This window comes from Alternaria metachromatica (genome assembly GCF_023757995.1).
Source record: "Alternaria metachromatica strain BMP 0045 chromosome Unknown scaffold_5, whole genome shotgun sequence".
In the NCBI taxonomy this organism is placed as follows: Eukaryota; Fungi; Ascomycota; class Dothideomycetes; order Pleosporales; family Pleosporaceae; genus Alternaria; species Alternaria metachromatica.
The window spans coordinates 9,036-72,179 of NW_026055496.1; the positions used below are offsets into that span (position 1 = coordinate 9,036).

At 44.5% G+C, this 63,144-nt stretch overlaps 14 protein-coding genes across 14 annotated transcripts; 10 read left to right on the plus strand and 4 right to left on the minus strand.

Annotated features, from left to right (window-relative positions):
- Nucleotides 1-18,471: 18,471 nt before the first annotated feature.
- On the plus strand, nucleotides 18,472-19,510 carry J4E83_002946 (uncharacterized protein; the record flags this gene model as incomplete). Its single annotated transcript, XM_049329886.1, has 2 exons — nucleotides 18,472-18,477; nucleotides 18,584-19,510. The coding sequence occupies 2 exons, from the start codon at nucleotides 18,472-18,474 to the stop codon at nucleotides 19,508-19,510; spliced, it is 933 nt and encodes a 310-aa protein (XP_049190382.1).
- A 1,090-nt stretch (nucleotides 19,511-20,600) lies between these two features.
- On the plus strand, nucleotides 20,601-22,590 carry J4E83_002947 (uncharacterized protein; the record flags this gene model as incomplete). Its single annotated transcript, XM_049329887.1, has 2 exons — nucleotides 20,601-21,257; nucleotides 21,322-22,590. 2 exons carry the CDS (start codon nucleotides 20,601-20,603, stop codon nucleotides 22,588-22,590), a joined length of 1,926 nt encoding a protein of 641 aa, XP_049190383.1.
- Nucleotides 22,591-23,359: 769 nt separating this feature from the next.
- Nucleotides 23,360-24,202, plus strand: J4E83_002948 (uncharacterized protein; the record flags this gene model as incomplete). The annotated part of the gene is made up of 1 exon (XM_049329888.1): nucleotides 23,360-24,202. The coding sequence occupies one exon, from the start codon at nucleotides 23,360-23,362 to the stop codon at nucleotides 24,200-24,202; it is 843 nt and encodes a 280-aa protein (XP_049190384.1).
- A 3,278-nt stretch (nucleotides 24,203-27,480) lies between these two features.
- J4E83_002949 (uncharacterized protein) lies at nucleotides 27,481-30,125 on the minus strand (the record flags this gene model as incomplete). Its single annotated transcript, XM_049329889.1, has 7 exons — nucleotides 27,481-28,263; nucleotides 28,311-28,452; nucleotides 28,500-28,939; nucleotides 29,450-29,651; nucleotides 29,696-29,850; nucleotides 29,894-30,070; nucleotides 30,117-30,125. The coding sequence occupies 7 exons, from the start codon at nucleotides 30,123-30,125 to the stop codon at nucleotides 27,481-27,483; spliced, it is 1,908 nt and encodes a 635-aa protein (XP_049190385.1).
- Nucleotides 30,126-31,247: 1,122 nt separating this feature from the next.
- On the minus strand, nucleotides 31,248-32,744 carry J4E83_002950 (uncharacterized protein; the record flags this gene model as incomplete). The annotated part of the gene is made up of 1 exon (XM_049329890.1): nucleotides 31,248-32,744. The coding sequence occupies one exon, from the start codon at nucleotides 32,742-32,744 to the stop codon at nucleotides 31,248-31,250; it is 1,497 nt and encodes a 498-aa protein (XP_049190386.1).
- Nucleotides 32,745-33,197: 453 nt separating this feature from the next.
- On the plus strand, nucleotides 33,198-33,821 carry J4E83_002951 (uncharacterized protein; the record flags this gene model as incomplete). Its single annotated transcript, XM_049329891.1, has 1 exon — nucleotides 33,198-33,821. One exon carries the CDS (start codon nucleotides 33,198-33,200, stop codon nucleotides 33,819-33,821), a length of 624 nt encoding a protein of 207 aa, XP_049190387.1.
- Nucleotides 33,822-36,268: 2,447 nt separating this feature from the next.
- On the plus strand, nucleotides 36,269-37,856 carry SEC61 (translocon subunit; the record flags this gene model as incomplete). The annotated part of the gene is made up of 3 exons (XM_049329892.1): nucleotides 36,269-36,278; nucleotides 36,385-37,408; nucleotides 37,460-37,856. 3 exons carry the CDS (start codon nucleotides 36,269-36,271, stop codon nucleotides 37,854-37,856), a joined length of 1,431 nt encoding a protein of 476 aa, XP_049190388.1.
- A 768-nt stretch (nucleotides 37,857-38,624) lies between these two features.
- On the plus strand, nucleotides 38,625-39,654 carry J4E83_002953 (uncharacterized protein; the record flags this gene model as incomplete). The annotated part of the gene is made up of 3 exons (XM_049329893.1): nucleotides 38,625-38,844; nucleotides 38,931-39,173; nucleotides 39,230-39,654. The coding sequence occupies 3 exons, from the start codon at nucleotides 38,625-38,627 to the stop codon at nucleotides 39,652-39,654; spliced, it is 888 nt and encodes a 295-aa protein (XP_049190389.1).
- Nucleotides 39,655-40,223: 569 nt separating this feature from the next.
- On the plus strand, nucleotides 40,224-41,666 carry J4E83_002954 (uncharacterized protein; the record flags this gene model as incomplete). The annotated part of the gene is made up of 1 exon (XM_049329894.1): nucleotides 40,224-41,666. One exon carries the CDS (start codon nucleotides 40,224-40,226, stop codon nucleotides 41,664-41,666), a length of 1,443 nt encoding a protein of 480 aa, XP_049190390.1.
- A 46-nt stretch (nucleotides 41,667-41,712) lies between these two features.
- J4E83_002955 (uncharacterized protein) lies at nucleotides 41,713-42,523 on the minus strand (the record flags this gene model as incomplete). The annotated part of the gene is made up of 2 exons (XM_049329895.1): nucleotides 41,713-42,360; nucleotides 42,407-42,523. 2 exons carry the CDS (start codon nucleotides 42,521-42,523, stop codon nucleotides 41,713-41,715), a joined length of 765 nt encoding a protein of 254 aa, XP_049190391.1.
- An 11,115-nt stretch (nucleotides 42,524-53,638) lies between these two features.
- On the plus strand, nucleotides 53,639-54,523 carry J4E83_002956 (uncharacterized protein; the record flags this gene model as incomplete). Its single annotated transcript, XM_049329896.1, has 1 exon — nucleotides 53,639-54,523. The coding sequence occupies one exon, from the start codon at nucleotides 53,639-53,641 to the stop codon at nucleotides 54,521-54,523; it is 885 nt and encodes a 294-aa protein (XP_049190392.1).
- A 1,563-nt stretch (nucleotides 54,524-56,086) lies between these two features.
- Nucleotides 56,087-57,579, plus strand: J4E83_002957 (uncharacterized protein; the record flags this gene model as incomplete). The annotated part of the gene is made up of 2 exons (XM_049329897.1): nucleotides 56,087-56,093; nucleotides 56,498-57,579. The coding sequence occupies 2 exons, from the start codon at nucleotides 56,087-56,089 to the stop codon at nucleotides 57,577-57,579; spliced, it is 1,089 nt and encodes a 362-aa protein (XP_049190393.1).
- Nucleotides 57,580-57,911: 332 nt separating this feature from the next.
- Nucleotides 57,912-59,067, minus strand: J4E83_002958 (uncharacterized protein; the record flags this gene model as incomplete). Its single annotated transcript, XM_049329898.1, has 5 exons — nucleotides 57,912-58,004; nucleotides 58,056-58,673; nucleotides 58,731-58,860; nucleotides 58,915-58,989; nucleotides 59,051-59,067. 5 exons carry the CDS (start codon nucleotides 59,065-59,067, stop codon nucleotides 57,912-57,914), a joined length of 933 nt encoding a protein of 310 aa, XP_049190394.1.
- A 426-nt stretch (nucleotides 59,068-59,493) lies between these two features.
- J4E83_002959 (uncharacterized protein) lies at nucleotides 59,494-60,664 on the plus strand (the record flags this gene model as incomplete). The annotated part of the gene is made up of 2 exons (XM_049329899.1): nucleotides 59,494-59,595; nucleotides 59,648-60,664. The coding sequence occupies 2 exons, from the start codon at nucleotides 59,494-59,496 to the stop codon at nucleotides 60,662-60,664; spliced, it is 1,119 nt and encodes a 372-aa protein (XP_049190395.1).
- Between the last annotated feature and the right edge of the window lie 2,480 nt (nucleotides 60,665-63,144).

The window sequence follows — 63,144 nt, forward strand, 5'->3', positions numbered from 1 at the left end:
TAAATAAGGCTACTATTTTTTCTAAGTTTAATATTATTTACACTTTTTATTATATTTAGATAAAACCTAGTTCTAAGTAGCTTATAGCTTTTACTACTTAAATAGGCACCTATAAGTATAAGGTTATACCTTTTAGCTTTTATAACGCTTTTATAATCTTTTAATAAGCTATTAATAGCGCACTCTTTAAATACTTAGATTAGTTCTACACTACTTACCTAGATAATATTCTTATCTATTTAGAAACTATTAAAAAGTACGTTACCTACGTTAAGAAAGTTTTAGCCTATCTAAAAGAATAAAGCTTTTATATTAACTCTAAGAAATCTAAGTTTTATATAAATAGAGTTAAATTCTTAGAAATAATTATTACTAATAAGAGCGTAGAGATAGATCTATCTAAAGTAAAGACTATTTATAACTAAAAGTAGCTATAGAGTGTAAAAGAATTACTAGCTTTTCTTAGCTATATAGGCTTCTACTAGTAGTTTATTAAGCGCTACTTCTTTATTACTCTTCTACTTACTAAGTTAATTAAAGCTAAAGTTATACTAAATATTAAGAATTCTAGTAGTAAAGTATATACTATTTATAACCTACTAGTATAGACCTTTAAGTATTAGAAAGCTTTTAATATACTAAAAGCTGCCTTCTATAAGAGTCTAGTGCTTTAATATTTTAACCTCTCTAAGTCTATCTATATTACTACTAATACATCTATATAAGCTACTAGTAGAGTTATAAAGTAACTTAATAGTTAGAGTATTCTATAACTTATTACTTTTTTCTCTAAGAAATACTTATCTATAGAATATAACTATAATATCTATAATCTTAAGCTTATAGAAATTATCTAGGTATTTAAGAAATAGAAGCCTAAACTTATAGATTCTAGCTACTCTATTATAGTAGTAACTAACTATAAAAACCTAGAAATATTTATAACTACTAAGACGCTTACCTAATATTAGGTCTACTAGTTCTTGTTTTTATTCTAGTTTAACTTTAAGATAACCTACGCACTTAGTATTAAAAATATTAAAGCTAATATACTTAGTTACTAACTCTAAGACGTTCTCTTAGACTCTAAAGATCTACGTTATACTATTACTTTAATTATTCTAGAGCTAAAGACACTTTTACTAGATATATAGCTAGTAATTACTACTACTCTTTATACGCTAGCTTCTACTATATAATCTAATTTCTTTTTAAATCTAGAATAGTAGTATATTCTTTATATAGTTTTTACTAATAAGAACACTATTTTTAATAACTTAGATACTCTACTATCTAAAGGTATTTATAATTCTAATCTTTCTACTTATAAAGATAACCTCTACTTTACTAAAGACTTTTTAGATACTACTTATAAAAATAACTTTATAGCTTAGTAAGCTTTTACTACTATTAATAGTTATAATACTAAACTTTCTAAATAGTTCTATAAAAATAGCTACTATTTTAGTGTAGCTAATCTTATCTCTATTAGTACTAGACGTAGCTATTAAATTTTTATTAATTAAACTAGGCTTTATATCTCTAGAAACGCTAGACTTTAGAAGTAGATTTTTAATCTATACTATAATTATAAGATTACTAGTTATAAGAGTTTCTAGTCTACGCTTTATTTAATATATAATTACTACTACTAGCCTAAAATAAGCTAGTCTATTACATAGTATTATAACGCTTATACTACTTATAAACGTATAAAGAGCCTATAGAATAGAAAGTATAGCTATCTATAGCTACTTTCTATTCTCTATACCTAATAGTTAGACCTAACTATTAATTTTATTTAAGACCTACCTTTATTCTATCTTAATAGTAAAGAGTATTAAAATATTTTAGTTATTGTTAATTACTTAACTAAACAAAAGCTCTTCTACTCTACTTATAGATAGACTACTTATAAGGCCTTACGCTACTTTATAGATATATTTAAAAATTATAAGCTACTTCTTACTATTATATCTAATTATAGTACTAACTTTATAGCCTTATTTTAGAGGTATATCTACTAAAGATTAAGAATTAAACGCGTTCTATCTACTACTTACTACTCTAAGATAGATAGATAAACTAAGCGCGCTAATTAGTCTCTTAAGACTTACTTATAGTAATATATTAACTATATATAAGATAACTAGACTACCTAGCTTTATATTACTAAGTTCTAGGTAAATAATATAGTTAATTTAAGTATTAGTATAACTTTATTTTTTATAGACTTAGGCTACTACCTCTATAGTAGCGTCTATCTAGTTAAAGATATTAAAGCTAATCTCTCTCTACCTACCTAAGACTAATAATTATAGACTAAGAAAATAATAAACTACTATAGTAACTTAGTAGCCTATTTAAAGAAATAACTTCTATAGTTATAGTAAGAACAAAGTACTTAAGCTAATTCTACTTACTATATAGTTTTACTATACTCTATTAGTAATAAAGTTTATATAAGTATAACTAACTAGTAAACTAAGTAGTGTTTTAAGAAACTTATATATTAATAAGCTAGCCTTTACATAGTTATTTATATTATCTATAAAGAGCGTATATATAAATTAAAGCTTTCTAATAAGATACTTTAAAATAGTATATTTCTAGTCTTCTACCTCTAACTACTACGCCTATTAGCTACTAAGACTCTTTCTAATTAAGCTTATACTTAACTAGTTAGTATAAAAGTAGTAGATAGCACTAGTAAGTATTATAAAGAGTAGCTTATAGATTTATTTAAGAATGTAGCTCTACTAGAAGTAAATAAGATCTAAGAAGAGTAGGCTTACCTTATTAAGTAGACTAATTTCTCTAAAGCCTTTTAGTACGTAGCTAGTAACTATTTTAGTTACTATAATACTAAACTTTTCTACTAGAAATTCTCTAATAAGCCTAAACCTTCTAGCCTTAATATACCTCTAGACTAGACTTCTTTACTTAAAGATATTAGTAATTAGAAGCCTAATTATACTAGTAGTAATAAGATTTTAGTATAAAAGTCTCTAAAGAGGCCTACGTATATAAAAGACAGAGGCTGCTTTTACGCTTACTATCTAAACTCTATACTATTAATATATACTATACCTAATTATTAAATAGCGCTATAGTTAACTATTAATTACTTAGTATCTCTACTCTACTATTTTAAGTCTTCTAGAATATAGCTTTAATTAAGACACTATTTCTTATAGAGTATAGAAACGTTATTTAGCTTAAATTTTACGTTCTAGAGTTAGAGTAGTAGAAAATACTTTAGAGGTGCGCTTTTTTATATAAGAAACTATATAGATATATATACACTTATATAAACTATAAGCTATATTTAAGAATTTTTAATATAGTTAAAATTTTAACTTTTTTCTTTATTTTTTCTTTTCTTTTCTTTTACTATTAGTAGATCTAGCTAGAGAACTAGCTATAGCCTTTTTAAAAAGAGAAGTATATATAAGAATATAGCCTCTATAAACCTTATAAGTTTACTTAGAGCTATCTTCTTACTTTAACTTTAAATATCTCTATCTCTAAAGCTACTAGACTTTACTAAAGCTACTAGACTCTACTAAAGCTACTAGACTCTACTAAAGCTACTAGACTCTTTAAAAGAGATATTTACTACTATAAGCTAGTACTATTTAGTACTAGCTTCTACTAGCTTTCTCTCTCTCTTTCTATATAGATCTAGCTAGACTCTTTCTCTTTTAGATTCTATATCTACTATTCTTAACTCTAAATATAAGCTATCTTCTAACTAGCTTACTTTTCTACGCGTAAAGTCTACCTTATAAGAAGCTACTACTAGAGCTTAAGGTAAACGCTACTCTAAGTACTCTCTACTATCTCTAACTTCTCTACTATAATATTAATACTAGATAATATAAATAAAGAGTTTACTATATATATTAATACCTCTTCTTATAAGTACTAGATAGTATACATTTAAATACTTTTAGTAAAGTATAAGTACTATAAACCTTAAGATAAAGTAAAGAAAATAGCTACTACTATTCTTACTACTTTACTATATTCTATTTTATATTAGATTTTCTACTACTAGTTAACTAGACTATAGAGTTATATAACTACTAAGGCGTTGCCTCTACCTAGTAATAACTACTTAGACTTAGTTAATTTACTATTCTAAGCTTCTTAAGCTACTTAAATTAGAGCTTAGAATAGTAATTTCTAGTTATATTAGCCTACCTATAGTTAGGTCTCTAGAAAGTAACTACTACTAGATAAATAAAAAAGTATCTATTCTACTACTATCTTAATATACTTAGAACGTCTAGAGAATATAGTAGCTATAATTCTACGTATAATAACTAGCTATAACTCTATATATAACTACTTAGAAACTACTATAATAACTATAACTACTTTATCTTTAGTAACTAATTCTTTATTACTTTTATACACTTTTAGAGGTAATAAGAAAGAAAGCTATAAGTATTATAGCTCTCTTATAACTTTAATATTAGAAATACTAGTACTAATTATAATAAGTATTACTCTTTTAACTATTCTATCTAGTATTAAACTCTCTTTAAACTATATTAGTATAGCTATTATAGTTCTTTAGCTATAATTATTAGGCTCTAGCTTGTAAGAGCCTAGACTAACTTAGCTATAGGTATAAATACTTTAGAATTACTATTATAGCTTAGTAGCGATTTGTCTCTAGTCTTTTTAGAATAATACACCTAATTATAGTCTAATATTATATATCTAGTATTTAACTAACTCTATTATTTAATATTTAAATTATTTTATTCTATAATACTCTTATATACGCTATTTAGATATAATAAGCTCTAAAGTAGATTTCTCTAGCGTAATATAACGTAGTAGTAAGTAAGCTACACTATTCTTACGCGTAATAAATAATAACTAGAAGAAATTAGCTTCTATATCTCTAGAGGTAGTAATACTACTTACTAAGAAACTTATAAACCTATTAGAAGCCTTATTAGGCGTTACTAACTTAGCCTTAATTATTAGAGATAGTAACGCGCTATTAGAGCCTATTTTAAGGCTAACTAAGCTCTTATAAGCTACTACTACTAAAAGTAAAGATAAATAGACTACTTTAATCTATAAACTTAAAAAGTTACGTAAGTAGAAATAATTAGAGCGCACTTATTAAGATATAGCTTATCTTAGAAAATTAAAGTATAAAGTACTTATAAGTAACTACTTAGCTCTTAAAAAGAATATTACTTACTATATCTTAGCTCTAAGAGGCAAGCTTTAGTTAAACTTAGAAGCTCTACGCTCTAAAAACCTAGAGATGTTTACTACGCGTAACTACTTATAGTATAACTACTAGATATATAATTATAAAGCTATTTTTAGAAAAGTACTCTCTACCTTCTTTATAAGTACCTAGAAAGTAGACTTTACTATAAGATTTCTAGATAAAACTACTTACTCTACTTAGAATATCTACTTCTAGAACTATATAAGACTTAAGGCGTTTTAAACGCCTACTTAGAAGAAACTTAAGATAGTTATACTTAATACGCTTAGTTCTAAGTTATTATAACACTTTATAGCTTATAATAGGCTTAAATAGACTAAATAAAAGCTAGATTAAAATTCTAACTCTCTTTTAGTCTATCTTAATACGCTTTAGAGTAAACTAGGTAACTATACTAAAGAGTAGCGCTATATAGACTTTATAAGCGCTTTTCTTTCTAATATTTAGAAAGAACTTTTACTTTAAGATCTAGAAGACTATAATATAGTCTTTAAGCTTAATATCTTAGCTTACTACTATTAAAGTAAGATAAAGTATACTACTATACTTTCTAAGTATTTAGCTTATAAGAATAGATTTTATAGCTATTAGGCCTAGAACTCTTTTTTAGAGCCTTCTTAGACCTAGAAAAAAGCTAAGAAGGCTAGTTTAGTAAAATCTAACTTATAACTAGCTAAATTAAACTAAAATAGTCTAAAAGACTTTAATATAACTTATTAGAGGTATAATAAAACTAGATACTTCTAAAAAGACTATTTAAAGTCTAAGAGAGACTCTAAGAGCTTATCTAGTTAGAGATTAAGAAAAGGTAGTAGATAGAAAAGCTAGAGTTCTTCTTAGCTACCTATATTACTCTAGACCTAGTATTCTAGAACTTAGAACTTCTTTATAATACACTTTACTTTAAGCTAGTAAAGCTACTAATAGTAAAAGTATTACTTAGCTAATTAGAGTCTATTAAGACTCTAGTAGATAGAGGTTTCTAGTTAAACCTTATTTTAGCGTTACTTACTACAAAGTAAGGCTTACTAGTTTACTCTCTATCTAAGCTATTAGTAGATAAAGTAAATAGTAAAGAATTAAAAATTTATAGTACTACTATAGTAACTATAAAGGTAGTAGATTCTTACAGAAAATAAAAAATCTAGAATATTCTATATATTATTATAGAAGTCTATAAGTATTAGATATACTTAGATCTATCTTAGATAGACGCGTATTACCTAAAGATTAGCTACTTTATATAGAAGCTACTCTTTTAGAGTACTAAGTCTAAGAATAAAACTATCTATAGAAAAATTATACTAGAAAAAGCTAAAAAGTTTAAAAAGACTATACGTAATTCTATAGTAGATATATATAGCTATCTTATTATCTTAACGCTTTAGTCTAGCTTAGAAGAGGCTAAAGAGAGTAGTTTACCTCTATAATATACTAAGTTTATGTACCTTAGGTTAGAAGATAACTTAAGAGTTCTTACTAACTATAGTCTATAAGACTTAGCTATTAACCTACTATCTAGAACTATAGCGCTTTATTAGCTATTATATAACTTTTCTAAGATAGAGTTAGAGCTTTTACATAAGTATTTAGATAAGTACTTAGTGTAAGAGTAGATTAGGTATAGTAAGTCTTTAGTAGAGGCGCTTATACTTTTTACTAAGAAGAAAGATAGTAGTATACGCTTATATATTAACTATAAGAGCCTTAATAAAGTTACTATTAAAAATTAGTACTTCTTACTACTTATTATAAAGTCTCTAGAAAGATTAGCTAGCGCTAAATTCTATACTAAACTTAATATAAAAGAGGCTTACTATAGAGTATATATTAAAAAGAGTAATAAGTAGAAAACTACCTTTTATATAAGATATAGTAGTTTTAAGTATACTATAATATCTTTTAGCCTTATAAACGCTTTTATATAGTTCTAGGTCTATATCTATTAAGTTCTTATAGAATTAATTAATATAACTTATATTATATACTTAGATAATATTCTTATCTTCTCTAATACTAAAGAGAAGTATAAAAGCTATATTAAGAAAGTTTTACGTAGATTACGTAATATAAAGCTATTTTTAAAGCTTCTAAAGTATAAGTAGTATACTTAGCGCACTAAGTACCTTAGGTATATAGTTTTCTCTAAGAGAATATAAATTAATAAGAATAGAATTAAGATAATCTAGAAATAGCCTAAACTACGTATAGTGCGTAAGATTTAGGTATTTATTAGCTTTATAAACTACTATAAGTAGTTTATTACTAGATTTTTCTAACTTACTTTACTATTAACTAAACTAATTTAGAAGAAGCTAAAAGTAGCTAAGAGTAGCTACGCCTAGTAAAGAGAGAAGAGTTAGGCTCTTAACTTTAATAAGAAAGCTAAAGAAACTTTTTAAAAGCTAAAAGACTCTTTTCTAAGTATTTCTATCTTAACTTACTTTAAGTAAGATAGAAAGACTAAGACTAAGATAAACGCCTTAGATAGTGTAATTATAGGTATATTAAGCTAATATATACTAAATAGAGCTAGAGAGTACTAATAGTATCTAGTTAACTTCTTTTTACGTAAGCTTATTATAGTAGAGTATAATTATAATATATATAACTAGAAGCTACTTATAATAGTTAAGAGTCTAGAGTATTAGCGCTAATACCTAGAAAGTATACACTTTAACCTCTAGACTAACTATTAGAACTTAAAATAGTTTATAGAGACTAAGACTCTTAACTATTAATAGATTAAATCTTATATTATACTATCTAGGTTTAATTTTAATATCTACTATAAGGTAAAGTCTACTAACTTTGTAGATAGGCTTTCTTACTACTTTAACTATATAGTAGAAGTCTAGAAATCTATCTAGAAGTATAATAAAGCTTTTGTCTAGCCTATAAGAGATTTTATAACTAATAGTAATAGAACTTTTCTTTTAGTAGCTATAGTATAGACTTACTCTACTAAGCGTACTAAGAAATAATAAGACCTTACTAAGAGTCTAGAAAGCTTTAATTAGGCTAGTAGATATACTATACTAGAGCTCTAGACTCTAGAGAAGTATAATAAGATAGATTATACCTTTTTAGGTACTTTAGATAAGTCTAAGTCTAAAGTTAACTAGTCTAGCCTAGATAGAGCTAAAACGCGCTATTATATAGTAAGAATACTAGTAACTACTAATAAGAAGTTATAAGCTCTCTAAGAATATTATAATAACTCTTTAGTAAACTACTTTAGAGTAAAACGTACTTTAGAAAAGCTATAGAGGTACTACTTTTAGAAGAGTATATATAAAGATATAGAGTAATACTATAAAAATTACTTTATATATAGAAAGTCTACTTCTATAAGATATAGGCTTTATAGTCTACTATAGCTTTTTCTAATACCTAACTACTCTTAGAAGAAGGTAATAATAGACTTTATTATAGAACTACTACCTAGTATAGTTTCTAGTATAAAGTATAACGCTATACTAGTTATTATAGATAGATTAACTAAAATAGCTTATTACGTACTAGTATAAGCTAATTAGAATAGTACTAACTTAGTATAAGTCTAAATACGTAAAGTTATCTAACTTTATAGCGTACTAAAGCGTATTATCTTAGATTAAAGCTCTTTAATAAACTCTAAGTATTAAAATTCTTTTCTTTACTATCTTAATACTAGAAGAGTTCTTACTTCTACTTTCTATTCTTAGACTAATAGCTAGACTAAAAAGCAAAACTAGACCTTAAAGTAGTACTTTTACTACTATTACTCTTTAGAATAGAATAATTAAGCGCGCTAGATATTTATTAGAGAGTTTACGTATAATAATAGTATCTACTCTACTACTAGAGTTACTTTCTTCTAGGCTTACTATAGAAAATACTCTTATAAAGTAAATTAGTCTAATTTAGCTCTTAGTAAGAGAGAAAGCTCTATAGAGGCTAGCCTTACTAAATAAGTAATTAAACTATAGTAAAAGTGCTATAGAAAGATTAAAGTAGTAAATACTTACTAGAAAAAGTACACTAATAAGTACTATATACTAATACTTTTTAAGGTAGAAGACTAAGTTCTAGTCTCTAACTAATATATTAGAAGTACTTACTTAAAGAAAAAGCTAAATTAGAAGTTTCTTAGACTTAGAAAGATTATAGACTAGATTAGCTTCTTAGCCTTCTAGATTAATTTTCTAAGACTTAATAGTGTCTATCTAGTATTTTATATATTACTTTTAGAGCTTTTTAACTTAAAAGGCACTATTCTATACTCTAAAGCGCCTAAGTAGAATACTTTAAGAAAGTTTAGTAATAATATATATAAAGTAGAATGTATTATTAAAAGATAGTATAATAAGAATAACTAATAGAAGTACCTAATTAAATAGGTTAAGTACCTAGAGAAAGAAAACTTATAGAAACTAAGTTTAAATATCTTAGCTAATACGCTATAGAAGTTCTAGAATAAGAAGAGAATATAATAGTGTAGAAAATCTTTAAAGGTCTAGCCTAAAAAGTAATACTATAGATAGTTTTATAAAGAGAGAGAATAAGTTAAGTTAAGCTATAATAAGCTATTCTAGTATAAACTAAAGTATACTTTTACTTTTTTTCTCTATATAGAGTTTTTTAGAGTATTTAATAGTATCTTAGGCTAAAATAGCCTCTAATAGTCTAAAAGAGTCTAGCATAGACTATTTTACTCTAACTCTTTCTAGCGTAGAGTTATTAGTTCTTTAAGCCTTATAATTAGTTTTAAAGAATAAGATATTATACTTTAGATAAATTTATATAGATAAATAACTTTAACTACTATAAAAAACTTTTATATTTATAGAGAAATTCTAACCTAGGTATTACTTAAGAGCTTCTAACTATACTATAATAGCCTATAATAGCCTAAAGTAGGCTAGTACTACTTAGTCTAAACTAATTCTACGTAAACTTTATTAAACTCTATCTAAATATACTAAAAGAGCTTATATTACTTTAGAATAGGCTAAAATAGGCTATAAAGAACTATTAAAAGTTATCTAAGAGTAACTTAGAGAACACTAGCTCTAAAGTACTTAATCTTATCTTTTTTACTCTTAATCTACTTCTTAAGCTAGCTTTTCTTAGTAGTAGTTTTATTACTTTTTAGCTAGAAAGTAAGCTCTATTTAAAGTTCTTAAATAGTATTCTATAAATCTTTAACTATAGAAATAATAGCCTACTTAGTAGGCTTTAAAGTAGAATACTATAAAAAAAGTTAGTATAGGCTAAAATAGGCTATAAAAGGCTAAAAGAGAGTAAATAGAGGTAAAGTAGCTACTAGTAACTTATAAAAAGCTAATTAGAGCTATAAGAGCTTAGAAGAGAGTATTTTAGAACTTACTAATTACTTAAATAGTAATCTAGCGTTAAGCGCACTAGTAATCTTATTAGCTCTCTTCTTAAATGCGTAGAGAGTACTATTAGTAAAGCTAGTAACTATAGCTTTAGTTTTAGTCTTATTATTAGAGCGCGCGCTAGACTTAGTAGTAGTATAGCTATAGAGTACGCTAGAATAAAATTATAAGTACTTCTAATTAGAGAAGTAGTTACTACTAAAGTTAGTTAAAATAGTCTAGAATAGACTATTATAAGCTAATCTAGCTCTTTTAGACTCTATAAAAGCTTTACTAACTTTAGAAAAGATAAAAAAGCTTATAAAACGCTAGATTAAGCTAAAATAGACTAAAATAGGTTAAAACTTACTTAATAATATTATTATAGACACTCTTATACTCTTCTACTAAGTTTATCTTTAGATAGCGTAAGTTACTACGCTTAAAGTCTTCTATAGCTAGTAGAGTAGGCGTTAAAGTATTATTAGAGGCTTAAAAACGTAAAATAATAGGCCTCTTACTAATAAGCTTCTAGTTAACTAATAATTAGTAAATAATCTTATATATAGTTTCTAAGTTAATAAGATTCTCTAGAGGCTATATTAGTTAGTATTAGCGTAAAAAAGCCTAAAATAGACTAAAATAGACTAAAACTATCTATTCTAGAGCTATTTACTATATATTAGCCTTATAGAAGCTAATAGAGGGTAATAGTAGCTAGAAGAGAGTAAAATAGGTACTTATAGCAAAGCACTACTTATTTATAGCCTAACACTAGCTATATAAAATAGTTTAGGTAATAGTATCTCTAGATAGTGCGCTAGTAACCTTTCTAATTATACTAGCAAAGATAGCACGCTCTTTCTTAGTCTTAAGAACTAGAAAAGTATAGCTATAGTAGTTAAATATATAAAACTTATTAAGCTTTTATAACTATAGATAACTAGTATATAGCGCGTAACTAATCTTAAAAAGCCTAAGTATATAGAAGTAGCTTATAGCAATCTAATTATTACTAACTATAGTTAAGTTAAGATAAAAAAAGCTATTAAGGCTTAAAATAAAGTAATGTAGAGTATAAAAAGTAGATATAGGTAAAAAGAAAGTAAATTAGTATAAAGTGCGCGTTAATAGTCTTAGTTAGAGTACTAGAGACTAGTTAGTAGTAATTTAGTATAATTTATACTAGAAACTTTTAATTTAGGCTAAACTACTCTATTATACTCTAAAATAGGCTATAATAGATTGCTTTAGATCTTCTTAGAATTCTAGAAATAATAAGTAAAAAAGGCTAATACTTACTATTATAGAGTAATTAGAAAGTAGAAAATAAAAAAGAGAAATCTAACTAGCTAGAAATACTTAGAGCGTATAGGCCTACGCTAGCGCTACTAGCGTAGAAAAACACGTCTATACGTAATTTTATAATCTTCTAAATTACTAGATTTTTCTACTAAGATTTCTACTTTCTATAGGCGTATTATACCTATAAACGCTTAGTATAGACTATTATAGACTATAATAGTCTATTCTAGGCTTTACTTACTCTTTTCTACTTATTACGTATACTTAGAGTTAGATTAAAAGTAATCTACTTTAAGAGAGAGAATAATATTAGACTCTAGCCTATAAGAGCCTAGGCTAACTTAGCTATAGATATAAATACCTTAGAATTACTATTATAGCTTAGTAGCGATTTGTCTCTAGTCTTTTTAGAATAATATACCTAATTATAGTCTAATATTATATATCTAGTATTTAACTAACTCTATTATTTAATAATAATTCTAATAATTATAGGCTATAATAGTTCTAATATATAGATTTTAGGTAGATTAGAATTTTACCTAAAATCTAGTTATTACTACTATAATAATATAACGCTATTTATTTACTAATACTATTATACGCGTAAGAATACTACTAAGTATAATAGCTAATTACGTAATTAATTACTTTACCTTTACTATAATTTTACCTTCTAACTTTACCTATTAATATTATAATATTATAATACTATAATAAATAAAAGTCTTTTAATTATATATATATATATACCTCTTCTTAGCTATTACTTCTTTCTTCTCTCTCTAACTTTCTTAATCTTTTCTTCTTACCTTTATATACTATAGTTATCTTTTAGAAGTAGGCTATATCTTTTTTCTCTTTTTATTAACTTAACCTTTTTTATTTTCTACTTTAATAACTATAACTATAACTATAACTACTATATCTAGTGTAAAGAAGTATAATAAGTCTATAGGCTATCTAAACCTTCTTTATAACTTCTAGTTACTATTAACTCTATATATAAGAGTACGCACTTAGCCTACTATACTTATAACTAATTCTATAAATAAGTATATAAGCGTAACTATATATATATATATATATAAGCTTAGTACTATTAGTTCTATACTATAAGCTAGTCTAGTAAGAGTTTCTTTATAAGAGCTAGTTTTAGATTACTAAAGAAAGATACCTACACTACTAGAGGCTTAGTAGAAGATAGCTAGTAATAAAAATAAGAGTAAAAGTAAAGCTATAGATACTAGAAAGTTAACTTTTTCTTATAGCTAAAGCTTTTCTTTATAAGAAACTTTTTCTTAGAAAGATCTACTTTTTAAGCTCTATATATCTAGTTTTACTAAGAATTTTACTACTTTAGGTATTTATAGTTAAGCCTTTAGAAGTAATACTAGCTTTTTCTCTACTACTTCTTCTAGTTTATAACTAAAGAAAGACACTTTTATAATTATTTAGGCTCTATATACTAAAGCTAAGACCTAAGTTCTTACTTTAGCCTAGAACTAGAATCTCTAGAATTTAAATATTAATAGTAAGGTAATAGAGTTTATTACTAGTCTTAAATAGTAGTCTTCTAAGTAATAGAAGATTATTCTTAATACGTTTATAACTAACGTAACCTTTCTATTTAACTAGATTACTAACTTTATTTTTAAAGTATTTAATATAGTTAAGACGCTACTAGAGCTTATAAATAAGTATAGTAGTATTAAAGTATTTAATAGCTAGTATTAAGTCTTAAGCTAAGCTAAAAATACTAAAAATAAGTATATTATAGAGCTAACTACTACTACTAAGAGTGTTAATATATTAGAGCCTAGTTTTATAAGCTACGTCTCTTACTTTTTAAGTAAGATTTTATATAACTACTAGGCTATATCTAATATATAGTTCTATTTTAGGCGTTTAGATATTAGTAACGTAGCTTTTTTCTTAGTCTAAGTAGTAGCTATTTATATCTACACTCTCTATAAAAGTACTAAGACTAATATTATTATATAAGACTAGGCTACTTTAAAAGATTCTATTAAGGTAACTATTTAGTTTACTAAGAAGAACTTACTTTCTAAGATACTATTTTTTTTAAAGTATTTTGTTAAAGTATTAAAAAAGAACTATAAGAAGTATAGTATAACGCTAGGTATACTTAGCCTTACTACTAAAAATATTATAGTTTCTTTTACTTATAAGTATAAGAAAGATAGTACTTATAATAGTTAATATAAGTTTTAGTAATATATCTTTTTATATATAGCTAATAAGTATTCTAATAAGAACTACTAGATTATATATACTCTTTATAGTAGTAATAATATAATAATTACTAATACTATAGCTAGATACTAGATAAAGCTTTACTTTACTTATTAATTAGCTATCTCTATTATAATAGAACTTAGATTATCTCTATATAAGTTAAGAGTAATTAATAAAAGTAGTAATTATATTAAAGTAAAGCTAAAGAAGATTAGAGTAAGGTAACTAGGTAGAGCTAGATTAGTTACTTCTTTAGTAAATCTAAAAAAGTAGGTACACTAAGAGCGCTAGGCTAGTCTTAAAGTAGTTAAGAAGAAAGTAGTAGTAGCTAAGTTATAGAAGTTAAGGCTTTATAGTATATAAACTAGTTTTTTTCTACTACTACTACTACTTAGCGCTAGCGCTCTAAAATCTACTCTAGCTTACTAATCTTTATCTAAGAAGATAGATACTACGCTTAATAAAAATAATTTAGAAGATAAAGACTAGAATTTTAATAAGCTTAAGGCTTTAACTATAGCTAAGAACTATAAATATCTAGATAGAACTTCTAATTTTCTTTAACTAATTCTTAATAGCTACTCTAAGTATACTAAACTTAATAATTATAAATATATTAAAGTTATCTAAGCGTAGTATTAAGAAGTCTATATTAGTTACTACTCTAATAGCTTATTAATTAATAGTACTTATATCTATTAGACTTATATATAAGTAATAGCTACTTATATAGATCTCTTTAAGTAAGCTATAAATATAAAAGCTATATATAATATTTTTTTTTTTTTATATCTTTTCTAAGATAAGTAGTATAAACTCTAAACCTACCTAGTTATATCTATTCTCTTTATTAAGTAACATAAGCTTAGTAAATAAGACTCTAACCTTCTTAGCTATTACTTTTATTTTTAGATAGCTTATAATCTATACTTAATTTCTTTCTAGAAAGTAGTTAGTAAAAAGATAGGTTAGAGTAAGCTAGTAGAAGACTTTAAGTAGAAGAGTAATATTACTATAAAGAACTTTAAGTAGCTATTCTTTAATAATAAAAAACTTAAGAAGATTATTAAAGAATTTTTTAAGATATATTATTACTACCTCTAATATATTAATAGTAATAAGAACCTTAGCTAGCTTTATATTATATACTATTCTCTTATTTAATAAGCTATCTATACTAATCTTTATTACTAGATACTCTACTTAGTACTTTATAAAGAATATACTATAGTTTTTTACTTTTACTATACTAAGTATACTATACTAGGTAATAAAACGTTCTTTTACTATATTAATCTTAATCTATTATTTATCTATACTTAAGATTAAGGTATAGATATAATCTAAGAATTAGTCTTAATTAATAATAAGAACTCTTAGAACTATATAGAGGTCTTAGAGAGCTTCTACTAATATATAGAGCTATACTTATAATAGTGTAAGACTACTAAGAAGAATTCTACTAGCTTTATTAAAGAATAGTATAATAATATTAATTAAATATAAAAAGTATAAGTAATAGCACTAGGTATAAAGTAGAAGAAGTCTATTTATAGAAAAAAAGATATTTATATTACTTACTCTATAACGCTCTATAGCTCTATAGAACTAGTAACTAAGATTTATTAAATAATTCTTTTATAGTATATTATAGTACGCTAGAGTATTATAGAGGTTCTAGTTATAAGAATATATAATAAGATCTTAAAAGCTTATTATAATTTTATAGCTTCTTTTATAATACTATCTAAATATTATAATAAGTATAGTAGTATTAAGTAAGTATTCTTAGTAGATATATATATTAACTTCTTCTTCTAGATCTAGAAGGCTATTCTTACGTAAGTTTTCTAGAACAACTCTCTTATATATAAGAAGATCTATAACTTTTTTAGTAAGAATAAAAATAGTATTCTAAAGTATATCTAGAAAGAGTATAAGTATATTATTAGAGAGATTAAGATACTATAACTAGTAGTTAAAAAGTTTAAAAAGGCTGTCTTTACTAAGAGCGCTAATAGTAAATATCTAAATATTTTCTTTTTTACTAATAAGAGTACACCTCTTCTTTATAAAAGATAGTAGTATATTTAGAATTATAACTATAGTATAGAAGATACTATTAAATATTTTATTAATAAAATTAATATAAAACTAGATATTTATTACTACTTCTATAATACTACTAACTTTAATACTATATCTACTTCTTTCTCTTTATTTAAGACTCTATAAGCTTACACTAGTAGTCTAGTATCTAGTTTATTATTACTTTTTAGCTTCTTACGCTCTCTAATAATATTACTACTACTAGTTTTACTACTTTCTTCTTAGTTTAAGATACTAACACTAGCTTTATTAGCTTCTTTTACTAGCTTATCTAAGCTATATTATAGTAGACAAAATATAAAGTAGACTAGATATACTAGTAATATTACTAGTACTTAGATTTTAAGTAAGCTTCTTATTTTACTTAAAATCTAACTACTACTTATACTATAGTAGAGTATTACTAATATCTCTACTTAATTATTTATTTTACTTTTTACTTTCTTTTTTATATTTTTTTTTTATCTTTTCTTTATACTATAAGTAAGTAATATATTTTAAATAGTATAATAGAACTATACTACTAAAAAGAGAAAATTTATACTAGTGTATAAGGTATTCTTATATAAATTAGATCTTTAATAACCTAAGAATTACTTAAAAAGAGAACGTCTTTTAATAAAAGCTTTTTAAAATTATTTTATTATCTACTATCTTATTTTTTACTTATACTTTTTAGTATTAGACTTTTATATAATACTTTAGATAATAGAATCTTTCTATAATAGAACTCTTTTTTACTAAACTAATATTTATATACTTTCTTACCTATACTAACTACTTTATATTTTTATAGTAATATATCTTTATACTTTCTAATACCTATATATTAGTAGTAAAGTTAATAAAAGTAAGTCTTAACGTAGAATATAATAGTAGTAGCTCTAATAATCTAGAGTATAAGTCTTTAGAATTACGTATAAAAAGTAGTTTAGCGCTACTTAATATAGTTATTTTATAGCTTTTAAAAAATAAAGAAGTATAAGAATTATAAGAAGTTCTAATATAGTGTAAGTATAAGAAGAATAGTAGCTTAGAGTAAAAGAATATATACTAACTTATATATAAGAATATATAGTATTTCTACTTTATAATCTATTTAAGTCTTTTAACTAATAAGCTATAGTTATATTACTTATTTTATCTAAATTTTAAGAGAAATAATAGAGTAATTATATTACTTATATAGTAATTTTTTTTATAATAAGCTACTTACTAAGGTATTAGCTACTAAGCTAAAAAAGCTTAGCGCGCTCTTATGTATACTTTAGATATAGAGTATATATTAAACTTTAGTTTACGCCTTTATAAGACACCTAGTAGAGGGCAGTTTACCTATTTAAGACTTAATTTTTTTTTTTAGACTTGAGATACCCCTATACGCTGTTCACAACAAAACATACAGGCTAACAGATTGGGGTTCATTTGTGCTAGAAAGTAGATGCGTCCGGTTCACTTCTTCATGTTGCAGGCGCGCGGTCCTGTCGTCAAATGCTAGCCTGCAGGATACAGACCACCGCGAGTTATTCGAGTTTACTTCTGGTAGATGGATGTATACCACCTCACATTATTCCACTCACTTAAATGTTGGCTGACATGAACATGTAGTGTCAATGAGTCTTTGCGCATGGCTGAACGCCGCTTAGTCTTCAACGTCCCCGAACTCAAGAAGGTAGCTGCGAAAGCTTCGAACAGACCAGCTTCAGATGTGCAAACGATGAAAAAGATCGCCGAAGGCGGATTTAATCGCGTCTTCGAAGTAACGATGAATGACAGCTCGTCGGTACTCGTCCGTCTTCCATACCCATCAACCTTACCACGACGTCTGGCGGTAGTGAGTGAAGTCGCAACGCTGGACTTCCTTCACACTAGCGGAATACCTGTACCTCGCGTTCTGGATTACTCGACTGGTGAAAACGCTGTCGGTGTAGAGTATATGCTGATGGAAAGACTACCGGGAAAGCCTCTCAGTGATATCTGGTTCAGCTTAGCCGAAGAGGAAAGATGTCATATTCTGCACAAAATAGTCTTGATGGAGACCCAGCTCTTCGCGAACACGCTTCCCGCCTGTGGCAGCATATACTATTCTCGCGATCTGCCTCCAAATAGCCCTCGGGTAGAATTGCCGGGATCTAGTAGCGGTTTATGTATGGGACCGTACGCGTCCACGCGATGGTGGTATCGAGAACGAGGAGATCTAGATAGTGACCGAGGTCCTCGTAAGTCTTCCTCACTCATATTTAGAAATTAGCTGAGTCTGTTTCACATAGATGTCGATCCTCAGCTCGTTCTTCGAAGTCATGCCGAGAAGGAGTTGGCGTGGATCCGCAAATACGGACGGCCGCGACACCCATTCTATCGCGAATACGCTGAGTCGTTTGGATACAAGAAGCAAGACCCGCAAGATCACATTCATTCGCTAGGAGACTACATACGCCTCATACCTCACCTTATACCTAAAGATGCGACAGTGCATTCTCCCACCCTCCGACATCCAGATCTCTCCCCTAACAACATACTGATATCTGACGATCTTCAAATCACCGGCTTCATCGACTGGCAGCACTCCGAAGTTCTCCCTGCTTTCCTCGCCGCGGACATACCAGCGGCATTTGCAAACTACGCAGACGAAGAGTCTCGAAGCTTTACGGAGCCCAAACTACCGGAAAATCTTTCTTCTATGGCTGAAAATGAGCGTGCTGGGGCAGAAGAACTATATCGCCGACGACACATACATTTCTGGTACCTTGGCCTCACTCAGATGTTGAACGAGCCTCATTGGCAGGCTTGTACACACGACGGAACTTTCATGACACGTCAGATATTTCACGATGCCGGCGCTCCGTGGCAAGGTGACAATGCTCATCTCCAGATCGGTATCGCGGATGTTGTGGAAGAATGGCCGGTGTTTGCATCTGCCGCCGCAGACGGCGCGGTTCCGCCATGCCCCATCGTCATATCCGAGCAAGAGATGCAGAGAAGAGCAGATATGCGGAAGTCATTGCACGAAGGCAACATGTTTAGGGAAGAATTATGCGAGAAAATGGGTGTATCCCATAGCGGATACACATCGCACGAAGACTTTGACTTCGCGAAAGAAAAAGCAAGCAAGGCAAAGGAATGCATAGTGGACAACCTGAAGGACGACCCGGAGGAATTGGAGAGAGCCTTACTTACTTGGCCTTTTGATGACTATGATGAGAATGAATAAGGTCATTGTTCCATCATCCTCCATGTATACTATTAGCATATGAGCGTTACAGCGTGACGACGTGAATATCACTCCACTCATGTGATTGTACACCATCCTTCAGAGACACTCGCACAACACACGTTTGTGACATCGCAAGTTCTGTTGCACGCGCTGTATCTGACAAGCGCCCGTACATGTGTGGTGGAGGTTAGAGATAGTTATATGGGTAATGCTGTCGTGCAACTCGATTGTGGGACCACCTGGCACATCGTTGTACGCGTACAAAGCAGTCGCGCAAGGCTTACACATGCGATACGTTTCTGCATGTAAGAATCCAGCCTTATGAAGTTCGTCGTTGACACCTGCCTGAGTATGTTCAGCGCACAGGCTTCTGACGCTGCCTGGTCTGTCAGCCTTCTTTTTTGTATACGTCATCACTCCAGATCTCAGGCCACCATCATCAAGATCGCGCTTCAGGGGCACAGCCTCATCACCAAACGTCCAGTCCATCCGTCACATCGGTCGCGCAATTCGATATAGTAGCCTGCATCAGCTGCGGTGCACAGCCAAGGCGGAAAGGCAGGCGGTACGCGCCAGGAACTGATTTTGGGAATGCGTGGGACGCACACGGCAAATCTCTCACCACCCAGACCGCGCCCTCGCCCGCGCCGAACCACCCCACATCAGCCTTCAACATCATGTGCATCGGGAAGCTTTTGCCTACTGCATCTTGCGGGCGGTGCTTGGTGCCTGCTCGACTACTGGCTTGGACATGCGATTAATGATGTGCTCTGACGCCTGATTGGCCAGTCCAGGCGTAAGAAAAGAGGAAGCTGAGGCTGAGGCAGTCAACCATTGTCCAAATGTGGGCTACGGCAGGTTCGCTCCTGATGCGTTCGCGGGACGTTGAGTCCTTCCCAGGCTCAGCTCGCGTCTGTACGGATGATGCCTTATAACAAGGCTTCGCACCGTTTACCCGCTCATTACGACTGCACCTTGTTCGATAAGACACCATCTGGATAATTGAACGAAAGTTCCTTTACGGAAAGCACGACTTGAGATCATCAAACACAACACCTGTGGAAAGATCAACTAACTGGCTGGCAAAATGGCATACGCCGAGCGCTTTCCATTGTTGGACGAGAAGGCCGCACATGCCTATCAACTGCAGAGGGAGGATGAGACTTTCCAAAACTCGACAAAATCAGCGGAGCGAAGTCTAAGCGACATTCTACGCCATGTTGTTCTACTACCCCTTCTCTGCGGCTTCGCCGTGTACGGATCTTATACCTTTTGCAGACAATACCTTCTCCAGGACACCATGTTGTCAGTGCCAGCACAGGAAAGCCCCACTTCTTTCAACTACACATGTCTACCGGGCGAGGCTTGTTGGCCTACCATGAACGAATGGAACGCTTTCAATCAGAGCATCAACGGCAACCTCCGACTGACGGTACCTTGGGCCGCCTCGTGCTACTCAGATCCGTCGAGCACGCAATGTAAAGAGGTCGCGAAAAACTACGGCGATGGCGTCTCACGCACGAATCACTATGGATCGACGGAGTTTCTCGACTGGGAGAAGTGCGACACGTCGCAATGTGCACTTAACTCTTTCAATACCTCAGAACCTGTTTCCGGTACCTGCTCGCTTGGTAGACTCTCCTCATACCATGTTAAAGCTGATACTGGGCATGATATCAGCAAGACCTTGCACTTTGTGCGCAAGCATGGAATTCGCGTTTCGATCAAGAATACTGGACATGACGTAAGTTTTGACTGTACGAAGTGCATGTGAGACATATACTGACTTCGTATCTCTACTTCTGCAGTACTACGGACGATCAACCGCGCCAAATTCTTTGGCGATCTGGACTCACAACATGAAGGACACCCAGTATCACGACACGTTCCAGCCCAAAGGCTGCCAGACTCGCTATGAGAACATTGGAGAGATCGGCGCTGGCGTCCAGGCCCAGGAGGCGTGGGAGGCCTTTGAACCTCATGGCATGCATGTCACTGTTGGAGCCGTCGCTTCTGTCGGCATCGCTGGTGGATACGGCCAGGGCGGCGGTCATGGGCCACTCGGTCCCAAATACGGTTTAATGGTCGACCAAGCTGTCGAGTTCGACGTTGTCACCGCCGACGGAGAACAGCGCACCATTAATGAATGCAGCGACCCGGATCTTTTCTGGGCAATGCGCGGAGGCGGAGGGGGAACCTACGCTGTGCTCACATCTTACAAGTTCCAGCTCCACCCGGCCGACCCTATCAACGTATATAGCTTCCAAGCTCGCTTTCCCGCGCCGAAGAACATTACAGAGTCGAAGGTACATCGCGACATCATCACCGGGCTTGCCGCAAACCAAACGCTATTTGCCAAGCATGGAATCGCTGGATACAATTTTCTGCTGTCAGATCGTGTCGTGTTCTTGCAGGTCTTGCCCTCTAATGACACGGAGGCGATCAAAGACATCACGTCCCAATGGCACGACTTCTTGACAAACTACTCCGGTCTCAGCATCACCGAGAATGAGTATCACACCTTCAAGAAGTTCTCGCAGTGGCATGAGTTCACGGAAAGACCCGAGATATCTCGCAATGGACCCGTGGGTCTAGGCTTCAATGGCGCAGGGCGCTTCATCCCCAGGAGTCTCTTCAACTCGACCCACAGTATCGACCGGCTCGTCACTGCAGTCGTCACCGCCATGCAATTTTCACGTGCCAATTATGGCAGTGGGGGCGCTCAGTTCTACGCTACCGGACCTGACAACACTCCTGACAACGGTAAGACCAGCGTAAATCCCATCTGGCGAGACTCGCTATGGGAAATAGTCATGGGCCAATTTTGGACGACTGCTACACCGCCTGTGGCTCGCTCGCAAATCCAAAAGACTGTCTCTGCTACAATGGACATCTTGAAAGCCGTCACACCGAATGGTGGGTGCTACTCGAACGAAGGTGATTGGACCGAGGAGAACTGGCAACAAACGTTCTTTGGGGTGCACTACGAGAGATTACTCGCCGTGAAGAGGCGCTACGATCCAACAAATCTGTTCAACTGTTGGAAGTGTGTGGGTTGGACGGGATATGATGAGTGAGTGTCATGGTCTAGATCTTGCAAACACGAGCTAACTGCCACAGCCCAATGTATTCATGCTATGCGCAAACTCGACAGGAGCCGAGGCCTTCTGTGCCTCTAGGACCTGTTGGATGAGCGGATCGCGTCTATCAGCGATTACCTCCATGTCTAGCAGTCAACTTCGTACAAGCCATGGCCGTCACTTTTGTCTTACCCTGGAACTTTTCAGTGCTTTTCTTTTCACCGTTGTCTCGCTAAAATCAGCATTATTCTTGTTTGCATCGCAAAGCAATTTACACTATTCACATTCAGGCAAACTCCCGCCTCAATCTCTCGTGTCACTTTCGGGGCCAACATGCACGTGCGGTGCGCCGCCGCCCGGTGCGTTGCCCACCACCGCAACGCGAGTGCAACCTGGTGAGCTTCACCGGCTCGTGAGAGAGCAACGTGTGGGGGCCGTGTGTGTTGCGTCTCCGTTTGTGCCCATCTAAGGCCTTGCCATTGGCAGGCCTCTGATTGGCCGGCCCCCATTTATTCACCGGCCGTCCAACGGGGCCAACGCGCCCCAACGTGGCATATAATTGTAATCCACGCTCACTTGCGCTTTCAGATCCCCGGGTGGCGCAGGATCATAACAATAACAACAACAGTTTCCCAGCGACTTTTACTCCCACACTCCTTTACCTGCTCCGACCCACATCACGCGACACTCAACTGCTTCACCATACTCACTCGAACCCGTGTCTACTTACGCCATCAGGTCCAGAATCCATTCAAGATCACTCGCGATGCACTTGAACGTCATCGTTGCGCTCGCGCTGCCGCTATTCGCCGCGGGCGCGAATATCGGACATCGGCACAGTCACAAGCATGAGAAGGTCAACCCTCGTGCTATGCAGACCAACGTCGTCATCGTAACTGAGACGATCTTCATGACCGTCACTCTTGAGTCAACCTCAAGCTCTGCGCCTTCCGGCTGCTCTATCACTACTGTCTCTACTTCGCTGCCTGAGCCGTCCGTTACCGTCGAGGTTCCACAGAAGGGCGTTCCCGACGTCGCATCCACGTCCGCAGCTTCTGTCACTCCTTCCGGCGCTCCTCCTGCTCCAGATGGAATGTACGCCCCTCTCAACTCGGTCCCGAATCAGGCTATCATCGTCAACTCTTGCGACTATGACGTCTATGTCTCGTCCATCGGCGATAACAAACAATGCGACAACAGTCCCGGGAGCGACTGCGTGACTGTATCCGCTAACAGTACTTATACTGAACCCATTCGTACATGCCACAAGTCCGGTATCTCTCTCAAGGTTGCAAAATCTAAGAGCATGGAAAAGCCCATGCAATTCGAGTACACCGTCTGGGACGACCACGTCCAGGTATCTTACGATATCTCCTACCTCGACTGCATGGACAAGGACGGCACCAACTTTGACAATTGCGCCGGCCACGAGAAGGGCATTCAAGCCGCTGCTAAGGACGGCCCAGTCTTCCAATGTGTCGCAAATGAGCCATGCGCTCAGCAGGCCTACGTCGTTCCCGAATTCGGATACTTGCCTGACGCCCCAGTTGGCGGTTCTACCATCGACAAGGGCGTTGCCTTTGAGATCTGTGCTGAGAACAGATCGTGAGCGTCGCCGCCACGTGGAAAGAAATTACGATCATAAGGTCACGACCTGAACTTTTCTTTCCCGTGTCAACCCAACGAAGGGATCCGGCTATCTCTTTCGCAAACATGATGGAGCAAAAGAGTGTGTGTTGTCTGACTATAACGATCTCTTCCAAACACTTTCTAACAATCTACGGCAGGCCCTGGATTACTTTTCGGGGTAGACAACTACATGGCCTCATGTTTTTTCTCTTCTTTGGTCTTCTTTTCATTGTATACTCTTGACTTCAAGGCTTTTTTATCTCCTTCTTCTTCGAACAAGGGCATACACGAGGGGCGTTGGAGGATTTTGGGATATGATGCTGGCGCATGGATGGCAGCGGATGCCGGTGGTTTCCCTTATCTGGATAGCTCTTGCGAGCAGGAACATATAGTTCGCTTATGAGTCTCAATCAAGAGCATAGCACAAACTCTGCTTTCACCATGCCGTGATGTTGGGGACTTGAGGGCCCGGTGGCCGATGACATGCACGCGACGCTCAGATATCGCGGAGTCCCATGCGCAGCTTCGCCGCAACGTGGTACCCATGCACCACCAACCATGGTTGGCTCCAACGTCCGTACAACGTCCTGCGGCGTAGACACCGCGACGATTACCGCTCGATATTGTTACATCATTATCTGCATGCGCTCGACCCGAAGTCATCGCCGTACTCAAGCATACCACGACTAGATAAACCCACGATGTAGGATTTGAGTGTTTACTGACCCATAAACTACTCATGATGGATTACTCACTTCTTCAGTCACGCACTGCGCTGTCATGAACAATATCTTCTTATACACATATCTTCTCCTCTTTCCAGTCTTCTTCTTTCATACACAAACACCCTCCTAATACAAATATCGCCGTTATAAACCTTTCCGTAATACCAACATCTTCATCGAAGCGACCTCTTCAAAGCGACGCATAGCGCACCCAACTGCAGACTACTGAAGCACGGTTGAATATCGCTGTGCCAGAAACCAACACCGAGGGAATTCCAACATGGCCGTACTACGCGCATGCTCGCCCATTGCAACGGCCTTACTAGCTCTCCTCCTCTTGCCGAGACCCGTCACAGCAGTGCCGCACAACCACGGACACAAACACGTTCACCGACATGTCTCGCCGGCCAACAATCTCATTACGCTGGGTCCTGAGTCGCTGGCACGCCGAGACGCCCCTCTGAAGCTAGGTGATCAGCAGCGCATGAGCAAAGAAGATGTAGAGAAAATGATGAAGAAAGGAGCCTGTGACATGGGTGACTGGCCACTCCCCTCCTCTGTCCCTTTGCCAGTCGTGGAAGAAGACAGCGCTCAACTCAATCTCTTCGCTAGACCCGAAAGCAGTACGCCAAATACACTTACCATGTATAATTACTGCCCTTACGATCTCTACTTTGTCCACGTCAAAGAATACGGCGTAGTGCTTGAAGATGGCGAGGGTACAACACTGCCGGCCGGCGGATCCGCCTCACGGACGCTTGCAGGTACAACAATGAAAGTGTCCAAGTCGAAAGACCTGACATGGCCGCTTCAGATCGAATACGCCGGTGATTTCTACGACATGAGCTTGATAGACTGCCTCGGCACGACGGACGGAGAGCCCCTCAACAATGCGAGGAAAGTGACAATTACTTCGGATACGAGTCGTTGCGCCGGTCATGAAGCGGGACTACATCTCAGTCAACCAGTGGGTCCTACTTTTCAGTGTGATGCAGATCTTTGGTGCGATAACCAGGCTTTCATGTACGAAGTAAGTCGATGTGAAGTAATGTGGGTCTTGAGTGGCTCGTGACTGACTAGTGGTAATAGGAACAATTGTGCAAGGAACATCCTAATAAGCCATATGACAGGAGCAAGGGAATTTCGATGGAGTTTTGTGCTAGCATGAAGCCTTAGTATTTCGTCAGCTCTGTGCGGACATGTATTCCTCAACCTTTCGTTGCGCCTGTCCTTCTCTGCTTTCTGCGGACATGTATTCCCAACATCTCACATCTTGTGGCGCCTGTCAATCGTTTTGGGTATAAATTCTGTCTGGCTCATGGGCTGAACAGTCGCGTATCCCTCATTCAGACGTGCCTTCGCTCTCCTGTCGATACATCATAGAATGAATCCTCTGCCAAGCGTCCTCCTCTCTCTGATATTCTCTGATCACATATGCTCTGTTCAGCCGACTGTTCAGAAATCTCGTCAACTGCCTCAAACCCGGCTCCTCACCCATTTTCTGCGCACAAGCTTCCGATTCAATATGTTGAAACAAGCTTGACAGTTTCGGCATCGCCACAACACAAGGGTTGCACAGGAATCTGTCTCTAGATCTTGATTTGCCGTTCTCGAGCAGCTCAGGCCGAGTCCAGTGGGACATGAAATGATGGGATGTGTAGCACCGGGCTGCCAGCTTGTTGAGGTCGGTGTAGTCGATTTGGCTGCATGTGCCACGTTCAATATGCTTGATCTATGATAGTGAGCGGCGAAATTGGTTCGAATGTGTATATGAGATAGAGATGGGCCCTTACCATGCGACTATAGGTCATGAACGTGCGGGGGCATCGGTAGCAATCATACCTTCCACGATGAGGAATTCGAATATGCCGATGCTGCGCATCCTCAGTACACCACGCATACTGACTGTCACAAGCTTGTACTCTACCGGAAGAAAATGATCTGGCGTAATGGAGTGTTTCTCGCAAACAGTGCAAACATCGAATTCTTCGACATGGTCCCAGTACTCGTCTGATAGAGGATCATAATGCATTCCATTCCCGTCGTCACATTCCTGGCACACTGCGCGACAACTCTTTTCGCGGCAGTGGTCGAGCAATTCATCCCAGGTAGCGGCATCAAATTTACATTCAGGGCATTTGTTGTGGTGCGGAGAATCGCGGACATGATGCGCGAGTGCGCGGAAGGTACGGTATGAGCGGCCGCAGCGCTCACACAGTCTAGTCCTTATCAGTAAAAGAACGACATGCAAAAGGCCAACTCACACAGCCATCCTGACAGAATCTGCAGCTGAGGTTCGGACACCTAGGACTCTAGTGGAGTAGCTTCGTAATCTAGTACGTGACAAAAAGTCGCGCGAGTGTCGCGTGCGGCTTGCAGTGAGCCGGCCTCGTCTGCGGGTCGGGGGCTGCACATACCACCTCGCGTGTGGCAAACAAAAAAGGGAAACAGCAAAAAGACACGATTACGCCGCTTCCTTGAAAAGGGTGATGGTGATGCATTCAATTCAAGAGCTACTCAGATAGCTTCACCTCTAAGAAGTCCATTCTTTAAACGCCTTCTGCTTTTGCCTGCTATTCCACTGTAGCGTCCTCGATATACTATCGATCCAATCCGTTCTCCTCTTGTTCAGTGGCAGCACACTGGGGAACGGGAAGCGACTTGCGCTAATCGTAACGTAGTCGCCCGGTTTGAGTTCGACCCTCTCTCTGCCGTCAAAGCTGGCCCATGAACTCGTCCTCGCATCGTACGGTACACCGCATCGGAGTACGATGGTATCGGGAAGGATGATAGGTCTGAACGAGAGCGTATGTGCGCAGATGGCGGTAACGAGGACCACAGGGTTGTCGGGGTGGCAGAGCGATCCGCCTGCAGCAAGGTTGTACGCAGTCGAGCCCGTAGGCGTAGACACGCAAATCCCGTCAGCCTGCACAGTCGTGAAATGCTCGTCGTCTCCGAACAGCTCGATAGACGACATGGTAGGGTTTGGGCCCCGGTCTACGACCACCTCGTTCAAGATGTTATGTGTACCATCGGAGTAGTGGGTATGGTGGTCGTCGATTTCCTCCCCGATCAGTTCTTCGACCAGATCGCGGCCCTCGCCGTCCCGTTGTTGGGATCGCATGACGGTAGCTTCGAAGCGGAGACGCAGGCTGACGGTGATACCGTCCGCGAAGGCGGTAGATAGGGATTGCGGGTATAGTTCGAAATCGAATTTGGTGAGGAAGCCGAGCGAGCCTAGCGAGAAGGAAATCGTTGGAGGTACGATGCGCTGGAAGAGCCATGACGCATACAAGACTGTGCCGTCACCACCCAGCTGTGTTGTCGTTAGCCTTGAAGACTCTGCAGTATGACATGTCTTACCGCGAGGACAATGTCAAAGGTTTGTGGCTTTTGAGCGCACATCTCGTTGGTCCAGAATTTGAGCCGCCCTTGAAACCCCTCGTTCTCCAACAGCCCAGCAGCGTCGAAGATCTTGTTGTCCTCCAGCGTCTGCTCGACGTAGCTATGTCTCGTTAATCGTGTCCGTTGCTAGGCAAAACTAGCACATACACCGTATGCTCCGAGCTCTTCCGCAGAAGCCAGTCGGTCACCTCGCGCGAGTTCTTGATCAAGGCCTCGTCGTGCGCTTTGCCGAGGATGAAGATGTTCTTCACATGCAGCTTCAGCCTGATCTGTGACAGCTTCTTGGACAGCTCGCGTATCCCAAATGCCATATCTGACAGCTCCTTCTTGGTCAACAGCCGCGAATGTTGCGTCTGCTCCGAGCGCGCCGAGGCTGGGTCTTTGTCGACGCGCCGTTCCTGCGCGAGGCCTTCGTGCGATTGGGAGTGATCTTGTACGGGCAAGCCATCGTGCTTTTCGAGAAGGGAGTGTACGATACACGCGGTGGTACGGCGACCGTTCTCGGGGCGGGACGTCATCTTGCCAGAGGGTGGGGGAGCGAGCGAGGCTTTGCGACGATGGCCGCTATATCCGCCTTCGAAGACGACCTGCGATTATTGGTCAGCGCGCGGAGGAAGGGTGCAGTGGAGTAGGTACCTCTAGCGCATCGTCATGGCTGGTCACTTTGGTGATATTCTTGGTGTCTTGGTCTCCAAGCTCGCTCTCCATGAGGAAGTTAGCTTCAACGCGTCGTTATGACGGTTGGGGTGCATAGGTACCTCGATTGCTTCCTGAACGCCAGGGCTCAGCTGATCGAAATAACTCGTCGCCATGGCTGAAGTGCGCAAATAGTCCTGCGATTGAAAGGGCCAAGAGAAAAGGCTGCCCTTTTGTAGCCTTGCTGTAGCGCGTGCGTAATGTCGAAAGTGCAACAGTAACTGCGGTTCTCGGCCCACTTTCCGAGGGGCAGGCACGCCCGGCCCCGCTTGCTTCCAATCATGTCCGCGCAACGCCGATGAGATCAGCCGCTGGCGTCCTTACTCATGCCTTTTGCTCAACCACCATCGTTTTCGTGGTGGTAGTCTTGCTGACAAAGGATGCTAAAGCGGAACTTCCACTGATTCTAGCACTTCCTCGATCACATCCTCAACCGTGACACCTTCAAGGACAGCCTTGACTGCCTCGAGCGAGCTGCCCCATTGCATGCTGCGCTCGTTCTCTGGTGCAGTAATGACGATGCGATGTGGGTATATCTTGCGAGCGGCAAGGGCGATCATGGACGGTGAAATGTAATCGAGGCCGTGGAGTGGGGCGAGCGTGCTACTGCTGTCAATACTGTTCTGCTGGGATTGTGGACTACTTACTGTGCCAGCGTGTTGAAGTGCCTCGTGGCCAAAGCAGAGATGCCTCCTGCAACTGCTCGATGCAGCCGCATGAACACGATAATGTTGTATAGATAGGCTCTTACTTCAGAGCTGATTCTGACTTGCGACACCAGCTTCGTCAAGGTCTCAAGGTCCTGTCTTTGTTAGTACAGAACAGGCATACTATGGTCGACATACATCAGGTAGGAATAATGCTTGTTGCGGCTTATGCTTTCCCGGCTGGAATGGCGGCGTGCGGACTACGGAAGACATTGATGCGCCGTCGTCTAATGCATGATTCTTCTCCTGTAGCTCTTCAAGATTTGGCAGCCCATCATCTGCCTGATGCTTGTGTGAGATGAAGAATTGGTCATTCTGTAGCATTGTTAGACTTTGCATCTAGATTATAGGCTCGGCATACCAAATGCATTGTCAGGCGCGGTGTATCTGAAGCATTCAAAGCGATGAATAGGAATGGTTTCGGAGCCGCATGTACTGCTGTCCTCGTGAAGTTCCGCTTGCCTCGTATCAGCTGTCTATCATTAGTTATGCTCGAGCAGAAAAGACGATTAATGCACCTCCAAGGCCTGAATTTGGACCTGCGGATTCGCCCTGTTGAGGTTTCTTGCAATAACAATGTTCGCGATGCGTTGGTTGTCCAATGGACAGAACGGTTTGGATGACCTCGATGTATGTCCGCCAGGCTTCCCAGGTGATACTGAGATGGACGAAAACTGGCTAGACATTAATCGCTGGCAAACCAGTCTACACGAGCACAAGTTACCTCTCCTCTACCACGCCCAGCTTTGTTGCCGAAATAATCGTTCTCTTCTCCTCTCACAAGGATTCCGCTTCCGAAATCGTCCAGCGTGGTGTGCTCGGTGCATTCCAGTACAGCCCATGTTAGTCCGAAAGTATTGGTAGCGACCTATTGTTGTAAGTACGCGGGCAGTCGCGCAGTGCGAAGCAACTCACAAGTTTCAACTCCTCCAGAACATCACGGGTCAGTTGCCTTTCCGCTTCGATGATGCAATGCTGATCCGCGACCAAGCAGATGAGAACGGCAAGCTCCAGATCACTCAGCGACTGCACTTTTTCCGTGATGCGATCTTCCGAAGCCTCCATGATCGATAAGATTTGGGAAGGCTTACTTCGTTGTTGTGAAAGTATTAGAAGCCTGTAAGAAGTCTGGCGACGAAAGTGCTTGGACGCGATGGCTGTTTCCAAAGTCGCGTTCGGTGAGCGGACAGGGATGCGATGCCGCTAGTTCAAGACAGGACTAGACTCGAGTCCCCTGGAAGTCGCGCCCGGGCGGGCTGCATCTTGAGGTCTGCGCAAGAGCAACTTCAATGCGGCAGCTCAGTATATGCACACGATACTACATTTCCGAAGGAGTTATGTAACTTCTTTGTTTCGTTCGTTTATAATACACTCAATTGTCGAGAGTCATGAACCTCGTCAGACCGTGAAACCACATCGTGCGCGTACCCCATACTCCGCCACGTCTAACCCCAAACTCTTTCGCAACACGTAGCTTTCGGTCTAGAGGAGCTTAGCCAGACTTCTTTCGAACGTCTTTGGCATCTTCTTTCGGAATGCCGACGAGACGAAGGCTCCTCCAGGTGGTCGACGGGATGGTCTGGGGTACCGCTGGAGAGCTCAGGGCAGGGAAAGCTTCCGCTGCTATACAAACTCTGGGAAGCCCTCCGGATATATTGACAGATGGTTGTAGTAAGGCTTCGTCATCTGCTTTCTCGTTGACAACAGCTTGCTCCTTCTTGCTCGCGCCCTTAGGCTTGTTCTTTATCTTCGATCCGCGAGGTGCCTTTTGCGAGGGAGCAGGCTTCAACTTTTCCAGCTGCTCCTCGGCCTCTCGAATCTTTGCCTCAAGTGCCTCCTTCCTGCCAACTGATTCATTCATCTCCGCAATCGTATTCTCGAGAGTGGTCTGCCAGATGGTGACGAGTCCGTCTAGATGCTGAAGCTCTGCGGCTTGTCGATCGGACGCTGTTGTGGATGAGACGTGTGGAAGCGCCATGGTATCTTGATCAACATGGCGACACTCAGAGCTGGGCTTTTGTTCTTCGGGTAGTGGTTCGTGTTCCTTCTTCCACTCGTCGTGATCCGCGTGGAGTACCGCATTCTCTGTTTGAAGAGCTTGGATGTCGTTGCTGAGTTGGTCGTAGCCTTGTTGCACAGCCTTTGCCTCGTCATCTCGTTCCTTATACTTCTGTTCCCACTCTAGCTTCGCTTGCTTGAGCAGCGCTTTCTCCCGGCTTTCTTGCAAAACTCTTGCTTCCAAAGCTTCCTTCTCCTCAAGAACCTTAGCGTAACGGGAAGCTTTAGCCTCTGCTTTGCCCAGACGATCGGCGAGTTTGATTTTCTCGTCACGTACGCGTTCTTCAACGCGCTGTTGTAGGTCTCTCTTGGACTCTTTCTTGATCTCTTCATACTCCTGTCTCCAGGCTTTTTCGTTCTTGGCGATGGTGGCCTTGTCCTTTGCTACCTCTCGCGCTGTTTCTTCTCTTTCGCTCAGTAGTCCTTGGATCATAGCGGCAGATGCTGATCCCAATTCGCTGAGTTCGTTTCTCGCTTCTTTCAACTTCTGCTGAAGAACCTTCTCTGCTTCAGTCGACGCATTTTCGATGATTGCCTCCAGCAATAACAACACCCTTTCCGCGATCCCGTCTCTTGTGTCGTAAGCCATAGTGTCCCATTGCTTCCGTATGTCCATGAACTCATGGAAATCCCGATCGGATTCGTTCTTCAGGTGTTGTCTGAAAGCTGTATCATGAACCATTTCCGGCATAAAATGGCCTAAATCATCCAGTTGTTCCAATTGCATTTTCGAGCGTGCCTTGTGAGTACTGGCTTTTGTCATGGCGTTGGCCGCATCGTTGAACTTGTTGGGTAGCGCAATAAGGATATTCTTCAGATTGCTGAGTTCCGCGGAGATCTTTCCGTGCGTTTTTTGTTCGAGATCGTCAAAGTGGACTTCGTACTTTCCGAAAGGCGCACGCGGCTGATCCATAGAAGGCCAAACGCTCATGTTGGCCTTCTAGCTCGCGAACAGCCTGCTGAGGACTCGGAGGATTGGGGGTGAGTTGTTGCGGGGGTATTCAAGGCAGGGGAGACACGTAGTTGGATCCGTCTGTGATCGGGCGATCCTATGGAGGTGGGAGCTGAGCGCGTTTGATGATATGTCAGGCGGGAGGGCGCAGTCGCGAGAAGTTAAGGTTGGTTCCAGCGGGGTTTGTTGTAGAACAACGCAATCAGGCAACACGAGATCAAAGCTCTGACCTTTCAGGAACAGGATAGGTAGAATTGGTACGTGCATCTAAAGAGGTGGAGCTCAAGACATGTGTCACATGTTAAGACACAATTACCTTCATTGATATCAACGTCACTAGCGCTGAACATTTCTTACTAAGATAAAATTCAAGCGCGTCACACCAATCCTACATCTGTTTATGACCCGCAGCTATATTACGATCTATCAGCGATGTTGCCTTCCTCGGAAAGTCTGGACGCAAAGACGACCAGATCTTTACAGGCTACAGTAGCAAGACTTGAACCATTTAGTTTCCAACCCATCGCTACATCGTCTCTTGATGATGAGCAACATGACACAGTCAAGCCCGATGACCACTACCCTACGACTGCAGATTCTCAGGTCAGTCCATATGCATCTCAATCTAGCAGCGAACTGACCGACATCAAGACCGACACAGACTGCGCATTCTGCACTTCCATTGGCCGTATACTCAATTGTTGCCAAGCTCGAATGAACCCGCGCTCATGTCCTCAATGCGCGAAACTCGGTCAACACTTCACTCGAAAAGATACCAAGCACACCGAAGAGCTAGCTGCTTTGCGCGACAAGGTGCGGGAGCTGGAAGAGGAGACACCGGAGCAGAGGTTCAACAGGCTGAGCGTTGAGAAGAACATAAAGATTGATGGACTCAAAGCCGAGGTCGAGAAGGTCAACAAGGAAGACGAGTCACTGAAGGCGAAGAACGATGAGTTGGAGAAGAAGCTGAAGGTACTCGAGGCAGATATAAAGAAGTCACAGCCAGCGGCGGAGTTCACGATCAAAGAGAAGAAGAAGAAAGGGAAGAAGAAGTAAATTCTGATACTTGTCTTGGGCATAGTTCCGTTGGCGCTGGACAGCAAAGGTACTCTTTGTCAATTACATGGTGATTTGGCACTTATTTTACCCCGTCAGCGCAACTTCGTAATCTCTGCGCTAACCAAACGATTTGCATCGATACCAAGAACCCCAAAACTGAACCTTCTCATTATCCGCATGCACATGCTAGAGGAGCTGGATAAGTCACAAGTAGCGAATACAAACTTGATTGAACCATAAAGTGGGTACATCTTGATGAGACTGAGAAAAGTTACGATACAAGAAACTACTATGTAGCGCTTGCTGATACTTCTCTCTCACCCCAGATACTTCATTCCTCACTCAGCGCTTATCGAGAGAGCGCCCAAGCTTTCCTTCCATCTTAGAACCAAGCTTTTCAATGGCATCGTTCTTGTCCTCGACGTCAACGCCTATCACTTCATGAAAAACATTGGCTCCAGTAACGAATATTCCCAGATAGACCACACCGTCGTTACTATTGAAGTTCCGAGTCATGACATGAACGTTCTCTGGTTTTGTGACTCGCCCATATTTCTCTTCATTGCTGGCAATAAGAGCAGCGATGTTCTCTATAGTAGCTATTAGCTAGGTCTGAAAGACACGAATAATTAGGTGTGAGCGAAAAGGATCCAGGTGAGAGAAAAGCTGTAATAAGGTGAGGGAAGAGTGTGGAACGACTTACGGCTTATAGTTGTGATACGTCTATCAAGAGCAGGAGTTGTCTCAGCATCGTAGGCATTGAAGTCTTTGCGTAGTGGATCAAGCAGACTGATGATCCGGTCCCCGATGCTTTGTGGAGCTACGACGGTGGGTTGGCGATCTTCTTGCGTAGTGCTATCGGGAGCTGAGCCGAAGGTATTGTGCTGGTTAGAACCATCATTCACGCAGTTTGCTTGCTGGTAGGTGCCATTAAATGTAGGAACGAAAGAGTGAGACATCTTCTGTGAAATCTTGTGAGATGTAGAGGAGAAGGTGGGTAGCGATAGAAAAACGTTTATTATCATTTCTAGTCTCACCGTTTGTGCCAAGCCACTAAAGTGTAGTCTGTCGGTGTGTACGCGGGCAATGTAAGAAGCGCAAGGAAGGTAAAGGTCGTTATTGTTGATGAGTATTGTTTGCTGTGAGTCAAGCAAGAACGTCACGCTCTCAGTATCGACTGGTGAGTTGCCGTCTGACTTTTCAGGGTTTTGCGATTTCTTTTGGCCGGCTTTCTCGTCAGTTGGCGACGCGCCTGGCATGATGTAATTTGGGACTGATGCGGTCGCGTTCTGTAAGTATTTGGTCGTCTGACGTGCGTCGCACTGAAGGAGTGACAATGTGGTCGTACCTTTGGTGCATTCTATCAAGCATGCGGTCGTTGTTCCCGGGAGTCGGTCTATTTTCGCAAAGCAGTACAACTGTCGGGGTTGGATGAGAGTTGTGATGGAAGTTGTTGGTGCTGGGATGTTCTAGGTCGAAAGGGAAACCGCGCTGGGACCTGCTGTACAGCCTTGGAAAACAGTCCATAAAATGACCGGCCCTTGTGACACAATCAGTCACCCTTTGTTCTTCGTAATACACTCTACCCCACGTCGCCTGCATAATCTTCTCTTATTACCCAAACTTTTAAGAAAGACCTCGACCTATTCCAACTCTCCAAACCCATTGGCTCGACCAGACTTCAACTACGTAGATATGCCTGAAGAGATGCCTGAAAGCAGCGCCCATGAAAAGCGCGACTACATCAAGGCGTTGAAGATACAGATAGAGGAAGCAGAAGAAGAAGACAAGAGGCTAGAAAGAGATCTAGAAGAGCGGAGGCAGGAGCTGAAGGAGCTGGAGGCCAAAATCAGGGAAAAAGAAGGTATACCATCAAACTAGACATGGAAAAGAAGATGGCGATGAAGAAATGAGTAATAGGTAGAAGGGCAGCTTCGGTCAGGTCTTGGTTGATGTGAGGCGGTCTCCCGATGAATTTCACGGATTATATGACAGTAGGAAGGCCCCACACATATACGCAGCTGATGAGTGTTCTTCTATTTGGACAAAGCTGTGAATGGCAGTCGGTTCCTATCGTGCTCGTTGTTCAAGGATCGCGCTCCGCGGTGATGTTGATGAATGCATGCAAAGGCCGCGACGTGAAGGCAAGACTGCGAACACAATGACATCTGCCAATTCCTGACTCGAACGCGAAACCCGAATGGTGAAAGGTCAAACCCCACAAATATCAGAACAGCGTGGCCTCTTGGGAGTTTGGTGGGAGATTCGCGATAGCTCAGGGACGGAGCTACGGCTAGCGCGCGCACGGGTAATTTCCCCAGCGACACGTTGCGAAAGCTCATGAAGCAAACCCCCTCTCCATCTTCCATCAACTGGCTGTTCGCAACCACCTTCTTCACCTTCTCGTTGTCTTCTTTCTTGTCTCTGGGCCATAGTTCGCAATCATGAGCGGCCGTAAGTCTCCACCCCACCCGTCAATGGCCCGGCGAGGCGTGCGCGCAACACCTGCGAGGAATTAGTTACGGCGCGGACGAACACCACAGCTAACGGTTGCACGTAGTACGGTTCCTCGATCTCGTCAAGCCTTTTGTGCCTCTGGTGCCTGAAATCCAGCTGCCAGAGAGCAAGGTTCCTTTCAACAACCGCCTGGTATGGACCGGTCTGACCCTCCTCGTCTTCCTCGTCATGAGCCAGATGCCGCTCTACGGAATCGTGTCGTCTGATACCTCCGACCCGCTATACTGGCTCCGCATGATGATGGCGAGTAACAGAGGAACACTGATGGAACTGGGTATCACCCCCATCATCACCTCCGGCATGGTTTTCCAGCTTCTCGCGGGAACCCACCTCATCGACGTCAACCTCGACCTCAAGTCTGATCGCGAGCTCTACCAGACCGCGCAGAAGCTCCTCGCTATTCTCCTGTCTTTCGGTCAGGCCGTCGTCTATGTCATCTCTGGTCTCTACGGACAGCCATCCGACCTCGGTGCCGGTATCTGCGTTCTCCTCGTCATTCAGCTGATGATCGCTGGTCTGATCGTTATCCTCCTCGACGAGCTCCTCCAGAAGGGCTACGGCCTCGGCAGCGGTATCTCACTCTTTATCGCCACTAACATTTGCGAGTCCATCATGTGGAAGGCTTTCTCGCCCACCACCATCAACACTGGTCGCGGTCCTGAGTTCGAGGGTGCTCTCATTGCCCTTGTCCACCTGCTTTTCACCTGGCCCAACAAGACTGTCGCTCTCAAGGAGGCTTTCTACCGCCAGAACCTCCCCAACGTCATGAACCTGATCTCCACCGTCATCGTTTTCGGTGCTGTCATCTACCTCCAGGGCTTCCGCGTCGAGATCCCCGTCAAGTCTGCCCGCCAGCGTGGTGTCCGCGGCTCCTACCCCGTCCGCCTGTTCTACACCTCCAACATGCCCATCATGCTGCAGTCGGCTCTGTCTTCCAACGTCTTCTTGATCAGCCAGATGCTCTACAACCGTTTCTCCGACAACCTCCTTGTCAAGCTTCTCGGTGTCTGGGAGCCCAAGGAGGGTTCCGCTCAGCTTTTCGCTACCTCCGGTGTCGCCTACTACATGTATGTCTAATCATAGTTCATGCAACAGAACCAGCCACTAATCAGCTCCAGGTCTCCCCCTCTCAGCATCACCGAGGCCCTCTCCGACCCCCTGAAGACCGCCATCTTCATCGTATACATGCTCGTCGCTTGCGCTGTCTTCTCTAAGACCTGGATCGAGGTGTCCGGCTCGTCTCCCCGCGATGTTGCCAAGCAGCTCAAGGAGCAGGGTCTGGTCATGGCTGGTCACCGTGAGGAGTCCATGTACAAGGAGCTCAAGCGCGTCATTCCTACCGCAGCTGCCTTTGGTGGTGCCTGCATTGGAGCTCTGTCCGTCGGCAGCGACCTTCTCGGTGCTCTTGGTAGCGGTACTGGTATTCTCCTTGCCGTAACCATCATCTACGGATACTTCGAAATTGCCGCCAAGGAGGGCGACATGGCCGGCCTCAAGGGCATGGTCATGGGCTAGATTAGCCCATAGGGATATTGGATTTTTGATTTGAACGACGGATGGGTTGGGGCTGGGGTGCTTCGCCGCACATTGTAACATATGATCTAAGAACAAAAGTTTACGAAGGTCTCTGGCATCACTTTACGTACTGCAGCGTGGCGTCTGGCTAGGCTCACGATGTCGGCCCTTCTCTAATGTATCATTGTTAACCCTTAAACTGCGTTTGGACCTGATCGCACCTGCAGTAAACACTTGAAGCACTCACGTGCTCAGCCTTGGCGTGTTGCTCCTCCACCTTACTCATCGAGCTTCAGTCATTCTTGCTCTGTCTGTTGCTTGCACCTACCTTGGTAGGTATTGCATCCAACGACAGGTATGCCTCAGCCGTCATCAAGAGCCCACGTCATGGATTCAACCTTCACCAGCAGCGTCGCATTGGTCAGCTTAGCGAATGCGAAATGTGGCTTACGTGCGTACCAAACCGCCACGCTAACGCACGCTGCGGTCTGCGATGCGAAAGCCTGGGCATTGCGGCCTAGGAAACATCGTCACACACGGCATTGAGGCGTTTTACACATGGGTAATGCGAGGATTAAGCGAATGCGATGTGCTGCTGCGGATGCGAAATCTGGTCATGATGCAGTGCGTGTCTTCAGTTTGGACGACTACATAAGATGGGCTTGTCGCTGTTGAAGGTGAGGTATTGCAGCTATCTATTTTACCTCTTCCTCGAGTTCTAGTACTCGTACTTGATCGATTCGCTCGGATTGCGGTTAAACCGTCATCATGGCAAGCTCACTTAGCATCGCTCATGCTACGCTGGACTGGAAACGACAGAATCCACCTAAAGGGCCAGGCTTCGATTGGGAGATGTACCGTTATGTTCCTTCTATGGCTGGAGCAATCGTCTGCCTCGTCGTGTTCCTCGTAATGGCTCTTCTACATTTGTATCAGTTTCTCAAGTCGAGGAATCGGATTATCGTTTTTGTTGTTATCGGCGCATTATGTACGCTATATCCTCCTGATGATCTCTCACATACCAGTGGCACTCCATACGCAATGTCTTTGAACTTTGCTAACACTCGATTGCAGGCGAAGTTGGCGGATACGGCGCACGCATCGCTTCTCACTTCGATAATCAAGCCTGGGGCCCATACATCACTCAAGGTGTACTGACACTTGTCGGTCCTCTGTGGTTCGCCGCAACCATATACATGATGCTTGGCCGTACCATCAGACTCGCCGGCGGAGAAGACGTCAGTCTGATCCCAGCGAGATGGTACACAAGAATCTTTGTCACCGCGGATGTCACAACGTTGATCATCCAGGGCTTAGGTACGCGAACTTGACAAAGATGAGGACCGAAAGGATGTAAGCTAATGAGATAACAGGCGCCAGCATCATGGGAACCATGCAACTCGCCCTCGCCCTCGCAGGCGAGAAGATCGTCATCGCGGGCCTCGCACTCCAAGTCGCTACCTTCATCATCTTCCTCGTCGCCTCTTTCGACTTCCAAATCCGCATGAACAAGAAAGCCGATCATCCCTCAGCAGACTGGAAGAAGATGCTATACATACTCTACAGCGTCAGTGCGCTGATCTTGTTCCGCTGCACCTTCAGACTCATCGAGTATGCCATGGGCAACGCTGCGTATCTGATTGCGCATGAATGGACGTTGTATTGCTTCGATGCTGTGCCAATGTTTTTGGTCTTGGTGCTGTTGCTGGTTCTGCAGCCGAGTCGATATGTTGAGGGAAACTTGGGGAAATCGCGACTGGACAGCGATGGCGAGGTCGGCGTTGTGGAGAGAAAGTGATGGGTTTTGGCAGTTTGGTCAGTACTTTCAGCGCGCTTGGAGCAACTTTTACGGGTGTCCTCCATATTCCTAAGCGCAATACATTTTGCTTCTGTTCTTCAGTCTGCTTACGACCTCATCTTTTCGGCAAGTCCTGGTACATTTGCCTGGACCCACGCAGGCGAAACCTTTCAAATGCCTTCGACTTTGCACAGCAGGCTATAACATGTTTTCACATGCCAATAACGTTTATTTGAGCTTGACAGCCGGCCGTTGCGAAAGCTCACTTTGGCCCCTATGACGTGCATGACTCGAGGTAGGTCAGATCTTAGCTCTCAAGCTTGGAACAAGCGCACCCAGCCACATCTGGCGGCACGCCTCACGCAGCACCACCTCATGCTGCCACAAAATGTGATTCCTCAATCTATATTAGCTACACACAGACATCAAACGGGATGGCGCGCCGCTCCACCACGTTCGTGACTAAAAGGCCGCATCGCAAATCGAGGGGCGGATGCTTCACCTGCAAGAAGAAGAAAGTGAAGGTAAATCCAGACCTGAGGAGAGTCGTATGGAATTATTAAATTGATATGGTGCAGTGTGACGAAGCGCAGCCCAAATGTGGATACTGTAACCTCCGGAATCTGGATTGCGAATATATCCAAGATGTCCTCTCGACCTCTCGCACTTCGTCGGCAGGCCCATCGTCCAGTGATGAGGTTTTACTATCTACATTCAACACTCCAATAGACTTCAACGATCTTTCCATTGAGCTGGTACCATATCTCAGCCCACACTGCCATACATCCATAGGTACACTCACAGCCCTCGACAGTCATCTACTGCAATTCTACAGAACAGACGCCTACCGTACCGTTGTATCCTGCGACGATGCCATCATCCAGAACCTACACAAAGAGACCATACCCCAACTAAGCATTTCTAACCCATTTCTCTTATACGCCCTACTCGGTATGACAGCAACCTACAGCAACAACGTCACGCCCAATAAGACGGTCGAAAAACAAGCCCTACTCTACCGTCAAAAGACCTTTTCCACCTACAAAGAAGCCCTCAAGAACATCACAGCCGAGAATTACGAAGCCGTCCTCGTAACAGGCGGTCTTCTCCTCGCGCTCGTCCCCGGGCCAGCCACCGACACAGACGAAGATCACCTCGAATGGGTGTTCGGCCTCCTCAAACTAAGCGAAGGCCTGCGTATCCTCGCCTCCCTCCGCTGGGCCCAAGGCATCGAGAAACTTTCCGTGTACCCGTTAGTACGCCGGGAAATCAAGACGCTGCCACCCCCACCCATCATCGACGTGGCAGCCATCGAAGCGCCCATCGGTCCTCTGGGAACGACGCCTGATAACCCCAATCCAGCACCAACATACACACCCATCCATTTCCCTACGCAAACCCGCCTTTTTCTTCCACCGCCCCTGATGCAACTCCTCCAAACTATTATCCGAGGAAAAGATTCTGGGACGCTAGACTGGCACCGACCAACCCTTCTCCCCGTCTTCCACGCTCTCTCCCCCATCTTCCTATCTCTGTATTACTACGGGCTAGACTCTGACTTCTACGTCCGCATCTTCGTCTGGACATCCTTCCTTATGCCAGACTATCTCCAGTTGATGCGGGACAAGGAACCAAGGGCTCTGGTGCTATTCGGGTGGTGGTTGTCGCTGGCAAATCTAGCGCCGAAGGGGTGGTGGACGGGGAAGCGGGTGCGTAAGACTATGGGGGCGATGGTGCGGGCGATTCAAGCGCAGCCTGTGGGAGATGGTGGGTTTGCAGAGCGCGTTCTGAGGAGTGCGTTGAGGATTGTTGATGTTGTGGATAGTGAGGGGAAGGAGGCGGCGGCTAAGGCGGTGTTTGATGACTGGCCTGGGGTCAATTGGGAGGAGGGACCAGTCAGAGCTCAGGCGTGGGATTATGGTCAGTTGGTGGATTTGGGGGAGTTGGATGGCGGTTTGGATATGGATGCTGCTGTGGGTATTGATCTACAAGAGCTAGGTATATCGGTTTGAATTCGAGCTTCGAGTACCATTGCGTATGGATTGGCTGCAAGCCTCCTTATTGTCCTATCTCTGGAGTTGTTCCGGCTGTCTCTGCAGCAACATTCTTGTTTCCTACCTCCGAGTCTTCCTGGTTCTTCCCGCCTTTTGGCTCCCTGAGCATGCAATATAGCTTGATAGCGTCCTTCTCCCCCTCTCCATCCCTGCACTCCATCTCCCTCGCCAACCGAAAGCCAAACTTCTCATAGATGGCGATATTCGGCTCACTCCTGCTACTCTCCAAATAGCACATCCTCCCCTCCTTGTCAGCCATATTCAGCACCTCTTCCATCAATGCCCTTCCCACGCCCTGTCCCTGACACTCCGGCAACACCGTAACGATATTGCAGAAGTAGTAACCCTTTGGATCCGTCCAGAGTTCAGACTGCGCCTCTGCCTGTCGCGCCTTCCATATCCAATACCGTGTTGTGCTGAGGCCGCCACGTCCGTACCACAGGTTCATGCGTATTTGGTTGGCCCAGAGATACCAGTACGAGAGGTATAGCGACCAGGACTCAGGCTCGGACGTGAGTCGCGGTGGGAGCCACATGGCGCAACCGAGGATCTTGGACGGGTTCGACGTGTCGCGTGCGACGTGGAAGAGGCCATGTTCGATGCCCCATCGACAGCGCAAGGTGAGGGATACGCGGTTTCGTGTCAGAGAGACCTGGGAGGGTTAGCAACGCGCGCAAGACGGGCACCGAAATAGGTACCTTTTCGCGATCTGGAAAGACCCAGTTATTGTAAGGGTCATTGGCGAAGGCTTGCTGTATGGTGTCGATTGCGCCGTCGATATCGGCCTCTTTCATGCGCGTTACTTGGATAGGCATTGTGAGAGGTTCTGTCGTGTTGAGGTGTTTCGAGGCTCTTCGTGTCACGGCGGCAGTAGATACGAAGAGATATGCGCCAGTCTCAAAGCTGGCAAACTTCGATAGCCAGCCATGATAGGTGCGGGGAGGTTTGTAGAGCTTGTCGCATGTAACAGGTGGATAGGTGATGAGATGGGAAGGTCTAAGCGACAGTCACGTGCGTTGCGGGGGCTTCCGACTGATCCATGGATGCTTATCTGAGCAGGCGCGTACGAACCGCCTTCACCAATCCTGTCCGCAGCTGTCTTGGCTTTGTTACACAGCTTCAGCCTGGTAGCCATGTCAGCTTTCAGGAATGAAAGTCCGGCCTTGGTGCCTTGGACCTGCGTGACAACGCACACTAAACACCATGGAGACTTCCAAGCAAAGACTCAGGCGGGCTATGCGACTGCCTGGCCCAACTATTGGCTTGAAACGATCCCAAACAGATACTACAAATGGCCAAGCTCATCTGCGTCCTGGCTATCAGGCTGAAGGTGGGGTAGAGACAATAGCAGCAGATCGGCTCCTTCGCCGGCCCATGCCTCCTTCGCTACAATCCAGGGGTGAACAACGACCTACCATGGCGCCAGACACTAGCAGCTTCCCCGATAGATGGGCCGAGATAAGGCGAAAGGCCGAGCTGAGGCAAACGAGTCAAGGAGTCGAGCAAAACGACGGAGAGACCCAAGATGAAGAGACCATCGAGAGTCGCGTGGCACGCATAAAAGCTCGTGTGGCAGAGTTGACGGACAGTGTTGAGGGTGGAGTTTCTGTTTCTGCAGAGCGGAACGAAGAGAGGCCCTTGATGCTACATACCCGTCGACATACGGCCGGAAACATTATCAGCTCTGCTAATGTACAATCTACGCCACGTCGCAATGATATTTACATGGAACCTGTGGATTTCGACGACGCATCATCCGAGCCATCCTTCATCAAACCCATTGAAGCTTCTACACGGACATTGTCAGCAGATAGAAGCGACCTGACTAGTATCGAACGAGACCCATTTTGTAGACCATGGGACTCGGAGTCGATAACAAACCATCTGTTATCGGCGATGGATGTTGCAAGCGCTCGAGTTGCTCTCGAAAGCCTTGGGGTTACCGATCTGTGGCTACCGCTGTCGAAACAACTACTTAAACGATCACTGAGTGATCCTCATCATGTCTCGGAGTTCCTGAGATAATCGCTATCGTCTGCTACTTTCAGTAGACTGCCCCCAGACACTGTGGCTGACACAGCTTAGACACGAGGATCTGAAGCCGCAAAATGTTCTCGTTCACGGCACTAATATATTGCTTACCGATTTTGGATTCAGGTGAGGTGAATCCACCCCACGACACTCTTGTGCTAAGCATACATAGCTTGGACTTCTCCGATGACTCTGTTTCGACAACTACTGGACGCCCATCAGCTTGGACTATTCGATACTCGGCGCCAGAAGTATTAGACTCTGAGCCTCGCAATCGGGCTAGCGACATATTCTCTCTTGGATGCGTTCTGGTCGAGATGGTTTCGGGACTTTACGGACACAGTCTCTCCGAAGTCAAGGACTATTGGAAGAAAACTAGCAACGGACAATCCAGTTTTGCACGCAACCCAGAGGCAACATCTTCGTGGCTCGATGCGTTTTCAGATCATCCCAAGAGCATCAGACTCAGATGCATTGTGGAATTCCTGCCATTCCTGTTGCATACAGAACGTCTCGATCGACCGTCGGCTCAGATGGTGGTTGATAATGTGCACAATCTCAGCTTACGCCTACGCGATGCACCTCATCTTGCCAATGCTTGCTGCGGGCTAGCGGCAAGATTGTCAGACGATCTCCTATCTATGGGCGTAAGGGAAGTTGATTTGCCGAAATCAGATGATCCACAGATTTATCTCGACATCGCCAGCTATTTCGATGCTCTTGCAGACAACCTTATGACATATATCGTACTTGACCAGCGTTTCAAACAAGTCGCTGCCAAGCATGACTGTTATTCGGATATTTGGGAAACACTCAGTCGCAGAATCCTCAGTCGCAGCGATGTTTCTTCAATCGAGGCTGCATGCGAGATGCTCTTCCTACGATGCAACAAGACAGAGCCGATACTAGATCACCCACACAGCCAGACTGATGCACCAACAGGGCTTGATCTGGACCAAGCGCTGCGGCAGGTACTTGATGTTTATACCTCGTGGCAGGCTATATTCACAGCGCTGAGTGTAAAACTTCTTACGCCCCAAGAGCCATGGAGACATCAAGTGTCTTTCACAGCATTTCCAAGTATTTGGCATAAACGAACAGTCCAGATTTCGATGGTTGGCCTGGAAGATGGCCATCGCGACAATTGCGACTTCAGTTCCGTGTTTTATGTGTTGGCATTCAAAATCTACGAGGAGGGATACGAACCTTCGAAACTGGGCGCGCCTTGCGTAGACCTGACACAACGCCACTTAGGAGCAAAGAATGACGAGGGTCCATTACCACACGGATGGGGTGAAATGCTATAGTATCATAGCAGCAATAAATGTAATACTGTCACTGTATGCTGCATTTGCTGCACAAGGCTTCCAATACACAGCACTAGCTTACATGACAGTGCCCCGAGTACGCAAGAGCGAAGTATAGCAGATCCTTGGACTAAGAGATTGTGGCATCATGATCCTGGATGATCATGTCTTGTGCTATAACACAGATTCGGGTCTACGAAGCCGAATCGGCATACTGCTAGGTCAAGATCAGTATCGCAAAAGGCTTGCGATTGTCGGAAAGCAAGGTGCGGGTTCACCGTGTATGGCTATGCCATCATGATGTCAGATTATGTTATTGGCGTATGCGTGTGCGCTACAAGCAGTCTCAACATCATTGGGCTGGGACATGTCTTCTTATTTCATGTCCTCTAGATTGATTTGTTCTTATTGAGTTACAACGTAATTAACATACCAAGACACACTTCACTTACAAAAGTAAAAGAGGACAAAGAGGACAAAGTGATGGTGTACAGGACTCAAGCGTGAAAGGGAGACATACGGCATGAGCAGCGATCCCAGCAGTGCACATAGAGTCGCAAGGTCCAATTGTAACTCCTACATGGTAGCGACCTGACGAAGTAAGGAACTAATCATCGCCCATGGTCCACACGCTCAAAAGTACGCTGCGCATCAAGCGTACGCTTTTTGTGTGACTCAAAAACCTAGATGCGCAGACGCATGCTTACCTTTTCCCTTACCAAGGATGACAACGAATCAAGCAACTAAAAAGCTGCATGATTGCTTTTCGTGACCAAGACATTCCGCTTCCGCGATAACGCTCATACACACGCAGCACACACACATCGTGATAGTTCTACACACGAACCCACATACTCACCGCTCGAGCCCAAAAGCCCATACTCACACATGCGCTTATGTCAACATGTTCGCACAAAGCAAGCCCCGCACTACACTACAGCACACTACCCCAACCTCAGCCCAACGTCTATTCGTCATGGGATCGACAGTCCTGCATGGCCTGGTCAGTCAGCCTACCGAACCCAGTCCAGCCCAGTCCGATGACACCCTCCCGCACTGTGTGCGGGCGAAGCGAGTGAGCATGAGCGGTTCCGGATAGCGAATGCGAGTCTGCATGGGGAGCTGGTAGACCTGTTTTGACCGGGCCGTTGTTGGGTTGGGAGTTGATGGTTGATGCGGGCGTGTGGCATGACATGTGTGGCGAGGAGGCGCTGCTTTTTTGTCCCGGGGGGCTATGCTATGCGATGCTCTGAGTCTGCGGTGATTGATGTGGCGAGGGACATGTACATGGTCTTCGTACTTGGGCTGCGTAGTCGGCCCGCTGCGTACATGTATGTGTATACTTATCGGTGGATGGAGGTTACCGGCGTTGTTGATACGAACGTCTATCGTACTGAGTCTATTGAATATTCTTGGTGGTGTTAGGACATGAGTAGGCACATGATGTCAACGTCCGAACGTCGGCATTTTCCTCCTTTGCGATCAACATGTCAACGATCTCTGTTCAACATCTTAGGCTCTCGCTTACGGCGATGTAGTATACCGTCAGAAATCAGCTGATTCGCCGGGTTATACAGCCTTGTGTCCGGCTTTTTCCTTGAACCGTGGCGCTGTAAAGGTTAGGTATGAGGAACAGGCAGCCAACCTTGTTCGGATATAGAGCATGGATGCAAGCGCAGATGCGGAATGAGACGGGTTGGATACTTCGTGAGCTTCCGCTTAAAGGCACGATTATCGGCGTTGCATCCGTAGCGACGATCCGGAAATTCTTGGTTCCGAACTGTTACCTGGAATTTTAACATGCACATGGAAGGCACAGTAAATAGCAATAATATCCCAGGGTGCTGAGGCAGCAGAACCAGGCCGTGTTGCAAGATGCATCTGCCGGAGGACAAGCGGAGACGGGTACTGTACGCAGCGCAGCATAAGTGGGCAGCTAACAAGACGCAACTAGAGATTCGAAAGCGAGAACCTGAGCCATCCTTGGATCATCGTGGTACTTGTTGATCAACTGAGAGAACGTAGCCCCCGCAAAGTCGAGACCATCCGTATGACAGCGTATAGCGCCTGCATGTACCCTTGAACTGTAAAGGGTGGGTAACTATAAGGGCTGATAGTACCACTTGGTGTGCATACAGGCGACCCGCTGGCGGCCGACGATTCAGTGTTGGGCAGTCAGGCAGCCAGTACGTGGGAGTGCGAGAGCGATCGGAAAGAGCGGAAGCAAGAAAAAGTCGATGAAACGCAGTCCGGAAAGTTAAGCCACCGTGTTGTGTGGTGCGGGTAGTCCTTGAGCGGTCTGTTTGGGGCAACTCCAGGTCATCCTAGGCACCGGATTACTGTTAATGCTAGTAGCCAAGAGGGGTGGTGTTGCGAATGCGGGCGCTGATGGAGCGCGTACTAGCCGCATCGCCGTGAAAACATCGGTGTGTTCGACAAAGAGGCAAGCCGGGGCTGCCGTGGTCATCAGACAGGCTGGGAGGCAGGTGCGAAGGCGGCAAGTCGGGCAATAAGCGACGTGCGTGTACTCTACGCAGAAACCGATCTATGTCCTGGGCGCCCAAAAATAGGGCGTTCAATTTGCTGAGACATACAAATCAGGACCATGCAGGTGTGACTGCTTCTGCGCATAATCGTAGGCGAATAAAGAAGGTACTTCGGGTCGTCGCTCAGTGGTGGAAGTGGACTTTTGGGATCGCCGCGTAAGCACAATTTAGCCTAGAGCATGTCTGGAATAAGAAGATAGGCGATTTGCCGATCTGGTGAGGTGGAAAAATTCATGGCGCATGCATGGCATCCGTGGGCCCGTTTGCACCGTCATACACCTGACGGGGAACTACTTGCATAGGAGCTTCCGTAAGTAAGTCTCAGTTGGCAACTCAAGGATGGTCACCTCCACACAAAGGACGGCCCTTGTCAGCAGTGATGCACGCAGTAGTACCGAGCCTTGGATTGCATTTGACACATCGCCTGATGTAACAGCGGCCGAGTGCATGACTGGCGGGCACCAAGTTGTGTCTTACAAACGAATAGCAACTGCTATATAGGGTTCCGACTAGGGGTATGCTGCTGGAATATTAAAGCGGAGTGCAATTGCCGGATTGGTGCGTAGTATTACAAGACTGAGATCGGTGGTGTAACTGTAAGCGGTAAGCATAATGCTAGAGGTGGCCCGACCTCGGATATTCTATGTGGCAGACGTGCTGATCGAGAAACTTTGCTCTATATTAGCTGCCATGTCGACACAAGTTGCAGCAGCAAGCGCCTCAATACACCCTGATTCATGATGACGGCCGGATCCATCGCGCCTCAGGATGCATTGTTGTATTGGCTTTGAGGCGGTTGGTGGCAGCTAGGTACCGAACCTAAAGAGGTGCGACAGGCAAAAGGGTCGCGGTGGAGCGGCAGAAGGAAAACAAACGCTCGTACTGCGTGAAACCGAGTCACCGCCGGGCCCTGGTAAAGTGGAGAAGATTTTGCGGAGATGCAGGCTGGCTTCAGCTGCTGCGTCGTAAGACAATTAGCATGGGATCGCCCGACAGAAGTTTCATCAGTTGCGCGCTCGGGTGAAGCGAAGGTACAGACGTGTACACGATACCCACGGTCCGGCATGCTCGTGCGGCAGTCTTGGCTAGGTAAAAGTGATGCAGAGTCATAGCTTGTTCTTGTTAATGTACTAGCAGCCTTGCCTAATGTTACGCTGCAAAAGACGTTATAGTGCATACTTATAAGCTTATTAATTACTAGTCTACTTAATCTTATTCTTCTTACTTATTTTAAACTAAAACTAAAATATATTTTACTTATTTTTATACTTTCTTTTAAAAATTATTTATAAGTATTTTAATAACCTTTTTATTATTAGTAGTAGTATTATTAGTAAAAAATTTATTATAAAGTTATTTAAGAGCTTTTAGCTTTATAAGTATAAAGTACTTAATATTATTATTAGTATTATTAAAGATATTAATAGCTATAACTTTATATATAGTAATTACTTATAGCTTAGTAGTATACTTTTAGCTAATAGTAAACTTATACTTAGTAATATAGTTAGAAAACTTTCTTTTAGAAGAGTTAGAAATAATAAATAGTTTATATTTATTAAAGCTAAGTTCTAATAGTATTAAGTAAGCGTAAAGCTTTAATTATACTACTATTTTAGAGTTCTATATATAAGTAAGTAAAGAAAAAATAATATATTTATAAAGTTTTATTTTATTTCTTTAGGCACTAGTAGTATATAACTATAGTATACTTTAGTTATTAAGTTAAGATTTTTCTAAATTTCTATAGTTAAGAAACACTAAAGCTAAGGCTTACTTAGACACGTAATACTAGCAGCTTGTACACACAAGCGAGTTAACGGCTGTGAGCTGGCACAGTGGCGGTCTGACTGGTCAGACTCGTACCCCGGCTACGAGCGCATATCGTGTATGTGGAAATGCCATCTTGCCCCGTGGTCGTAGCCCTAGTGATGTTGAGTGGGGTGTCGGTGTCCGATTCCCTCTTCGTGCGTCACACGCGCATGTTCGAGATGCTGTACCGCTGGTGCTTGCCTGAGGTGTGCAGTAGGACTTGTTTCCGGCAAATATCCAAGATTCCGTCGAGCACAACTTGCAGCAGTAAGGAGGCTCACCGACGAGCTAGTGTGGCTGCTGATCCAAGCAGACAGGAGGCTTCAACGGAGGACGGCGATTGGACAAGGGGCTCTCGACGTTGAGCAAGTGGGCTCGCGAGCCGCCTGGTGAGGCTAATGCTCGCTGGTGGGCAAGGATAAAGTGCCGCCGCGCCCGCAAAGAGAATTTCGCGTTCGCATGGGCCGACCATGATCTAGAACACATCACACGCAGACAGGCCGATACCATGCTAAAGGATCGTCGTCGTCCACAAATAATGCAGCTACCAAGCCGACCGAGTTCTTTTTCATGCAACTGGTTCACATCGTGCTTCACCTCGCGCTTGGTTAGGGTGCTTGCGTGACCGGGAAACGACCTTTAGCCTGGCCACGTCTAGTGAATGGTGTTGACAAAACTCAAGGGAACGCCAGGAGGATAGACTATCATGCTGAAGGTAACGTCGTGTCAACATGACCATGGTTGATATGGCAGGGCGGGCCATGAGGGACTTTGTGGTTGGTTTGAGCTAGCGTAGCGATGCCGCTCATACCGTGATTCTCTGCCTTTCCAGCATTCTTAGAGATGATGCGACGCCACGTTTGAGACCCACTCGACTCGTGGGTCACCCGCTGATACGTCATTAAAGGGTTTTTCTTCCCGTGTTGCAGATTGCCGGACTGGGGCTGTCAGCGCCTGGCTTCGACACACTGGCACTGTGATGAGTGCAGCACCCGTGCCGCGTCCATCCAAGCGCATCCTCCATAATAATGCCGGAGAAAGCCTTTTTGAAACCACAGTTTTCACAATCTCGATTGATGGAGCTTACGGCGTACAGCACGGCTAGGAGGCACGGGATTCCAGATAGTGCAATGTCTGTGAATGGCGCTGTGCCCAATGCTGCGCGGCCTATTGTCTCGAGCGGATCATCTGAACGCGAAACTATGGGAAGACGCGGGTCAGCACCCAGCACCTCGATTCGACGGTTCGTAGATTGAGCGTACAAGATCAAGCGACGCTTTGCAGAGCGGGTTCCGGTGACAGTTCGGTGCTTACTTTTCCTGTTCACATATTCGTCTCGTGATGCACAAGTGTACAGCTGCGCCGCAATTTTTCGTGGATCAAAATGACCGAGGCCGCGTGCTGCAGAGTCAGACTGGCTGGGTGTGATACGCGGGATGTGCTGAATTACGGAACACGGTGCATTGATTCGTTCCCTGTGGCTCGCGCTAGTTGCAACATCGTTCACTGACGCCCACACTCGGTGCACTTTGTTGATGACCGACCTGTGATGGGAGTTGCTTCTTTGTTGGTACAATCAGGATCCTACGGCAGGCGCCTGCACATATGGTGCCATGGAATGTCGGCTCCATGATTGGGTTTCAGCTGGACAAAATGGACGCCATGTGTAGATGGGATGTGGCTGCAGCCAAGCAAACGTTGACTATGCTTTTGAGTGCATCCGTGAACAAGACCCCCATGCAAGGACCCAAGTGCAGCTTTCATATGCTCTTTTTGGCGACAAGATGCAAGCCCCCTGACATGATCCTGTTCGTTTGAACCACCAAAAAGATCCTTGCGCCCGCGTTGGACCGCTGTAGATCATTCAGGCGGGACGAAGCCAGGGTTGGTCCCTCGGCGCTTCGGCTGCATCTCATCAGCCACGCGGGGATTTTCTCATTTCTGGTTGTCGAACGGCACTGCCGCTTTGGGCCTGGTCACCGTGGGGTCAACAGGGAGGTGTGAAGACCTTGTCGTGATATGGAGGGATCGGTCGGCCGCTTGTCATGTTGGTTGAGACAGCGGTGCTGCAAATAACGGTAGATGATAGCGGCATGCTTCAATAGATGGATCCTCACGAAGCATGCGGCTTCTTTGTCACCGGGGCGCAGGCAGGCTTTGTGCTTCGTATTAGGTGCAGCCAGCACTCATCGTGATGATCGGATCCACTCCACCCACCGCGACGTTGAAGGGAATACCGGCGTGCTATAATAGGCTTCGACCTAGTCTATAGATGCGCTATTTGCAGTGCTAGACGATGGCGCGAGCGGAATGACATGCCAGCTACGTGAACGCGCGTATCGCCAGACGGGCACACTGTGCCCGGTGTTGAGTGCCGGGTGCGATGCGCAGTGTTTGGATCAACAGACCGGTCGCTCGGTTGTTCACGCCCGACAGGCGACGTTAGCCACGGTGCGCATGGTTTCAAGGCGTGCGCAGGTGGAGCACGACGCTGGCAAAAGGTTAAAGTGCTTTTCCTCGGCGGTGCCTAAGAGAGCAAGGGTGCAAGACTCGACACAACCTCATGTACGGGGGCCCTTTAGGCGTAACCCGTCGTGGCGGCACATGTACCCAGGCCGGGGGGTCGACCGATGGACGGCGGCTTCTTGCGTCCGGTGTGCTCAGGCTACAGAACAGTAGCCAGGCGTGTGAGGGACAGTAGCGACAGTACCGTAGTCAGTAAAGAGTACTAGAGGATGCAAGGCTGATGACATGCCGATGCTCAGCGCTGATTGCTCCAATCTCCGCGAGTGGCTCGCCGTTGGCTGTGTGACCTCGGCCAGCGATGCATGTCTGATGCTGCATGCCTCTGCAAAGTCCCATGTCATCGACTCGCCCGTCCCCGTTACAGGCGGCAGGGGTGGACTAGCTGCATGCCGATTTCTGGAAGACGCTCGGCTAGGGGCAGGCCAATGGACAGCCCGGAGGCGCGCCCACCCCAGATCGCGCTTGGATACCGTGGGCCAGCAGTGTGGTTTGCCGGCTGCACGCGCGACCACGCAGGAGGTGCTGGGTGCGGGTATGGTGGACCGATTGCAGTGCGCGGGCGGCGCTGATTGGCTCACGCCACTAGCGCGAAGGGCTGCTGTGAAGGAGTAGGCGTAGCGCAGCAGGACCCAACCTCGCTCCGCTTCTTCCAACCCTTTCCGAAACTACTGCGCCAACCAAAGTTTGACCCCCCATCCGCCCCTGATCTCGCGATGCTGCTGGCGCCGACACGGATCGTTGCTGGATAATGCACTTCCTCCTGCAGGCCTCCCACACACGACGCCTTATGTCGCCCATGGAGTATCGCCGGCCGCCTTCCACTAATCATGCCATGCGCAGGCGCGGCTAAAACATGACGCTCCTCTTCCCTAGCTGACCGCCTGGAGGGCCACCGCCCCATGCACACGACACTCTCCCCGGCGTGGAGCCCAGCTGAGTCGCACTGCACCGCTCGACAGGGCCTAGTCGCACTACCGCTTTCTGCCATCATCGTTGCGGGCGCTGTGGTTCCCTGGCCTGCCTTCTCCATGAGCCGGCCGTCGTCTAGCTGCACGGATGCTCCGTTGCGCGTTGCGCCATGATACATGGTACGCCGCCCTCGTCTACCTTCCCTGTCGTGTGATTTGGTCATTCCAAGTCTTCCTTTTCGCTCCACGCACTATGCCTTTCGTTGATCGTTCCAGCCGTGCCACTGGCCCTAGTCGTCACAGCGCACCTCACCGAGCCATCCCTTGGTGGCTCCGTATAGTCAATACACTCCCGTTCCTTGTCTGCACCTATTCCACTATTAGCTGTTCTTGAGTTTCGCTAGCCTGGCCCTGGCCGTCCTTGTACCATGACTCCGGCCGCGAGGTTACTCTACCTCAATTTCCCCATCCACCCTTCCTGATCTGTCTATATCTCTTGGCACCCCATATACCTATGCAGATGCCCCCCAACCCAGCACGCTTCCAGGTCAGACAAGACTGATTGTCACCGACACAACCGCCTGCCACATACAAACCGCTGAGACATTCCGCCTCTCAACTGTATATCATCACTGCCTTCCTACACTACGACTTGACCACACCACCACTTGCCCACCATGTCCGGCCACATGCAAACCTCAACTCTTCACCGGCGTACCTCTCGCAGCTCAGGCAGCCAATCAGCATGCCGATCATCTCGCGTTGAAAAGACAAAGAGCCACCACAACAGCCCAAAGAGCATGGAGAGGAGAAAGACCACCACCGAGACCAAGCTCTACGCTTCCTTGGACGACCACTACAGAATGATGTTCGGTGTACCAGCCGAGGAAACCGAAGACCGTCCCCAACCAAGCAGACCTGTGAGCTGGCACCCATCGTCTGCACAGTTCCAGGCTTCACAACAAACCAACTACTTCGAGCCCATGCCTCAACAACACTGGTCACAACACTACTCTCCCTCATCCCGCGACTCTCAACACGGCTCTGACTTCTACTCTCTGTCCACACGTAACTCCATGTTCGAGCCCATGACCAGCACCCCGGCATACACCAACACCCAGTCCGAGAGCGGCTGGCAAAGCGTTCAGCCCACACCCGGCTATGTCCACTCTTCTCTAAACACTCCCTCAACCGAGCCTCTACCATGGTACCTGCAACAATGGGCTCAGAAGAACCAGGCTCAAGCATCTACCGACTTCCTGCCTATTCAACACCCTGCTCAGCAAGACCAAGATATGGAAGACGACGATGGCGAGAAGCTAGTCGCCCTGGGTCTCTACGATGCACCAGAGCCCTCATTGAGCTGGGGTGCCCTCAACAACGAAGGAACTGGAAAGGGTCTCAAGCTTGAGGAGACTTGGCAGCCACCTGAGGCTGACGATGAAGAGGAGGAAGATGACGATGCCAGCTCTGAGGCCAGCGTCGAGGAGCCATCGCCGCCTCTGCCGGCACAACAGGCACAGCACCTGCCCGTTCATGTCAAAGCTCAAACACCAAACAACATGGAAGGACAGAGCTTCTTCTTCGACGAAGACGAGTCGGTGACAAAGGAGTGGTGGTTTCACCAAATGAAGCAGCCCACCATGCCGGTGCGGGACGCCGGGCTGGGATATGGCTGGTTGTAATCTAGATGTCTGTTTCAAACGTGCGACCACGACAGAGGTCCACTGCCCTATCTTCGAGGCGAGCATTTTTTCGAGGCGAGTTCTTTCAGCACAGCGCGGCGTTTTGCATGGTTCCGCTTGGGACCGGAAAAGAGACTTAGAGATACCCTGCCTTTAGCGGCAATAGAGTGAGGCTTTGCATCGCTCACTATGAGGTCAGATGAAGATGATGTATTAGATAGCATCATCAACCAAATCAACCAAATCAACCATACTACACCATACTTTGGCCCAACATGCAGTGCTGACGAGTCTACTCTATGATGCTTGTGAACACATAGTGCCCAAGAAGCCTGGCAGTGAGCCGTAGACGAGAAAGGAAGGTGCACCCCATCGCGCACCTGGCCTGCCCCAGAACTCACAGGATGCCGTAACACGATGCATCCTCGTCCTCCACAACCCACAAGCTTCTTCAACGCTTCTAGCCTTTTCGCTCAACCGTGGTCCCAACGCACTCTCGTCTCGGCGCAAGCCGCCATGTACCAGCCCTTAGTGCACCAAACACATTGCATTCCAAGGCGACCAGCACAAGACAAACCAACATCATATGTCGGCGACATGCCGCCGTCCTCCGGTCCTAGTCTGACGCAACAGGGCCAGCGCGCAATTGTGTCACAACGCCCGGCAAAGGACCGAAGACCGATAAAATAACAGAGTAGCATCAGCCTCACAAAGTGGCATGATTGATGGGCGCAAACACGCACACGCCATGTCGGAGTGACGCAGACACCTCTACGGTCCGACCGATCGTTACGCCGTCAGACGGAGCGAGCCACGCCAGCCCTGCGCGGCAGAAGGCTATGGATGCTGCACCATCGTCCTGGTCTCTGCACTCTTTTTTGCTCAGCTCCGCCCAACTTCGGCCAGACCCGCTTCAGTTGCCCTGACCGAACATCTGAGCTCCTCCGGGCGTCTAGTGCCGAAGTTTACCAGCTAACCGAGCAGCAGGATGTGCCACGCTGCCTGTTCCCTCCTGTCATGGTCGTCACCGGAGACTAAGCAAGTAGCGCGAAGTTAAGAGTTCAGACAACAGAGGTTCCAGAAGTTGGGGAGCGTGGCTTGCGAGATTAGGTTTGCGATGCGTGGATGGAAGATGGGGGAGAGGAAAAAAACACTTCCAAGGTTTTGCCGGGTGGCTTTGCGTCATTGGCTCGATGCTAAAGGCCATGGGTGAGACTTTTAGCGCTTATCGATAGGGCGAGCAATCTGGAACGACTGAGGAAATTTCCAACGCGAGTTCACGTGCCTTCACCTGCGACGTTACATGCCCAGGTGCTGAGCTAGCCAATAGCAGGGTTTCAAACTCTCGCATTGCAGAAACGCGTCCATCTGCGCGACTGCGACTAAAGATATGGAATCGCATACCCGGTTTGTTGTTACGGCGTGGCGTGATAGTCGCGAGCTGCTTCAGCTGCGCCAGGACCTGTATAGTCCTGAGACTAGTAGGAGAGAGAAGGCGGTGAACAAGGTACGCTGGAAGAAATCAATATACTCTGCAGGAGAGTCGACAGCCACAGTGTGCTGATGACAGGTAGGTGTTTGCTTGGCGACTACGGAAACCTGATGGCTTGCCATTGCTACTGGACTCGACGGCGGATATCGTCGATGTAGTGCTTCAAGATGCAAGAGGCGAGTTGCAACATAATGCACTGCGGTTGCTGTATGCGACTGCGATATCGAGGTAGGTGTGTTCGAAGTTGAGATTCATGAACATCTCAGCAGCTTTCCTACATCCTTTGCATAGGACTCGTTCACTATGGCTTTGCAGCACCATTTTGTTCCATCACTGTCAATACTCCTCGTCCATTTCCACCAAATCATCTTCCATAACAATCTATCAATCATGATTTCATACTGCTCCAACCACAACACCATCCTATATTCATACGAACCCCCCATCTAACACCACTTCCAGATTCATCACTGGCTTAGCAGACACTCAAATCGACCTAACCCGCGACCGGCCCTCATGGTTTCCCCCCGGCAAATCCCTCCAACTCCCCCTCACCCTCCTAGAAACCCGTCACCGAATCGTCCACCGACACCTCCCCTCCCTCGCTGAGCTAAAGCGCGCAGCCACGGAATCCCTCTCCTGGCTCTGGGAATGGTACTGGCTCCAACTCGACCATGCATTCAAAACCGGTATCACTCCATCGACAGGAACACAAGAAGAGGAAGAACTAGGCGTCCAAAGCCGAGAAGCCGTCCGCGAAAAACTCCAAAGCATACTAAAAACCTACGTCAAAGAGCGCAAGTCCGAGATCAAAAACAGAAAGAAAGACAATAATAGCAAGGCTGCTGAAACAGCATTGTCGACATACATCCTACGTTACGCACCCACTGCTACGACCACGCCTTCGACACAGACCCAACGTGTACTCCTGCACCTTCTAGTCGACGAGAAAATGATTCTGCCCACAGACAAGAAACTAGGCAGTACCATGTCCGGCGCCTTCATCATCTGGACACCCCTCTTACGTGCATTCTGCCTCGACGGCGGCGTGCTGCACATCAAGACTCTAGTCGAGCATCTCATGCGTGCTATGAACGCTACTTCCCCCGCTGCGCGCGCAATGATGAATCCGGAGATGGATCCTGTGAGGGAGGGGCTGCAGGACTGGATTGTCCATGTTCTTACGGGGGAGGAATGGGCGGGTGTACGAGGGGGAGGCGCGGCGGAGAGGAAGGTTGTGGAGGAGGTGCTTGGGGTTTGTTTCTCTGAACCGTCGTTTTGGAATTTGAAGGTTGCGGAGAAGGTGCTGGACATGGGGAGTGAGGTGGTGGATCAGGGGTTGTGGCGCAAGGTGCTGGAGGCTGCGAGGGCGGAGGGAGCGGGGGGTGAGGAGATGGATGTTGACGTCGATGTCGAGGAGATTGAGAAAGCTTTGCCGGTTAGAAAGAATGAGGGCAAGGATGGGGTGGTCAAGGAGAAGATCAAGGGGCCGACTAAGGTGTTGGGGATGTGGAAACCGAGACCGATTGGATGGCTACCTGAGGGGTGGGAGGATGATGAATAAAGTGGGATTGCTCTGGACGTACGAGACTTTATAGACATCCCTCGTTGTCACGTCAGGGACCCAAGTCGGAGGAGTATTAGATGTACGGGATATTCTCAGATTCTAACATCTCAGTAGCCATTTACCAGCTGGTGTTGGTATCTATTCAACTCTCTCTCTCTGTGTATGTGTCCTTCGTTTTGTATCCGAAACGCTTCGCTTCGTTCTCGGTATATCCTTACTCTTCGTAGGCATCTGCACCGTTTCGTCAAGTTGCGTATGGTATGTCGGACACCGCGAGGTTGTAGGTGATGCACGCAGATTTAGCCCCCAGTCCTCACAAGCAGCCCTTCTCATATCTTCTCCTTGGCGTCTGAAACGCCTATCCGGTTTTCTACCAAGCGCATGAGCTTGATCGTTTGTTCGGCGAGCGTAAGGGTCAGAATCTATGTCAATGTTAGCGACCGAGTCCCACCTATTACATCTGTCTGACATACCGTATGGGGCAGAATGCGCGCCAGATGGGCAAAGTAGCCCTTGTACAGCGCAAAGATACCCTCCGTCTTGACCGTCCGACTCAAGCAGTCAAAAGCCGATGTGTACAGGTTGCCCGTCTGGTTGTACATGCGCGACATGATGGTATCCGGAGGGTGCATGACACAGCAGACGACAAAGCCACTGGCCGTACTACTCGCAATGTGCAGCGGCATGCCCTCTTCCATGCCCAGATGCTTTACTAACCGTCTCTTTGCGAAGAAGTACGTGGGGAGTTGTACGGAGCTGCCGAAACCCGTGCGTACCATGGCTGGTCCTACACCTCTGTACAGGCCCTTGATGCCTTCGCCGCTGTATATTTGTCTCATGCCATCGACGGCGTTTCGGTAGTTGTGTTGTGTGCCGACGGGTAGGAAGGGCGAGTAGGATTGTAACCGCGTCTTTACGAGGAAGAAGGGGGAGCCGGCTGCTGCGCCTAGGACACCGGATGAAGCGCCTGCGAAGAGGTTGATGCCGAAGGATTGGACGGCTGGGTCGCTGTATACGACGTTTGTGAGGGTCTTGCGGAGGGGTTCGTAGAAGCCTAGTCGGCAGCCGTTGAGGGTCATTTGGTAGACGTACTGGGCGCGTCAGTCTCTGCTCGTCCTATTGTTTCTGGATATGTGTGCTGAACATACTGCGCATCCCAGACCGCGTAGTAAGCCTCTGGGCCCTTCATTCTTCAAGATGACGCTGACACCGTGGAAGACGCCCTTGTATAACCGCGGCGCGTCGCTTTTCGCTTTAAGCTCGCCTTGTAGTTGTAGTCTGGGCGATCGTCAACGAGCTGGTCGCGCAGGTGCTGCGAGCGAAGACGCGCACCGGATTTTGACGGTCTCGAAGCCGTGGGTTACTGTGACTGCACCGCATGCTGCTATGCCGCCGGCTATGAAGGAGCTGGTGGGGGTAGTGGTCAATACAATTAATACTGTGTTTAAACTTTATACTGAGTACCTACCCGAGGGTTGTAGACATTCTCACACTCTATGCGACTCTTCGGCGCGCAAGTCGGAAGTATGGTGGAGTGCGTATTCGATAGTGGTAGCGACGTGGGTTACCGCGCGATCATGAACACGACTGGAGGAGAGTTGTAAGAATTAGGGATGGAGGTAAGACTAGGCGAAACTGAAGCCACACACGTCTTGCGGTAACAATGGCAATGCTGAGGAAATGTCAAGGTGAATATGAATAATCGTTCCGGTTTCGGCTCGGCATGGCCAGCTACGTAAGACCGCTCGGACCCACTTCTTTCCATATGCTGCAACTCTTCAGCGCATTCCGCCGGCTCTAATTGTCCACGTCGCGTCGCGTGCTTGAGTTTACGCGCCCGCTGATTCGCCGACTGAAGCGGTGGAGATGAACGCAGTTGTCGCAGCAGAGGATTAGGAGCTCAACTCGACCATGGCTGGCTCAGCGACACCCGGCGGCGGGCCTCCACCGCCGCCTGCAGGCCCGCCGACACAGAAAGTTGCCGACGTCATAACGAGCTTCCGGCCGCAGAGGGTGAGACGAAGATACTATACCTTTGTGTATGTCCAGTACTAACGCCCTGTAGCGCTTCAAATCGGGCGGCCAGGGCACTTCAGTAACGTCCCTCGACTTTGACGACTCGGGCGAACTAGCCATTGTCGCGCGCGACGACGATACCCTCCAAATCTACAACTGCAAAGAAGGCAAGCACGCCAAGGAGCTCAAGAGCCAGAAGTACGGCGTCCATCTTGCGCGCTTCAGCCACCATGCCCAGAGCATCATCTGCGCGAGTACAAAGATCGACGACACCATCCGCTTCCTCTCCACACACGACAACTCGTATATCCGCTACTTCAAGGGCCACACCGACACAGTGACCTCAATCGCCCTGTGTCCGTCCAAAGACGACTTCATAAGCTGCTCGAAAGACAACACGGTGCGGTTATGGAACCTGCAATCCCCCAACTACGTCGGCATGCTCAACCTGCACGGCGCCTACCTCGCCGCCTACGATCCCTCCGCGACCGTTATCGCAATCGCATCCCCGCCTACCCAGAACGTACTCCTCTACGATATGCGCAACTACGATAAGCCGCCGTTCGCAACATTCGACTTGCTCGAGGCGGAGCAGCGCTTCATGGGAGGACAAAAGGTCGAATGGACCAAGATTGAGTTTACAAACGACGGAAAGAGTCTCGTCGTGGCGACAAACGGCAGCGGCCATTTCGTGCTAGACGCTTTCTCAGGCGACCTGACGCATGTCTGCTACCGCAAGGCTGGCTCCTCAGGACGTCTCCCACCCAGCGCTTCGGTCACCAACAAATCCGGTGCCAAATCCGATGGCAGTGGTCCTGCAAATGGACAGGGCGACGTGTGTCTCACGCCAGATGGCAAGTTCCTCATCGGAGGTAGCGGCGAGGACGGTCTCTTGGTGTGGGATATTTCGAAAGCACCAGCGCCGAACAATATGCTCGAGCCCATGGAGAAACTACCGGGACAGGGGAAGAGCGCTGTTGTGGGATACAACCCGAGGACAAACCTGCTAGCGAGTGCGGATAAAGATTTGTATCTTTGGCAGCCGGATCCTGATCTTATGATCTGAGGATGCAATTGTATCAGGAGTCGCACTGGAAGCTGGCTTAGCATCAGAGGAGAAGCAAGGGCGAGATCGACACATCGCGAGACGAGGCATCGGCATCGAGAGCTGCTTATGCGACTACACGTCAACCAGCACGCTCGCCACTTCCAGGAAGCAGCGTGATCGATTCTTGCACTGTAGGGTGCTCACTCTTCGGATTGATCAACGTATAGGGAAGATACTAGGTGCTCGTGGAAGAGACCACTTGAGAATCAAGAGGCTGAACCTGGTCTCGAGTGTATCACGCAGTGGATGTAGTCAAGTAATATACGTCCTACCAGCAACCAGCCATTGATTGGGCAATAAGCAGAGTACATATCTACCTTCGATCTAGTACTTTCAAGTACCCAATCACCCGCAAGTTATCTGAGCATACGTTTTGAAATACATGCCAGTGCACATGATAGCCATGCCCTCTGCTGGAGCATTTCTCCGCTACCGACTAACCATGATCTCAAATACCCTTCTCTCATCTTCGCTCTAATTACCCTTTCGGGCTCTACTACCCTTCGCTCACCGTTCAGTCGCCATTTGCCAAGAGCGGGACGGGACTGTCCTCTCCCCTCGGCCCACTCCACCGACCAACACAGCGCACTCGCCCACTACTGTATACTCGCGGATCCTGATCGACTCACAAGCTCATAGCAAGCTTTGTCCCGCAAATCGCATTTCGAGGAAGTGTGGTGCCAAGGAGCTTCTCATTGGCAATTTCACTTAGACTAGGTGGGTGGTGCACCCATCGCGATGTGGTGTAGGTGGCGTCCATATTGCTTATTCTCTCGGTAAAACGAACGAATTTTCCTTCAAACGACGCACGCTGAGCCTCATCTTCATGCATGGCGCTACGGATGCGGGTTGGGCTGGGCTGTCATGCGTTGCGTGAATTTTGTTGTTCAAGAGGAAGGAGCGTCGGTGTTAGGCCACCCTCTTCTCACAGCAGACAGCAGCACAAAAAGAGAAGGCGAATATGGAGGTCGCCGATGTGCGAGCTTGAGCATTAGTCTTTTGGACACGTCGAACGAGACGAACGAGATTAGGGCTCGTGACGACTTGCAGATTTAGGATGGGGTGGGCGAATGAGATGAGTGTGCGTGTGTGTTGTGCAGCAGTGCGGAGTGCAGCGTGTGCTGCAGATGCGGTGTAAGCTGGAGTGCAGGACTGGAGAAGGGGAAACGAAACGTAAGGTTGTTACACGAACAGATGGAAGGTCAGATGTGGAGCACGACATTGTGAGGTGGCTGTTGTTCGTGAAGCGCCGTGGTCCGCAGAGGCGGAAGGTGTTCTCCGCGGGCAGAGTTGCTGACATCAAGACAGGTGAGATAGACGTAGGAGCATCGTCGATCGCATGTGAAGGAAAGAGGCATCGCGCATACACCTCCTCTACGTACATTCGCCTTTGAGCGGTCTGCTGTTACGATGGGATCTTGGAAATTGCTGCCCAGTGATCCGGCATCTTCGTCAAGACATGGAAGCGACTGCCCCGCTATTGGGCGATCGTAAATCCCATGTCGTGCAGCTCAGCTCGAGGGGAGCCGAATGCGTCGCACAACCCCAGGGTTCTCGGATCGTCGGTGCCCTAGACCCTGTCAGACTGTGCCTCGGACATCGAATCTGCCATTCGCTGCGTCGTGGTTTCGTCTGATGGTGTACGCGCGTGTTGCTGTCATCTGTCTACATTCGACAAGGTTAAACCCAGCTTTCTCCAAGTGATGACATGGCCGCAAACTCTTCCTGCTCGATGGCGGATGGCAAAAAGCGTGATGGTGCTCTCGTTGGCTGCAGCTGAAGGATTCGGGGTCTGGGCTGATCGGCGGCATCTTGGGGAAGAGCGACAGGGTTTGACAGACGGGAACCCCTGAAGCTTGAAGCCTCACTTGAATCAAGTTTGGGCATGGAGACCTTCTCCGACCGGCCAGCGCCCATCCCCTCCTCTTCAGTCCGCGTGCGCCTCTTCCCTCAAACACGAGCAAAAAGTCCCGTTTTCGCCTCCGCTACGACGTGTTGCAGCCTCACAAAGCTGGCCTTGACCGATGCTGCGGTCGAGTCTTCAGTGGTTAATCCACAGAGTGCGTGTCTGGATGCCGTGGCTTGCAAAGACCTTCTCACGTTGTCCAGTAAGAAGATGATGTGTGCATGTCACTAGTGGTAGTGTGGCAGATGGCTACTGGGGTTCTCCGCATCTTGCCCATAGCGCTGGGTCATCCGCTCCTGCACCTCCCTAGCGATATTATTAGCCCCTCTTCTGCACAAGACAGAATACCACTTTCATCGTCGCCGACTGCTTACTCTCTGGCACCGACATGTTCCCTCGCTGGCGACCCTTTGGCTTTCGATATTAACTCGCCCAATCAGTAACTGCGTCACGCGCATGCTTACTTCGCATCTCGTCTCGGGCTCCAGAGGTCGTCTCGTGACAGGCCGGACCTCGATATTGCACGCTTACA